Source organism: Tenrec ecaudatus, chromosome 17, assembly GCF_050624435.1.
Source record: "Tenrec ecaudatus isolate mTenEca1 chromosome 17, mTenEca1.hap1, whole genome shotgun sequence".
In the NCBI taxonomy this organism is placed as follows: domain Eukaryota; kingdom Metazoa; phylum Chordata; class Mammalia; order Afrosoricida; family Tenrecidae; genus Tenrec; species Tenrec ecaudatus.
Window position 1 is genome coordinate 71,381,363 of NC_134546.1, and position 72,089 is coordinate 71,453,451.

Here is a 72,089-nt window from a genome sequence, read left to right on the forward strand (position 1 = left end):
GGCAGCCTCCAGATGGCACAAACACAACAGAATGGACAAATTGGATTGTGGGAATATCCTGATTACTTTTAGAACACTTCATGATAAGTATCAGGCTGTAGGAAACTGAGGACCAAGAAGAGGGTGGATGGAGACAAATTCTTTATTCTCAGAATTAAGGAAGATTGCAAGGCCTAGTATCTGTGAAGAGGAAGGCATTCACATTTGTAAGTTGGAAAGGAGTCCCAGTCACATTCTCTGAATTAAAAATCATCCCCACTATACTCCCTTATTACAGTGTGACCTTAATGATACCTCATACAAGAACATGGCTAATTACTAGCTGCCACCAGCTTTAGCTATAAGAGCAGACCTGTTGTTATTGGCCACCCTGTTCAGGGGACAGTTACCCCTCCCCCCCACCTGCCCTCAGCACTGGACTTAAGTTGCTCACCCAAATAGTTCAGGGACCTCCAGGTTAAAGACACTGCCTACCTTGTTAGGTACATAGGTGTCTGTGTTTCTGTTTGTGTGGTTGGGGGGGGGGGTTGCGGTGTGGCTGCATGCTCGAGACATTATACCATATATACTAGAGTATAAGTCAACCCAAATATCATAAAAAATGCATTTTACAACACATCTGCATTAAAAAGTGCTGAAAAACTAGGCATAAACATGAGTATATATGGTAAATTGGTAAAAGAACATTCTCTCTCCTGCTCAGACTTGACATCCTGGAAGAGGTGAGTGCCTTTCTATTTCTGCCCTTCAATTACACAACCATCCCTTAGGACCCTTCCAGAAGGCATTTAAGAGACAAAAGGATAGTTGGTTCCTTGAGTGATAGCAACAAAAGAAAGCTAATTGCTTTTAAAGCTAGGCATCTTTAGCTGAGAAGCAAGAAGTCAGCCACCTGTAGGAGCTGTATTCGAACATCTGTAGTGGAGGGAGGTTAGTTGGGAAGAAAACTCTATCTGGAGATTTTGCGTTATCAGCTCTAGCTTTATCCTTGGGGCTTGTGGAGGTTTTCTTCTAACACTAGTACTGGTCTTTCAAGCCCTGTGGTCAGGAGTATAGAGATAAGGCTGCCTTATACTTTCATCCAGGTTCTGTTTTCCACAGTGAAAAAATTGAGGGTGGTGGAGGGAGAGAATAAAGGGGAGCTAATATCAAGGAGCTCAAGAAGAAAATGTTTTGCAACTGTGGTGGCAATTGTACAGTACTGCTCCATGTGACTGAATTATGAAATCTTATGATATCTGTTAAACCTCCAAATAAAATGATTAAAATATATATATATTGAAAATTTTGCATAACTTTTGCACCCTGACACTGATCAGCCATACAATCATGTGCAGTGATGAATGTAAAATTTGGGAACAATATGAGTAATTGGAAAATGTGGCTTTCGTGAAAGAAATGACACACAAGTTAACTGATAAAATTTCCTCAAATGCAAGTTGAAGCTAGCCAAAGGATTTAGATCACAGAGCGTAGAGACTATCTAAAGAATAAACTTGAGGATTTGAACACTGATGACTGAACACTAATGACCGAAGACCAAATATGTTGTCGGATGACACCATGGACATCATACACCTGGAAACCAAAAGAATACTAAAAAGACAGAAAACAAAGACAGCAATATTGAATATACTATGCACTGTTTCAATAACAACAACAACAAAATCAGTGGTGGAATATAGAGCCAAAATGTTCTTCAGAAGCAGCAAAGCATCTTTTAGGTTTTGGACCTGTTAAGAAGGTGTGGGCTTAAGAAGGCATACTGCATAGTAAGGAATATGCATCAGACATGCATTTAATGAAAAGAAAATAAGAAAGAAAGAACAAAGAAAGCAGGATGTTAATAATGTCCTTTGCACTTACAAAATTATTGGAGGAACTGGCAACTTAAATAAAAACTGAGCCATCTAGCTAAGAAGCAACAATGCCCACATGGATGAAGCACACCAACCAGTGTGATCACGAGTTATCAGAGGGATCAGTTATCAGACATCATCAGAACAAAAAAATTGTATCATTGTGAATGAGGGGGAGTGCAGAGTGGAGACCCAAAGCCCATCTGTAGGCAATTGGACATCCCTTTAAGGAAGGGTTGTGGTGAAGAGACAAGCCAGTCAGGGTGCAGTGTAGCAAAGATAAAACATACAACTTTCCTCTAGTTCCTAAATGTTCCCTATATCCCCCCATCCCCCATCATGATCCCAATTCTACCTTACAAATCCAGCTAGATCAGAGGATGTACATTGGTACAGATAGGAACTGGAAACACAGGGAATCCAGGTTAGCTGATCCCTTTAAGACCACAGTGTGTCAAATACCAGGAAGGCAGAGGAAGGGTGGAGTAGAGAGGGGGAACCGATTACAAGGATCTACATATGGGTATGGACAACAGAAAAGTGGGTGAAGGGAGACATTGAACAGTGTAAAATATGACAAAAATAATAATTTATAAATTATCAAGTGTTCATGAGGGAGGAAGGAGTGGGGATGGAGGGGAAATTATTAGAAGCCGATGCCAAGGGCTTAAGTGGAGAGCAAATGCTTTGAGAATGATAAGGGTAAAAAATGTACAAATGTGCTTTACACAATTAATGTATGGATGACTTGTGATAAGAGCTGTATGAGCCCCCAGTAAAATGATTTTTAAAAAAAATCTTACAGGTAGAAAAAAATTGAAGGTACAGTGCTAAAGAATATCCTAACTTGATAACAATTTTTTGCTGGGAAAATGATCTTAGATACCTGAAAATAACAGAAGTCACACATGTATTTCATCGAAAAGAGTAAACTATGGAAAAATATGTCTGTTAAACAATTCCAACAAAGACGGCAATTTTACCATCTCCATTAGAAAACAGAAATAACTTATGTCACTAGAATCAAGAAAACATTAAAGGGAGAGGAGAAAAAATGAGAAAATGAAAACCAAACCTTTAGAGTAGTGGTTCTCAAGCTGTGGGCTGTGAAGCCTTTGGGGATCAAAGGTCCCTTTCACAGGGGCTACCCGATTCATAACAGTAGCAAAATTAGTTATGAAGTAATACCAAAAATAGAGAAACTCCAAGGGGGAAGCTAAGGAAACACAATGGAGACCTATTTATGGTGGGAGCTAAAGATCTATGCTTGCTCAATAGTGGAGAAATGTGTTATATTCTGGGGACAATTATGTACTCCAAGTTCTCTGTTTGGAGAGACGCTTGCAAGATGGATTTCATAGTAAGGTAGAAGCACATAAAAGGGAAAGTTTGACAATCTTAAAGAAAATTATGGACACAGACATATAATAATGTAAATCAAATAAATGGAAATTTAAAAATCTAATTTCAGAAAAGCTACAGGAATACTTTTTGCAACTGGTAGGAAAAGTGAGGTCTCACATTCGAAGGAGCACACACTTTTATGTATTATCCGAAACCTATGATGGACGTGAGGCCTTCTACCTGTTGAATCAACCTCCCCGGCCAATTCCCCTTAAGGTATTTTGACCACGCACCTGAAAAATTTCCACTATAGCTTGTCTCTAAAAACGACCACATCTCTCCTTGTTCCTATTGAGAGGAAGCTTCTGAGGTAACAACTAGATTACCTGTTCATAATAAATTACAGAATCTTAGACACACCAAATTTAACCTAAGGTTTGTAAAGCCTGCAGACTGTTGTGTTTCTAGGAAAATTATGTTCAAAGGAACACAGTAAAAGGTGTTCTTGCAAGAGTAGAAGACCTTACTCACTAACTTAGTACCAGAGAATGCAATGAGAATCTACCTCTTTAAGAAAACCACAGACACTGCAAAGAATTTAACACCTAAGATAGGAAAAGCCAGTGAGGAGGCCAATAACTCGAGAACTCTCCTCACCAATGGAAACCAGGTTGCGATAGTTCTCAGACATCACATCCTGATATAGGGTCTTCTGAGCAGAGTTCAGGAGCTGCCATTCCTCACGGGTGAATTTTACAGCCACATAATTGAATGTCAGTGATTCCTGTAGTAAGAGAAGTCTATTTAATGACATATTTTCCATTTGAAGATGATAAATATATATATACATCTTACAGTAAAGAAAGCAAAACAGCAATAAAAGCTATTTCGTGCTAATGCATTCCATAGTGTGTGGTAAACTGAGGACTTGGTAGAAAGCATTTGACCTTGTTTTCTACACTTGCAACCATGGGCATGGAAAACTCGTCTTATTTTCCGAAAGATCTCCATTGTTCTGATAAAAAAAATGTTTTTAAATACACGTTTTCCAGGCCAAATACTGTGCAACCAACAATAGACCTCCATGAAGGAGCAGAAGGAACTATCATACTGTGTTTCCTCGAAAATAAGACAGACCCATAAAATAAGCCATAGCAGAATATCTAAGTAATTGTGCAATATAAGCCATATTCCGAAAATTAAACAGTGAAAGGCGTGGCTATGCAGCATACCGCCAAAGAGAGTTAATGAAGATGGAAAACCCTTCTCACCTGCCCCATCGTGACAGCTGCTATCTCGGAGATGATGGGAGGGGTGTGGGCAGTCCCATCAACCTGATCGCGCCCCACTGTCAGGTCCCGGTTGTTCTTTGCGTGCTGCAAGCTGAGGCAGAGAGGGAGACATAGACAGTGAATGTAAAAGTCTCCTCAGTGAAGTGAGGAGCAGAGCGCTCTGCTTTAGGTATTGTGTGTCTTCAGGGGGAAGAAGTAAAGCTGTGGCTGCCATTTTACTGAGCACTGAGGGTTGATGTTCCACAATAAGGTGACTTAAATATATTTGAATAAATGTAGATTGTTGTGCCATACTTAATAAAAATAAGACATCCCCTGGAAATCAGCCATAGTGTGTCTTCTTGAGGAAAAATAAATAGAAAACAGTGTCTTATTTTGGTGGAAACACAGTAGTAGAAGAATCATTTCTCTGCCTAGCTGCTTCACTGTGCTTGAAGGTTATCTGTAAATTAGAATAATCAGGTTCTGTAGCCAGTCAACCATAAAATGTAGCAAATGTCTGGGGAGGGCTCAGGGCAGGTTTGAGGTCAAGCAGCATTAGGTCAAGATGGTGACTCACCTTCTTGCTTGTCAAGTTACTCACTTATATTATACTCACTCACTTTATACCATTGACAATGTATATGCTAACTGCATGAGGTGCGTGCCTATGAATGATCTGTAAGCTCCGTTACATATGCCCACTGGAAAATACATTCACTCTCTCAGGCCTGATATGGGAAGAGAGCCCCTGTGTCCGGCTGTCTTCTCTCTGTCTTTTAATATTTGCCACAATTGCAATGTCACTCCTAAGGTTTGAGTGTTGGGGCCCTCTGTACCACCAAAGTAATCCACCCACTCATAAAATTAGAATTTTGAGTACCAGTGAAATGAGCTGAATGAGCTAGAAGTAGCTGACTTATACTCACACAAAGTAGATAAACACCTGTTAATATCAACAAACAAGTTTACAGCACATTGTGCAATGGAATGTGGAGTCCTAGCAGCATCACCAGCGTACGAGGCTCTGTACCTTCAGTGGCACCCACTATCAGGAACAGTGCAGAGGGGGAGGTCAAACAGAGCTCAGCTCTCCAACATTTTTGGTCAATTCTTACACAAGTCATTCCTCCCACAACACTCTTTGTCTCACTTGTGGGTTTGATAATCCATTGTGATGGCCACACAAAACTCATAGATCAAAGTGGACTATTAATGAACAAGGTAAAACTTGGGATCAGGAATAAGAAGCTATAACTCAGATCCCTAAACAGAAAATTCATAGGGTGTATGTCCCTTCCTGAGTACGGGAAACTCTTAGAAACCACCTTAGGACAAGCATTTCTTGTCATTCTTAGGACAAATTCTTCTCAGCCACCTTCGAGCTGTATTGACTTAACTTTAACTAAAAGGTCCTCTTGCACCTGCCTTCTTTCATCACATGCTCTCTAAGGGGCCCCTCCTAATCTGGCCTAAGCAGGGAAAGTGCTAGTTTGAACCAAGAAGCCATCATATCAAAAAAGAGAGAACTGCCTGCAGGTATTGTTGAGATGAGACAGTGGGACACTGGCCTGTTATCTGAACAGCTGATTTGGTTTTGTTAGACCCTGCAGCCACATAGTTCAGAATTAACCCAGGGATTAGGGATTTGCCAGCTTGCAGACATTCAGGAGCCATTTCCATGACATCCTGCAACTGTAAGCTGCCTGTGTGACCTGATTTGGGAGCTTCCTCCACTCCATGAGCCAACAGTTTGCTGCCTGACATTTGAGATTCACCAGTTTCCACATCCTGAAGAGTTATTTACCTGATGGCTATTTAGTTTTGTGAGATACTGCAGAGCAAATCAAGGAACACCTTGAACCTCTACCTCATAGGGACTGGTCTACTACTGCTCCTGCACAATGCACTGTAATATTCATGAGTACCAATGGAGATAATGCCGAGGGCAGAAGGGACATATGACAGAGCCAATTGTAACAGGTCCAGAAAGGGCTTTTAAGCCAAGATATGGGACAGGCAGGCAAGATCAAGAGGATGATATCCCTTAAGGAGCTGAGAGGAGCCTAGAGAGAAGAAACTATGAAATGAGCCTACCTTCAGGGGCTAAATGTCTGAAAGGAACAGAGAGAACAGGCCTGCCCTGAACAAGAGCAAATTTGCCTACATGGTTTTTTAATATGAATGCCAATGTGTAGCCTATTAATTCTGATACCAAATTACAAACTGTTACTGAATAAGATTTGTACCTGTGACTCTGGACTGTAATTTGCACATGGCCACTGTAAAAATTAATGAGCTGAGTAACAGAAGACTGTGGGAAAGATACTGGTGTCAGAACTGGAAAACTACTGGCAGGTACAGGTCTGTTTAAACTCTGCCTCAAATAAATCAGGGCTGGTGTTGATGGGCGATTCTCCCTCCTACTTCTATAGTTAGAGGATGTGAAAAGCTATCACCCATTTTTTAAACTACAATTGCTACAAGTCCCATTTTAGATGCATCAATGATAACGGGGCTGTTTGGGAGATGCATTGATGATAATTTAGATGCATTAATGATAATGGGGCTGTTTGGTTGTTCACCTTCAGAAAGAAGCATTAAGGAGACTTAATCAGAGAAAAATCCCATGGAATACTGGACGGTCCTAAAGAGGTGATCTTATTTCTCCTTAAAAACTAGGCATAATCAAGGATTTGGAAACAACCCAAATTTCCATCAACAGATGAATAGATTAAAACACTATGGTACATACATACAATGGAGTACTACGCATCCCTAAAAGCAGTGATAAACACATGAAGCACATTGCTGCATGGGAAGAACAGGAGGAAATTATGCTGAGCAGAGAAATCCAAGCACAAAAGGACAAGTACAACATACGTCTGCTGAGGTAAGCTTAAAGTGCAAAACGGTCATAGGAAAAAGCTACTATATACAAACATTCCTGGCGTGAGGTCCAGGGAGTATGGCACGGGCCAGATCAAATCATCCAGGGATACATATGGAAGCCAACTAAAAAGGGGGGAGGGGAGAATGAAAAAGACATTGGTAGCAGGGGAACAGGGCACTAACCCACCCAAGGGGAGGGTATTGTTTATATCTCCACAGAGAAAGAGGGACCAGACTTCAACCCAGTGTACCAAGATGTGAATGCAACATACGAGCATGAAGCAGGGAGCCAATAGAGAGGTCTGAGGGGCCAGCGCCAATCCCAACTATGTGGACAGTTCACCTCCAGCAGAAGAATTCACTTCAGAGGACAGCACTGAAGCTACGGCTCAGGGGGAAGGACATATCAGACCAGAGGACACAGAAGCAAATGAAGGGAGAGGAAGAGAGAGTGGAATACATGTTGGCCCACAAAGTCTGGAGGGTCATATTCCCACTCAGAGCAGCCAAAGCACAGAGAGAACCATAGGGCCAGCCCAAATAGGAGACACACCATCCCTCACAGACCCATAGCATTATGGGGAATAATACTGGAAAAGTGCAGGAATTGCACCCAATCTGACCCTACCACACTGAGGTGAAACACTAAGGGCATGCAACAGAACAGAAACACTAAGGGCAACAGAGCAATGAATTCCCCAGGAAATACCAAAAGTAGACTTTGGGTCCAGGCCATGGAACCCCATCAGACTCAACTGGAAAGCACTCCTAATGGTCAACAAACAGACCTTGAACTATTTACAAGCTTTTCTTTGTGTTGTTGTTGGTTTTATTGTCTTTTGTTGCTTTGTTTTGCTATGTTGTTTTCTGTGCATATTATTATCTCTGCAGTTCTCTCTAGAAAAGATAGGTAGGATAAACAGTCTGGAGGAGAAAACAAAGGGATCAACTGTTCCAGGGGGCAGGGAACATGGATGAAGGGAAGGCAGAGGGAAAAGAAATGGTGTTAACAAATCCAAGGACAAGGAAACAACAAGTGATTCAAAATTGATGTGAGGAGGGTGTAGGAGACCTAGTAGGGCTTGATCAAGGGTAATGTAACTGAGAGGAATTACTAAAATCCAAATGAAGGCTGAATGTGATAGTTGAACAAGAAGTAAAAGAAAATAAAGAAAGGAAAAAGGAGGCAAAGGGCATTAATAGACACCTAATACAGGCATGTACAAATATATATATATATTTATATATGATGATGGGGAAATAGATCTATGGGCATTATTTATAGGTTTTCGTTTTAAGGTAGCAAATGGACATTGAGCCTCCACTCAAGTACTCCCTCAATGCAAGAACACTTTGTTCTATTAACCAGGCATTCCATGATGCTCACCTTCCCGACACAACCACTGAAGACAAAGTGGGTGCAAAAGCAAATGTGGTGAAGAAAGCTGATGGTGCCTGGCTATAAAAAGATACAGCATCTGGGGTCTTAAAGGCTTGAAGACAAACAAGCAGACATGTAGCTGAGAAGCAACAAAGCCTATATGGAAGAAGCTCATCAACCTGTTTGATCACAAGGTGTCGAAGGGATCAGGTGTCAGGCATAAACGAACAAAAAAATCATATAATTGTGAATGAGGGGGAGGGTGGAGTGGAGACCCAAAGCCCATCTATAGGCAACTGGACATCCCCTTACAGAAGGGTCATGGGAAGGAGAATAGCCAGTCAGGGTGCAGTATAGCACCAATGAAACATCTAACTTTCTTTGAGTTTTTCCTCTTTCCTCCCCCCCCCCCACTATCATGATGCCAGTTCTACCTTACAAATCCAGATAGACCAGAAGATATACACTGGTACAGACAGGAGCTGGAAACACAGGGAATCAAGGATAGATAAAATCCTCAGGACCAATAATGAGAGTAGAGATAGCAGGAGGGGCAGGGGAAGGTAGGGGAAAAAAGGGGAACCTATCACAATGAAATACATATAAGCCCCTTCCTGGGGGATGTACAACAGAAAATGGGTGAAGGGAAACATGGGACAGTGTAAGACATGAAGAAATAATAATAACTTAAATATTATCAAGGGTTAGTAAGGGAGGAAGGGTGAAGGGGGAAGAAAATATTGAGAATCTAATATCAAGGGCTCAATTGGAAAGAAAATGTTTTGAGAATGATGATGGCAACAAATGTACAAATGTGCTTGACACATAGATGTATGTATGGATTTTAATGAGTTGTATGATCCCCCCCCAAAAATGATTAAAAAAAACAAAACTAGGCAGAGCATGTCATTTGATTGATTCTCATGGGTTGGCCATAGAATAATGAATTGAAAGAATGTCATCCAAACAATTCTCAGTGATGTATTATGTTCAATGTCAATAGTTTAATTCAATGTCAATATGTATATGATCAATATATATATATATATATATTCCTAATCTCCTGCCCAATGTTGAAATCAGAATCAGAGTTTACTTATACCTTCTATGATTTCAAATTTTCACTTTTCCAGTGAACTGAATCAGTATTATACAGGCTTCTACAATTCCAGTAGGAAATACAGAAAAGTATAAAATGCATCAGAAGCACCTGAGCCTTGGTCATTTTCTTTGGTCCTTATAAGACTGCCAGCAACTGGGATGCTCTATGTTTGTCTTATGTGGATCAGCTCTAACGATGCTCACAAATTTCAATCTCTCATGGGGACATGCCAGAAATAATAATACCCAAACCAGGCAATTCTTCCTCTTTATTCTGTGCTGCTATTGACATCCAATTTGCAGGCTGGTGAGAGAATACAATGTGAGTAATACATAACCTGTAGGTCCAGATGCTGTTACTGTTCTGTCCCTGTTCTTAAAACAAAGTCCCCAATCCTGTTAACAGTGCCCTTACTGAGTGATGGAAAATGTGCTTATACCATGGCCAATAAATCAAAAACTCTTAATTTTAAGACATGTGAGTAAAAGATGACTTTATAATAAAGAGATTGGACAATCAAATATACATGCCAAAAGAAGGGGGGGGGAAGCTGGATCCCTACCTGACAGCATGCAGAACTATCAATTCCTTATTGCGTGACTCTCAAGGTGAATAAAAAATCAGTGAACTTCGAAGATGATTATGTTAATTAAAGCATCTGGAAACATTTTAAATGGCCTATATAAGAAGCTATTATAAACTGAAAGTGAATTTCTAGAGGAACTATAAATTGTACAATCACTTTAGAATCACTTTAAAACTCACCATCATGTAGAGTAAGATGTATAAGAACCCAATAGGTCACAATAAAACTGCTGCACATAGTTTCTGAGAGTCTAAAGCCATGACAGGCAGGTAGTGGGTTTGTACCTCTGACCATGAGGTTAGCAGTCCAACTCTTAATACATGTCAAAACCAGGGCTCCAAAATAAACACTTATGTATCATATTAGATTGAAACTTTATTTAGAGGAAAATGAAGTAAGAAGTATGCATCCCCCGACCCCAGTGAGTGCACTTTTCAATCCCAAGGTAAACAATGCTTTTAGTATAGCATTATTTATAGTACCTAATGTAGTTTGCTAGTTGGTCTATACAAGCACACAGACTTTCTAGCTATGGCCCCTTAACTCCTTTCAAATATTTACATGGGTTTGTTGCCTGCCAATGTGAATGAAGCAAAGGAGCCCTGGTGGCATAGTGGTTACTGTTGGGCTACTAACCCTAAAGTCAGCAGTTGGAAACTTGAAAGAAAGATGGTGCTTTCTTCTCCCAAGAGTGACACGGCTCTCTAATATGATAAAAAGATACAGACTTTGAAACTCACAGGGCAGTTCTACCCTGTCCTATAAGCTCTCTATGAGTCAGTGCTAACTCGATAGCACTGTTTGGGTTTTTGGTTTAAGAGGATTGGGCAGCTTGCCCAACAATACATTGGTACCCTTGTGGCTACACAAATAAGATGTCTGGAAACCTAACATGGGAATTAGTCACACTGGGCATCACATTCGGTTTAATTGAGCCATTTCAGAAACAGAAACTGGGATCTCACTATCATCAAAGAAGAAGAGCCTGGATCCAAGATTCTTTTTTGGGGGGTTGGGGGGAAATAGTTTTAATTGTTGTTCAGAAATATCCCCCAAGGTCTTCCAGGCATGATCTTGCACACATCGGGAGAGTCGGGCAAGAGTGCAGGCCCACCAGCCAGCTAACCTGAGGATTGCCTGGCAAGCACACTCCAGTCCTGGCTCATCTCCAGCGAGTCTGTGAGGTCCATCAGAGCACTCCCCAGGGTATTATAGCTGTCCTTAAAGCTCTTCAATTCGAGGAAATGCTTGGCACGTTTACTCTTCTGACTGGAAGGTAGGTGGGGAGACTTCAGGAGATTGGGTAAGGTCTCTGGCTGCTGACTGGTGGGGTCACTGAGAGCTCCCACTTCCTGCTTTGACCACAGTGGCCAGCTCAGTCAGGGCCTCCTGATAGTGCAGGGACTCACTCTGGACAAAAGACCCCTGTCCCACAGCTGACTGCCTCATAGTCATGCAGCAGGGTATCAATAAGGGCCTTGTGCATATCCTTGAAAGGAGTAGTCTTGTTACAAAGATCAAGCAGGTAGGAATGGAAATTTCTGCCCTTTAGGGAATGGGGATGCTGACCTTCCCTGTGAAATGGGATCTCAGAGGCAGGAATGGCGTGCAGAGTTATCTCTTGGACAGACAGTTGCAGCACTTTTTATTTCCCTGGGTTTCCAGCTGTGATAGCCTGGCATCATCATCTGCAAGGAGCCGGGATTCCTACTTGCAATCCAGAACTCTGAATAGTTGAATATCAATCTCTTCTTTCAGATCCTTGGGGGCATTGTGTCTCACAGGGACATGAGGGCCCCTCCGAGATTTCATTGCAAAATGCATGATTTGCCTTTACACAAAAATAAATAGCAGTACAAACAGCAGGTTCCCGTAGGCCATTGCCAGCACGATATTCACCCCGGACAGCCAGTCACTACTGGACGCAATGTCCTTCCCACCCTACACAGACCTGTTCTGGTTTACCCCATTGCCTTGACTCATCAGCCCGGGTTCGTCTGCGTTTCTTGGAGCTCCCCGGCCATTTCCTTATGGGGGAAGACTAAGTGAGAAAACATGGCGGCTTGCAGGGATGGGGGGACACATCCTAGATTCTTTTATTGAAACTCTTCAATCCAAAAGACAGAGAGCTATGATACAAGAGAGAAAGCGATGGGAAGGAGCAGCAACAGAGACATGGTGGTAGCAAAACAAAGAGACTGAGAGAGAACAATGAGATTATAGGTCACACAACAAAAGAGCTCAGTGCCTTTGGGCAGGAAGTTAGTAGGTGAAGTAGTGTACATCTGAGTACCTCTCTTGGGAACTAGACTGGCCAACCCACACAGAGCTGAGTGAATTTGGTCTGAGGCTAAGGGGCGGAGTGACCATTTATCTGCAGTGCTAAAAGAACTTTGTAACATTTGCTCATTCAGGACAGAGACCAGGAGGCTGCAGAGTCTGACCTTACCTGCAGGTATGTCTGTCAAGATTCTGTCTGAAAGGAGAACTGTACCTTGAGTCATTTATGACCCTAAATTGTGTGCTAGGGTAGAAAAGTAAACCCTATGTCAAATATAATTTAAGGAGATCATTTACTATACTTTGAAGATAACAAAAGGCACGCGCACGCATGCACGCACGTGCACACACATGCACACACACCATATATTTAAGGGAAGCCAATAGCATGAAGTCAAAATAACAACTGAGGATTCAGTCGGGACCCTGAATAAACAGGACATAGAACAAAAGATATTGTACGGATCATGATTGGTGGCAGATTAATAAATCACATGTACAGATGGGACTACAGCAACAGGAATGGGACCATGATTAGGACATGCGCATTATTAAAGGGACTTACAAGATAGGTCCAGGGCCTTTACACAAAGCAAGTCAAGGCAAGACTCATGACAATGGCCCCCAGTTTGTCCTCAGGAAGCTGATCTCCATCAAGGATACACCTAGGCAGGCAAGTGGAGAGGGTCTGGCTGGAAAGGAATGCAGGCAATCTATTTCAAAGGCATTTCCCCCAGGGGAAGATGACCTAGCTGCTTGGTTAATGATCAAATAGAATTTAATGGAGGCTTAATCAAATTAGGGACACAGCAAATAGACATTGAGTTGTCACTGTCATCAGCAACCCAAACCTAAAACCCAACTCACTGCCATCGAGTGGATTCTAATTATAGCAACCCTTGAGGAGAAGATGAACTGCTGTTTGCTCACCCTGTTTGGAGTCCGGTGAATGGATTTGGTTCACAAACCAGTCAGAAGTTGAAATCCTTTCTGGTGATACTTCAATGTGCAAGACAGTAGTAAAAGATTTCTAGCTCCCTAGATTGGCTCATATTTCTCTGTGGCAAATCATTGATCTGAAACAGAAGAGGAGTCAATGTTGAGAAAGACATGGCAGATTCTTAGCCTGTACTCTGTGTACTAAGTAGTGACTACCCCCACACTCTGGGATCAAACCATGCTCCAATCTGAGGGTGTTTGCATTAAACAGAGTCCACTCTATCTTTACAGAGCAATTTTACTAATTTCTCAAATATCCTTTTAAACTTTGGATCCACATTCTATATATACAATATCTTCAGAATTAAATGGAAGTATTTAAAACCTCAAATTCTCAAGCTCCATTGAAGCTAAATATCTTCATTTCACTAGCAATCTAACTGAAGAAATGAGTATTTTATGAAGAACACTCTTTACTAACCTGTACTGCACCTCAGACCACAGCCCTTGATGTATTTGGCTAAAGTGATCCAGCTGAATCGTGCTCACATGTGCCACTCAAATCCCTGCTGAGCTTTTCATCAAGTTTAACCCACCCCAATCCCCTTGCATCCTGTGTATTCTTTACAATATCTACTGTGTGTGAAGAATTGTCTACCATTGGGTAACCCATTTATGCACAATAGTGAGGTAAGTAGAGAAACTTGCTGTAGATGTGGCCTACAAGAAACATAGGGACACCAATAGGACAACCCAGAGGTACCTTGGCCAACACAGAGATATCCTAAACAAGAAAATAAGCCAGGGGAAACCTTATTTGCTACTCTTTTAAGCTCTTGTGATAATGGTTGTCCAATTTTAAAGCCTTTTAGAAAGACTGCAGCCTACAGTCAAGGAATGGCAAAGGGTAGGTAGATGGATGCCAAGATCCAAGGTAAAGGCAGAAGCTTAAAAGAATAAGACGGATCCAGAAAAGAGATGACTGATCAACTATTTTGTCATCTTTGCCTAGATGCTGAATTCCAAGCTCTAGGTAATGCTGACAGATGTCAAACAACACAAACTGTAGGAGAAGGCATATTGGCTTGGATTTTGGCTGTCCCATCTATAGTCTTATTCTCCAAGGAAGAAGGGGGAAAGCTAGTGCATAGGCTTCAGCTTGTGAAACATGCTCCAAGCAGAACTAGTTTGGCAGGAAAACAAAATTAATGTACTGAGAAGAGGCTACGGTGTGATAAAATAGGGAGGCAGTAGCCTGAGTGGCTAGTCGGACACCACTGACAGTGCCCTTTTGCAGCCCACAGGGTGTTTCTGAAGGAGAGATGTGTGAGGTTGCAGTTATAGGATAAAGGGTGCAGACTAGTGCTCCTCTGAAATGAATCAGCAAGTCAAGCGACTAGAGAAAAGCACAGTTGTTTGAGGCTCTCTCATGTATACCAGTCATCAAGCATACCTTGAATATAAGGCTCTCCATTCCACCAGGTCTTAAGGACAGGCTTCAACTCAGGGTTCTTAAATTGGTTGCCTGCACAGTAAGGTTGGCTTCCATGCCCCTCCTTTAGCAACATTCTTAATCTAAACATGACTAAATTTTAATTCCTTTCAGAAATACTGATAGCTTATGCAAAAGACACGAAAAAAAACCTGAATAGTGATAGTAACCGTCAAGAAATCAAAAGATACAAGAGGACTTACGTTGAGGACTAGGTTCACCTCACCCACATCATGGTATTGTCAATAGCCTTGTATGTATTGGAAGTTGAATACTGCATAAGAAAGATTGAAGAAGAATCAATTTGTTTGAATTATAATGCTGGCAAAGAATACTGTAATAACATTGGTCTCCAAAGCACAAACAAGTCTGTCTTAGAAGAAGGAAGCTCAGAGAGCTAGTTAAAGGTAAAGATAGAGAGAGTTCATGTTACATACTCTGGACAATGTTGTCAGAGGGAGCAGTCCCTGGAGAAGGATAGTGTATGTGGTAAAGTAGAAGGGCAGCGAAAAATAGGAATCCCCAAATAAATGGACTGACATCGTGATGGCAACAATGGGTTTATCCTAAATTGTGAGTATGGCAGGCAAGAGGGCAGTGTTTCCTTCTGTTGTCTACTGGGTCTCTATGATGTGGAATCAACTCACTGATATCTAACAACAACAACCTCAGAATCCACTAATCAGTACCCAAGACATGCACAAAATACCAGTGTGTTAATTATGTTTACAAAAGTTATTTCCATGGTAACGGATGCCAAATTTTCTTGCAACATTTGTTGGAACATACGCTCTTATTAAAAAGAAGGAAATGTAAAAAAAGAAAAGAAACAAAAAGAAAATGATTAGGGCAAAGAATGTACAGATGCGCTTTATACAATTGATGTATGTATGGATTGTGATGAGTTGTATGAGCCCCAAATAAAATGTTAAAAAAAATTATTAAGGGCTCATAAGGGAAGGGAGCGGGGAGGGAGGGGAAAAACAAAAAGAGGACCTGATGCAGAGGGCTTAAGTCGACAGCAAATGCTTTGAGAGGGATTAGGGCAAAGAATGTACAGATGTGCTTTATACAATTGATGTATGTATATGTATGGATTGTGATAAGAGTTGTATGAGCCCCTAATAAAATGCTTAAAAAAAAAGAAGGAATGGGTTTCCTGTGTGTGAGTGTATAACAAAGCCATGACAAAATCACTGAGAAATTCCCAAACTTGGGCTCAAGTGTGAGGGCAGCAGAAAGTCACTCAGGTGTGAGTGCCTATTTGTCTATCAAGAGTAGTGTAAATCATTTATCCCTCTACACTGAGGAGTCTGCTACAAGTCCAGAAGATCCAGCCAGAGCAAGTTTTCTATGAGAGTTGCATGGGATTCAGGATACTCAAAAGGTCACTGAATCACTGAATCAAAATTAAGTTCCATGAGAAATTTCAAGGCTAACTGTAAGATAGATTAAAGTTGAAAATTCTGGTGGCTAGATATCAGAGTATTCAAACAATATGAATAAACACTTTATGTTTTGTTACATAAGTTCAAGTTATTGGGTACAAACATAACAATGGTTGTGAGAGTACACTGCTAACATTTTCTTTAAACGTTTTATTAGGGGCTCATACAACTCTTATCACAATCTATACATACATTATTTGTGTAGAGCACATCTGTACATTCATTGCCCTCATCATTTTCAAAGCATTTGCTCTCCACTTAAGCCCTTTGCATCAGGTCCTTTTCCCCCCTCCCTCCCCACTCCCCCCTCCCTCATGAGCCCTTGATAATTTATAAATGATTATTTTGTCATATCTTGCCCTGTCAGACATCTCCCCTTTTCTGTTGTCCATCTGCCAGGGAGGGGGTCACATGTACATCCTTGTAATTGGTTCCCTCTTTCTAACCCACTCTCCCTCTACCCTCCCAGTATCGCCACTCACACTCCTGGTCCTGAAGGTATCATCCACCCTGGATTCCCTGTGCCTCCAGCTCCTATCTGCACCAGTGCACATCCTCTGCTCTATCCAGACTTGCAAGGTAGAATTCAGATCATGATAGTGGGGGTCGGGGGGGGGGGGAAGCATTTAGGAACTAGAGGGAGGCTGTATTCTTCATGGATAGTACATCACACCCTGACTGACTCATCTCCTCCCCTAGGGCCCTCTGCAAGGGGATATCCACTCTGCACTTCCCCCTTCATTCACTATGGTAAGATTTTTTTGTTCTGATGATGCTTTAAACCTGATCTTTCGACACCTTGTGATCGCACAGCCTGGTGTGCTTCTTCCATGTGGGCTTTGTTGCTTCTGAACTAGATGGCCGCTTGTTTACCTTCAAGCCTTTAAGACCCCAGACACTATCTCCTTTGATAGCCGAGCACCATCAGCAATCCTCTCCACATTTGCTTATGCACCCTTTTGTCCTCAGTGATCGTATCACGGAAGTGTACACCCAATGATATGATTTTTTTGTTCTTTGATGCCTGGTAACTGATTGCTTCGGAACCAAGTGATCACACAGGCGGCGTCTTCTTCCATGTGGGCTTTGTTGCTTCTGAGCTAGATAGCCGGTGTTTATCGTCAAGCCTTTAAAACTCCAGATGCTATCTCTTTTGATAGCTGGCACCTAAGCTTTCTTTACCACATTTGCTTGTTCACCCACTTTGTCTGCAGCGGTGTGTCAGGAGGGTGAGCATCATAGAATGTCAATTTAATAGAAGTATTCTTACATTGAGGGAGTACTTGATTAGAGGCCCAATGTCCTTCCGCCACTTTAATCCTAAACCTATAAATATAGGCACATAGATCTATTTCCCCATCCTCATATACATTTGCATATGTACATGTCTTTGTCTTGACCTCTACAAATACCCTTTGCCTCCCAGCTCTTTCCTCTATTTCCCTTGACTTTCCTCCAGTCCCACTATCATGCTCAGTACCTACGTGGGTTTCAGCAATACCTCTTCGCTACATTACGCTTGATCATGCCCTACCAGGTCTGCCACAACCACCTTACCACCAAATTGGATCAATTGTTCCCTTGTCCCTGGGTTTGTTAACACCACTTCCTTACCCCCCACCTCCCCCTATCCCATTTTCCCCAGAACTGTCAGTCCCGTTGTTTTTCCTCCAGTTTGTTCATCCAACCTATCTTATTTAGACAGACCTGCGGAGATAATAACATGCAAAAAACAAGACACAGCAAAACCAAGCAACAATATACAATAACACAACAACAACAAACCACTGAAAAAGAACAAAATAAAATACAACAAGAAAGAACAGCTTGTAGTTAGTTCAAGGATCTTTTGTTGGTACTAACATTTTCGATGAGAAAAGTAATAACCTGATACCAAGGTAAGATGATACTTCAAGAAAACTGTAGACCAATATTGGAAATGGATCTACATGAAAAAGTTCTAAAATGATTGGGAACTGAGTCAGACAACACTTTAAAATAAATATATACTGTGATTAATTGAAATCTGTCCTAGTGTTGTTTTAACATAAAATAAGCACTGTAATATACCAATTAATGTAAAGAAATATTTTTACATTACAAAAAAATTGATAATTATCAAAACACATACAAAACAAAGTCAAACACTTTTAATGTTCAGGAAAAGAAACCTTTACAAATCTAACATAAAATAAATATAGTTCAATATGTTAATATGCTAATAAACATTCCTTTAAAAAAAAAAGGTCAAAATGTCAGACTTAGAGGAAAGAGAAAAAACATCACCCTACCTCAGAAAAATTACAAAAATATCTACTTTCACCACTGATATTAAAAATTGACTGTACAGTAAGATTACAACAATCAGAATAAGATTTATGATTTTTTAGGGATGAGGCTGCCAAAGATTAATAAAAATTTCTCTAATCATAAATTAATGATTGTATGCATGAAATATTCAAAATATGCCATAAATAGGTAATAAATATAAAAACGCTGTAGGCTACATTTCAATATGCAAAAATAACTTTTGGTACTTAATTCACAAATCATTAACTGCTAAACAACAGCTGTCAAACTATTAACCCTTATACCTTAACATGCTAAGCATCCGTACAATACGCTGATAATCTCTTCAAACACTGAAACCCTAACTACCTGAAAAGCCCCTCACCATCCAGAATGGCTATCAACACCGTGAGCATTCCCTGATAGTTACCACCAATGTATTTTAAAAATTAGCCTAATTCATTTATCCCAATTTTTAAACTCAGGAAGACAACTTAGACTATATTCTATAACCTTAATCCTAAATTTATAACCCAAAGTCTCAAATTGAGAAACCAACTTCCAAAACTGTACTGTTCAAACAATAACTATACATCTTTATATCATAATACATAAACTCTAAGTAATTCAAAATGTAAGAGGTTAGGCAGAACACATTGTAAACATAAAGCCCTTTCATCTGTCCACTAACATCTAACTCCTGACACTTAGGTTCCATTTCTGTCCATTGGCTCTTGTTCTTGATCCAGGAACATTAATCCCAGGACCTAGATTCCCATCATAAATACAGACTCTGACTCTAGCACTCTGCAACCCTAAACTGAACCCAAATCTAACCCATCAAGAAACTCACATTGTCCCACATGGAAGCAGCACACCAACATGTGTGATCATGAAGGGCCGAGGAGACCAGGTTTCAAGCACCAAAGGCGGGTGAAAAAAATATCATATCATCGTGAATGAGGGGAGGGCATGATGGTGAGCCAATGCCCATCTATGGATAACTGGACATCCCTTTCAGAGGGGTAGTAGGGAGGAGATGAGTCACTCAGGGTTCAGTGTAGCAATAATAAAGCTTAACCTTCTAGTTTTTAAATGCTTCCTCCCCCCCAACTAGTATGATCCCAATTCTACCCTACAAACCTGGTTAGATCAGAGGATGCACAGCGGTACAGATGGTATCTGGAAACACAGGGAATCTAGGATAGATGAACCCGTCAGGACCAACGGTGAGAGCGGCGATACCGGGAGGGAAGGGGGGGTGTTAGAAAGGGGGAACAGTTCACAGGGATATACATATAATCTCCTCTCTGTGGGATAGGCAACAGAAAAGTGGGGGAAGGGAGACGCCAGGCAGTGTAAGATAAGATAAAGTAATAATTTAAATTATTAAGGGTTCATGAAGAAGGGGGGAGGGAGGGGGAGGGAAAGGAGAACAATGAGGAGCTGATTCCAGGAACCCAAGCGGAAGGCAAATTTTGAAAATGATGAGGGCAACGAATGTATAGTGTCCTTTACACAATTGATGTATGTATGGATTGTGATAAGTGTTGCATGAGCCCCAATAAAATGATTAAAAAAAAAAAAAGAAACTCACATTGCTAATTACGTATGTGGAGCTGTCTTCTCTGTGTCTTTACCTAAATGTAAGGAACTAAGGTAGGTAGACAGATAAAACCAGGAACCACAGGCGCACTTTCAGTAAACTATTCAATCATGAATAGTTTCTGATTAGCAGCATGATTCATGATAGATGACAAAATAAAGTGGTTCATAAATGTTCATGTGATAAAAAACATCATGTCCATATCACAGGTCTCTTGTGGATCTTCCTTTTACTGTGTCCTAGCTTCAAGGAGACTTCTCTGCTATTAGACATACGCAGGGATGTGTTAACCAATAAGCAAGGAGCCTGCGGGTGCAGTTGTTCTGATTTACTAATTTGTAAATTCCAATTTCATCTGGTTTCTTCTTCAAAGATGTAGTGAAACACATGTTAAATAAGGCATATTAATTACTGGTTATTCTGTCATCGACCCCTTCCCTCCCCTCATTTCCAAGGGACACTCAGGTCATGAGAGATACAGGGGGCAGAAAATTAAAGGTACATACATTGGAACCATTGTATCCATTTTTTCAAAACTAAGATTGGCCTTTTACTCAGACCTAGGCTCAGAGAATGATTTTTTTGTACCCCTCAACTAGTGTGCGCTGAGAACTCTAAAATATTTTGATGTAACTTCCCGACTGCACACCTCCATGATAGGATCGCTGAAGACAAATGGGTGCACAAGCAAATGTGGTGAAGAAAGCTGATGGTGCCCGGCTATCAAAAGAGATAGTGTTTGGGGTCTTAAAGGCTTGAAGGTGAACAAGCGGCCATCTCGCTCAGAAACAAATAAGCCCACATGGAAGAAGCACACCGGCCAGTGCGATCACGAGGTGCCCAAGGGACCAGATATAAGGCATCATGCAAAAAAAAAAAAAAAAGATATAAGTGTGTGTATGTATGTGTATATGTATATATGTATGCGTATATATATATTATATTAAATGAAGGGGGAAGTGCAGAGTGGAGACCCAAGGCCCAAGTGTCGGCCAATGGAGATCCCCTCATAGAGGGGCTTAGGAAAGGAGATGGGTTAATTAGGGTGTGAGGTAGTATCGATGAAGAACACAGCTTTCCCCCAGATCCTGGATGCTTCCTCCCCCCAACTACCATGATCCGAATTCTACCTTGCAGGGCTGGATAGGACAGAGGCTGTGCACTGGTACATATGAGGGTTGGAGATACAGGGAATCCAGGGTGGATGATACCTCCAGGACCAAGGGCGTGAGGGACGATGCTGGGAGAGTGGAGGGTGAGTGGGTTGGAAAGGGGGAACTGATTACAAGGAGCCACATGTGACCTCTTCCCCTGGAGAGGGACAGCAGAGAAGGGGGGAAGGGAGACCCCGAATAGGGCAAGATATGACAAAATAACGAGGTATAAATTACCAAGGGCATATGAGGGTGGGGGAAGGGAGGGAGGGGGGGAAAAAAAAGAGGACCTGATGCAAGGGGCTTAAGTGAAGAGCAAATGCCTTGAGAATGATTGGGACAGGGAATGTATGGGTGTGCTTTATACAACTGATGTATGTATATGTATGGATTGTGGTAAGAGTTGTTGGAGTCCCTAATAAAATGTAAATGAAGAAAAGAGGAGAAAAAAATGATTAGGGCAAAGACTGTACAGATGTGCTTTATACAATTGATGTATGTATATGTATGAACTGTGAAAAGAATTGTATCAGCCCCAATAATTTGTTAAAAAATAAAAAATAATTTTAAAAAAAAAAAAAAAAAAAAAAAAAAAGAAAGAAAGCTGATGGTGCCCAGCTATCAAAAAGATATAGCGTCTGGAGTCTTAAAGGCTTGAAGGCAAACAAGCGGCTATCTAGCTCGGAAGCAAGAAAGCCCACAGAGAAGAAGCACACAAGCCTAAGTAAATACGAGTTGTTGAAGGGATCAGGTAGCAGACACCAAAGAACAAAAACCATCATTGTGTGATCACCTTCCCCACATAAACGCTGAAGACGAATGTGTGCATAAGAAAGTATGGTGAAGAAGGCTGATGGTGCATGGCTATTGAGAGATATAGTGACTGGGGACTTAAAGACTTGAAAGTAAAAAAGCAGCCATCGAGGACCTGATGCAGAGGGCTTAAGTGGAAAGCAAGTGCTTTGAGAGGAATTAGGACAAAGAATGTACGGATGTGCTTTATACAATTGATGTTTGTATATATATGGATTGTGATAAGAGTTGTATGAACCCCTAATAAAATGTTAAAAAATAAAAATTAAAATTAAAAAAGCAGCCATCTAGCCCAGAAACAACAAACCCACATGGAAGCAGCACACCAACATATGTGATTATGAAGGGCCAGGGGGACAAGGATTCACACAAAAAAGGCAGGGGGATATCATATCATCGTGAATGAGGGGAGTGTGTGATGGGGACTCAATGTCCATCTGTAGATAACTAGACATCCCTTGCAGAGGGTTAGTGGGGAGGAGATGCATCACTCAGGGTCAAGTGTAGAAACAATGAAACTCAAAACCTTCCTCTACTTCTTGAACGCTTCCTCCCCTCCAATTACCATGATGCCAATTCTACCTTGCAAACCCAGTTAGACCAGAGGATGCACAGCTGTGCAGTAGGGATCTGGAAACACAGGAAATCTAGGACAGATGAACACCTCAGGACCAGCGGTGGTAGTGGCGACATTGGGAGGGAAGGGGGTATAGAAAGGGGGAACTGATCTCAGGGATCTACATGTAACCTCCTCTCTGGGGAATGAGCAACAGTAAAGTGGGTAAGGGGAGATGCCGGACAGTATCATATAGGATAGAATAATAATTTATAAGTTATTAAGGGTTCATTAGGGAGAGGGGAGTGGGGAGGGAGGTGAGGGCGAAAAAGGAAAATGAGCTGATTCTAGGAATCCAAGTGGAAGGCGAATTTTGAGAATGATGAGGGCAACAAATGTATAAGGGTGCCTTACTCAATTGATATATGCATGCATTGTAGTAAGAGTTGTATGAGCCCCAATAAAACGATTTATAAAAAATTATAAAAAAGAAAAAAATATTTTGGTGTGAGCCAACAAATTAACCTCAGAATACACACTTTAAGTGGAGCTGTATCTTTACACCAAACTGGAAACATGTCAATCCTACGGACACCCTGTGTGTCCAGTGCCAGGAACTCCCTGTCAGAGCACACTGGGGTTCTTTACTCATGAAGAAGCAAGTCCTCAAAGAGTTACTCATGAGAACAACAGTAGGATTGAAGAGTGCAGTGTTAAAGAGAATTGAGCCAATAATAGGATCAATCACTGGGTGGGGCTTATTTGGGGAGAGATCCCCAAGTGGGACTCTTCACACACTAAGTGGAAAGTTGCAGCATCACCAGAGATTAGGAAACAAGTCTCAGGGGCTGTCTTAGAGATGATAGTCTTAGCACCCCAGTTAGTAAATATCTGTGGATGGGAGTGACTGCATAAAGTCTAATTGAAGGGTCTCCCTGTAGATTAAGCCTCCATTGAATTCTTTCTGATCATTAAGTAAGAATATAGTTTGAATTTTCCCAGAAGCAGAGGAACTTGGAAAGTGGACAACTTTTCCACCATTCTCCAGCCAATCCAAGGTGTCCTATATTCCTTAAATTTATCCCTAACTGTCTACATCTGATGGCACTGGACCAGTCTTTTAAAATGGTTTGTCTGACAGTGTATATGCCCCAATTATGGTCCTGTCCCTGCTTCTGTAGTCCTGTTAGGTAGCTTAGCCTAGGGAATTGGGAAGTTCGTTTACGCATGCCCAGGAGAGCCAGCAAAGGACAAAGCTGGATTTTCCTGCCAGTGGGTGGAGATGGGCGTTACACCTGGAGCAGCAAACATGGGCCAGGTTACTGCAATTCAGCCAATGGGATCGACCTGGGGTCGTTCACCACGCCCCCCCCAGGAACCCTTAAGAAGGCAGGAACCAAGAGGGAGAGGGTCTTGCTTGGGTGGTCTGGTTGTCTTCGTGGGAGGGGAGAGATCCTTGTGTGTCCCGGAGCAGTCTCTGCCAGGCCACATGATCAAAGGAATCCTATGGGTGCCGCGTCAAACCTGATGCTTCTTTGAACTTTCATTAAATTCACTTGGATCACGAGCCCTGCTTCGGCATGAAATCTTTCTCGCGCGGAGCCAAGGACCGAGGCTGAAATCTAGTCCCTGAGAGAGAGACCTTACAGTCCCACTTATAACAATGATGTATTAATGGTCCACCAATCATGAACTTGTGAGTTTCCTTTGTTCCAATATTATCCAATTAGATTCTCGACTTGAATATTTCCTTGACCTACACTAATGATCTCCTTTGTATTCTCTTTGTCTCTATTATGACTTCATAAATGTTCTCCTTAAATTATATTTGAGATTGGAGTCCCTTTTGCAGTTTAAAACAGAGCACAAGCTAGTTTCTGATGGGTAGATATGAGTGAGGAGGCACACACAGATGTTTGAGAGTAAAAAGGAGACCCCATTTTAAATATAGTTTAAAGGGAACATTTGTTAAATCTTAAGAAATACAGACAGCACAAAGACACAAACATGTCATCTGGATGAGGGAAGGCACCAACAGGAGGTGGAAATGGCTTTCCAGGTTCACAATTGAGATGTGAGCTAAAGGGGGTGTGGGGAGGCGGCAGGGCAAAGGAAACCAACACAAAAGCATGATTGGTGACCAATCAATATATCACAATGACAGAGACATCTTTGATATTGGTCCAGGGCCTTCTGACCCTGCAGTCAGGGCAAGACTGATAGGAAGTGGCTCCTATCTAGGAGACCCCCTGTAATGTCTCCAGTTTGATGACCTCCATCAAGGACACACAGGCCTGTAAGCTTACAATAAACACCGTCCCTACCTGGCAGCCTGGGTCCAAAGCCCTCTGCCTGAGGACCATGTTACCCACAACCTTGCTTCCTAGACAGAAAGCACTCGATGGAAGCTTACTCTGTGTGGGGCTCTGCAATCTATGTGAGGACTAAATCTATGCGGGGATCTGGGGCTGTCACTGCTACTGTGCCCTTTTGCAAAGCAAGGTGCTGAGAAGTTAAGCTCTACTACAGACCTCGGTCATAGGGGAGTGGCCTGATGACTGCAAGGCTGGCCTCTCCTTGCAGTAAAGGCCACTCTGGAGTACCCTGCTCTCATGCCCCATAACTGACAAGGAGGGAACGGCCCCCAGGCAAGAACCCACCCTCAATCGCGCCTTTCTTGCGTGAGGGGTGAGGGTGAATGAGGGGCTCTGGGCAGGAAAAGGGGACCTGCATATTCCCAAGACTGAAGGAAGAAAGGCTTGTAACCAGCTCAGAAAGGATTTAACTGGAAATATCCAAGCGGGTCGCGGCGACCTGAAAAGAGGGCAGACAGGATGCAGGAACTGTAATATCCGTGGGGACTGGGGCACAGCCGGTGATGCCAGGCCTGTAGGGGACACCGAGCCTAAGTTCAGCATAGAAACATAGGGACTCACCCTCGTGGGACGCTCAGGCTGCAACTCCTCAGTCAGAGGAAGTGAGTTTGGCAGGAAATTGCCTCACCTGGGTAGGGGTTGAGTCTTTCCCAAGGGGCGGGGTCTGGAGGTAATGAAAGACTCCTGTAGGGAGGGGCCTGGAAGTGAAGCTCAGGGCCTGGAGTGGCAAAGGATCCTTTCTTAGTAGTTTTTTCTTAGTCTGGAAGTTCTGCTAAAAGTTCTTCACTCTGGGTGACCCTGCTTGCATTCGAAAACCTTTGCATTTGAATCACAACAACACACAAGCCTGGAAAGAAAGAAAAACCTACAGAAATTTGTGAGTGGAGGGCATGCTTCCCAACTTCTTAGACTTCTGTTAATTAGCAATTCAGGAAGAAAGTACATCATATTAAAAACAAACAAAAATTGAATGGGCTGTCTTTCCTTTAAGAACAGTTGTAAGTAGACAGAGGTAAAAATGGGCACAAACCTGATAAAAATGGGCCTGTGTTAGTGACAATTGAACACATCATTGAGTGGTTAAAAATTAGCAATTCAGAGAGAAAGAACACCTTATTAAATTAGCTGAGGAGGTTTCTGATCTATTTCATTGTTTCACCTATAATCACATGGGCTGTCTTTTTTTTCTTCATCTGAATTCATCTAATGTCCCATTCAATACCTTATGTACATTGGTTTGTCCTTGATAGTCAATGACCCACAAGATTTTTAGCTCCCCAAACTCCACTGTGGCCAGGATTGTTTATCATTGCTATTGAAACAGTCAGTGAAAAAGTAGAATTTTGCTATCACGAGATGCCAAAGGGACCAGGTATAAGGCATCATGCAAAAAAAAATAGAATATATATATATGTGTGTATGTGTATATGTATATGTGTGTATGTGTGTGTGTGTGTGTGTGTGTGTGTTTGTGTGTGTGTGTATATATACCATAGTGAATGAAGGGGGAAGTGCAGAGTGGAGACCTGAGTCCCAAGTGTCGACCACTGGAGATCCCCTCACAGAGGGGTTTAGGAGAGGAGACAGGTCAGTCAGGGTGCGATGTAGTAACGATGAAGAACACAGCTTTCCCCCAGATCCTGGATGCTTCCTCCTCCAACTACCGTGATCCGAATTCTACCTTGCAGGAGTGGATAGGGCAGAGGTTGTACACTGGTGCATATGGGGGCTGGAGGCACAGGGAATTCAGGGTGGATGATACCTTCAGGATCAGTGGTGTGAGGAGTGAGGCTGGGAGAGTGGAGTGTGAGTGGGTTGGAAAGGGGGAGCTCATTAAAAGGATCCACATGTGACCTCATCCCTGGGAGAGGGACGGCAGAGAAGCAGGGGAAGGGAGACTCCGGATAGGGCAAGATATGACAAAATAACAATCTGTGGATTATCAAGGGCTCATGAGGGATGGGCAAGCGGGGAGGGAGGGGAAAAAAAAGGAGGACCTGATGCAGAGGGCTTAAGTGGAGAGCAAATGCTTTGAGAGTGATTTGGGAAAAGAATGTACAGATGTGCTTTATACATTTGATGTATGCAAATGCATGGATTGTTATGAGTTGTATGAGCACCTAATAAAATGTTTAAAAAAAAAAAAAGAAAAAGCAGAAGTTGTGCTCACAATGAAAAATGGTCAGGGATCATCAGGCAACCATGGAAAAAATGGACTTAAAAGACTTTTGACAGAGGAGAATTTCTATTGGACACTGAAATAGAGTGAATTTCTCTGCCATGGCAATGTGTTCATTATCAACTCTGGAAGAAAGCATATTTCAATTTAAAAACCAGCAACAACAGTTCTTCCCTCTTCTCTGTTGTCCCAAGTCTTAGTCTGCTTCTTAACTTAGGTCTATTTGTCTAAGCATTTTGCTGTGCTGCTTTCAGTTTGCAGAATAATGGATTAGGTGACCAATGGGGGGAGGTATTCTTGGGCTCTTGATTAAAAATTTGGTCTATATGGAGCAAAAAAAATTTTCATAGAACGCAAAAATATTATTGTAATATATATTTTTGAATTTCAACATAAGTACAATTTACAAATACATAATACATTAAAATTATGTATAGTATTATTTTGTTCTTTGGCATATTTCTCATTTGAGTGAATTTTTTTTAGTAGATTGTGTTGGATTGGGAAAGGGAACGCAAGCTCACCTTGGGCCCATGGAAAAATTAAGACAGGTTGAGATGCAAAAGTGGAAAAAGGAGTTTATTTGCTAGATCAAACAAGGTCTTCCCTCCCTCCACTGCCCAGCGCAGTGGGGACCCAGCATCCAAAAGGGAATCAGCCCTGAGTTCTTTGTTTCCTGGGCTTTTATGGGGCCAGGATGGGTGGCAGTCCACCGTTGCTGTTCTTTAAATTTATTGGAGAAAACTTCTGGCATCAGCGTTGTCCAGTGGTGGTTTGCAAGCAGTTTTGCTTGTATTTTCTTGACTGGTCAATTGGGGTGGTGGTCGCTGTACCCTACTGGTCAGTATGGGACAGATGATGCCTTCTCTGACTGAATTACCTCAGTGTCCAGGAATCTGAAATTAGAGCTTAAGCCTGCCCCAGACTTTGGTTTTATACAGCCTGTCATGGTGCTGGTGCTGGCAGTTGTAAACCAGGACCCCATTGTTGCTGTTTTGTTTGAAATGTCATTAAAATTTTCACAAGATTTTGTAAAATTATATTTTACACATGAAATTGCTTTCAAAGTCTCAACACTTAATTATGATTTTTCTGATGTCCACACTTTATTTAACATAGAAAAAATGCATTCAGTCGCAGCATTAGTTCCTGGTAAGGACAGCACGTATTCCACAATTTTTAGTGCATTATTGTATGGAACATGTTTTGTTTCAAAATGAGGAAATATTTCTAACCATTTGTTCTCTATTGTGATTTTTGCTGATGCCCAAGATTTAACCTTTTCTTATCAATATATTTTTAATAATACCTCATTAAAAAGATCGTTTTCAGAAATAATACTATATGGGAAATTTTTAGTAATATGATCGAATGATTTTTGCACATTCCAATTCTTGTTTTAATGAAACCCAATGAAAATGTTAAATGTCATTGTAATGTACCGTCCACTCTTCTAAATAATCTATGCAGTAACTATAGAACTTTTTAACATGATTCATGATATCTGCACGATTTATTGCACCTTGTTCTTCTAGATGGCTTATACTATTATGGATAGTTAACAGAAGAAATTTATTTTCTAACTGCTCTTGACACTGAAATTTTAAATTATTAACTCCATTTGCTACTTGAATTACCAAAATTTGGTCACCTTCAGTAAATTTTATAGCATTTTGAAAAAGAGTTGCTTGATTGTGTGCAAACTCTAGCCAAAATTTTGAAGATTCTTTTTTTAAAAACTCTTCTAAAATTCTAGGACATTAATCCTGTGATAGAAAGTAGGATTTCAAAGGATGGATCGTATATTTTCAAAATTCTTTTGACAGCTGGCAAAAGAGCTAAACAACACGTTCTACTGTATCCAAGTATTTTCTGATATTCGATTTCCGCATTTTCACAAAATTCTTTAAGCATTTCAACGTGCACAGTGTATCTATAGCAATAAGAATATATTTTAATAATAATATTTTCCACATCTACGGGCAACAAATCAGCAGCTGTTTGAATGGCGTTATGTATTATGTATGTTCCCTTCCCGTTCTCCCCTGCACCCTAGTTTGTTGTGCATTCTTTCCAAAAATCAGGAATTTTTTAAAGTGCCACGGAAAAAAATGTTAAAAATTGGGACTGCCCGCCAAAAGCGGGGCTTCTGGTCACCTTAAGCACAGGTGACAAGACTGGGCAAACCCAGGAGGAAGCCCTAATGTTTTGTGTGCTAGCTGCAGCCACTTGCTTCCTGAACAACATTCACTTCTTCCTGGCTAGAGAAGCAACAGACCCTGGGGCTCACCTTTGAGCTGAAGTGAGAGTCTTAGGGAGGAAATAATGGAGGGGGTTTATGTGGGGGGAAGTCAGATGCTCACAGGCATCCTCCCTGAGAGTGATCAGTTGCCAGACTGCAGAGGGCCCCACTCCCTGCTGTTAACTGCAATGGACACCTGCAGTCATCTATTTGGTTCCTGTAGGTGAAGTTCACACCATACTGATAATGGTTCCTATGGAGATCCAGAGAACAGGTCAAACTTAAGCTACCATCCTAAATGTAGGACCCACCCTTCTTGGCACAGGTTTCCCCCCAATCCCTCCTCTTCCTATTGCATGTATGTCCCTAGACCACCTCCCCTCACTGCTGTATAACATAGTGCAGCCCCTCCCAGTGAAGCATGTCTTTACCTCTAATGAGTGAGCTTGCACACCCGCCGGAGGTATATAAGCCTGGGTTAGCAATGGGTCTCTCTTGCTGGTCTCCCCTTGCCTCTCTACTCCAGTCCCTCTCCTCCCATTTCCCTTACCCTAGTCCTCCTTCCCTTCCCCCTCTCCACATGGACCACCAAGGAGGGCTGAGGTGAGCAATGCTACCATGAAATGCGTCTGACTCCATTATTTGACTCTTCTATCTCTCTGGTTCTTGATGACTTTAATATAAGAGATATATAAGTATTATATCTCAAACTTACAATTGTGCTTACTGAACCCGTGATTACTGTGGGGGGCTGGCACCCCCAACTCATACCACACAACACAATTTTAATTTTGTACAAAACAAATGGAATATTTTCTTCATCTCTTGGATACTCAAGTACACTTTAACTTCCATGTGGAGCTTATCCATGTCTGAGACCACGAAAATCAACCACTACAGCACCTGTCTAGTTTTGGACTATTTTTATAAGGACACTACCTGCTGTGGTAAAGATGAGACATTATGGTTTATAAAATATAAAAAACAAAAGCCTACAGAACTTTTACTCTGCTCCCTATGGTTCTATGAGTCAGAATTCACATGACAGCTCTGACTTTATTGTTCTTTTAAATGCATTCTCTTATGCCATATAAATAAAACCTTAGAGTGTTTGTGTATTTGCAAACCAGAGGCAAATACAAGAGATAAATCACTGCAACCGTGGTGCTTGGTAGAGGGGAAGCAAACAAGAGGAAAACTTTTTAGATTGACAAAGGCTAAAACAACGGGCTCAAATATAAGAAAAATCTGAGGCTGATCCAGGACAGGACAGTGTTTCTCCCTGTGGTACACGGGGTCACTATGATTTGGAGCTCACTGAGTGACCCCTAACGACCACCTCCCTTGTATAAGTACTGAAATGTTAGAGTGCTTCTTCTTTAAATAATCAGTAAAGTAATAATCATTCCAGAATAATTATTGAAAATATAAAATCATGGTTTTAATATATATACCTGCAAGATGAAGCAATAATCAAGGACAAATTGAACAGGGAAGTAGATTGGAATGAGGAACATTATTTATTTATTTATTACTTTAATGCCTGAGAAACTTTAAAAGAAAATTTTAAGAATACAGAGTATATGGGGTAAAATTATTTATAAAATATAATACAATAGGATATATTATAATGGTGTTTTAACAATAGCATATTTGATGATTACATAACTTTATTGGATTAGAAAAGTGATTAGATCATCCATCAGAGTAGTTTGGGATGGATTGAGTTTGAGAGCGCCTATCCTTGACTTTGAATTCATATTTCACCTTGACTTTGTGGGATTATTACCAGGGACGCAAATATGATTCAGTATTGAAAAACTATTATGTAATCAACTACATAAACAGACTAAGGATAAGAACCATATGATCATATTAATAGGTGCAGAAAAGGCATTTGACAATATCTAACACCCATTCCTGATAAAAACACTCAATGACATAGAAGTAGCTAGGAGAGATCTCAACATATGAAATGTATTAAAGGAAACACAGTCCGTGAAGGACAATTAGTTGACTGGAACTTGCTGAAAATAAGACACTAATTCACACGGAAAGTTTCATCAAAAGAGTCATACAGAACCCACAGATTATGGGGATATAAATCTTTAGCAGTGAGGAGAGGGAGAGAGCAGGGGAGGAGAAGGAGAGGAAGAGGAGATGACAACTGGACAACTGTGGCATTTTCAGGAATTCCCATCTTGATGCTCACTGGGCATTCATCAAGGGACAGGAGTCTCGGGTGTGGGTGCTGTAGCACAGGGAGCAGAGCCTGACATCCTTGTCTGAGGATGAAGCAGGTTGTGCAGGGTCTCCCCATTGTGGCTCTTGATTCTACAGGGCTTAGGCCTGTTCTTTGAGTTGGGTGGTTGAGAGGCGTTCAGGTGGTAGCCAGGAGAGAGGTGGTCAAGTGGAGCAGATGGCATCAGATTCTGTCATGTGTGTGTCTCTGTGGTCCTAGCCGCTGGAGTGTCTCTCAGGGGAAATGCCCACATGGGAAACATGCCTTCCACCGACCACTTTTCTTATAGTTTGTCTTTCTGACTGGGCTTGTGTGTTTCTGGGATTCAAATGCAAACGTGTTTCAAATGCAAGCAGGGACACCCAAAGGGCACAGGTTTCTGCAGGGTTTCCAGACTAAGAAGAAACTACTAAGAATGGATCCTTAGTCCTGAGCCTTACCTTCAGGCCCCTCCCTCCAGGTGGCCCTCATTATCTCCAAACCCCACCACTTCGAACAGACACCGCCCCACCCCCTCCCCAGGTGATAACAATTTCCTGCTGACACCACTTCCTCTGAGTGAGAAGGATCTGAGTGAGCATCCATGAGTTTCTAAGCGTAAGTGAGATTCTGTGTTTCTGGGCTGATCCCAGGCACGGAATCCCCAGCAGGCCTGGCGTCCCCAAGTGTGTCAGGGTTCTTGGGGAAATTACAGTTCCCGCACCCACCCTGTCCGCCAGTGTTCCAGCTCACTGCAACCCCTGGGACAATTCCTGTTAAATCCTTTCTGAGCGGGCTACAGGCCTCAGCCTTTGGGCCTGGGAATACTCGGGCGTCTTTTTTTCCTCAGATCTCTTCCTGCACCCTCAGCTCTCACCCCAGAAAGACGTGATTGGGGGTGGGTTCTTGCCTGGGGTCCGCTCCCTTCCATGTCAGGTTGCGGGCATGAGAGCATGGGGACCCCAGAGTGGCCTTTACTGAAAGGAGAGGCCAGCCTTGCAATCATCAGGCCACCCCACTGATGACCGAGGCCTGTATTAGAGCTTAACTTCTGAGCACCTTGCTTTGCAAACGGGTACCAGAGAAGTGACTGCCCCAAATCCCTGCATAGACTAAGTCCACATGTAGATTGCAGAGCCCTACATAGAGTAAGCCTCCACTGAATGCTTTCTGCCCAGGAGCCAAGGTAGTAGGTAGTCTGTCCCTCAGGCAGAGGGCTTTGGGTTGTGGCTGACCTTCACCTCCCCAGGCAGCCTAGGGAGGGGCAGTGTCTTGAAGGTTTACCTCTGTCTGTGTGTCCTTGATAGAGGTCACCAAACTGGAGACAATCCAGGGGACTCCTAGACAGGAGCCACATGCTATCAGCCTTTCCCTGACCACATTAGTCAGAAGGCCTTGGACCCATCTTGTAAGCCCTCTAAGGATGGAATGTCTGTCAGTGTGATGGACTGATTGGCCACCAATCATGCTTTTGTGACAGTTTCCTTTGCCCTGCCCCTCCCCCACATCTTCTTTCACATCTCAATTGGGAACCAAGGAAGCCATTTCCACCTGTTGGTGGAGGCTTCCCTCATGCAGATGATGTGTCTGTGTCTTTGTGTTGTCTTTGTCTCATAGATTGAATAAATGTTCTCTTTAAGCTCTATTTAGAGAGGATCTCCTTTTTACCCCATCTTGACTGCATGTCCCTCAACCATTTTGTTAGGTAGCTTAGCCTAGGGAACTGGGAAGTCCATTACGCATGCCCTGGGGAGCCAGCAAATGACAAAAGCTGGATGGGCGTTACACCTGGAGCAGCCCACCTGGGCCGGGTGATTGCTATTCAGCCAATGGGATCGACCTGAGGTCGTTCACCACACCTCCCCTGGGAACCTTTAAAAGGCAGGGATCGAGTGGTCCCAAAGGGATCAGTTACCAGGCATCAAAGAACAAAAAATCATATCATTGACTGCACACCTCCATGATAGGATCGCTGAAGACAAATGGGTGCATAAGCAAATGTGGTGAAGAAAGCTGATGGTGCCCGGCTATCAAAAGAGATAGTGTCTGGGGTCTTAAAGGCTTGAAGGTGAACAAGCGGCCATCTCGCTCAGAAACAAATAAGCCCACATGGAAGAAGCACAACGGCCAGTGCGATCACGAGGTGCCCAAGGGACCAGATATAAGGCATCATGCAAAAAAAAAAAAAGATATAAGTGTGTGTATGTATGTGTATTTATGTGTATATGTATATATGTAAGTGTATATATATATTATATTAAATGAAGGGGGAAGTGCAGAGTGGAGACCCAAGGCCCAAGTGTCAGCCAATGGAGATCCCCTCATAGAGGGGCTTAGGAGAGGAGATGGGTTAATTAGGGTGTGAGGTAGTATCGATGAAGAACACAGCTTTCCCCCAGATCCTGGATGCTTCCTCCCCCCAACTACCATGATCCGAATTCTACCTTGCAGGGCTGGATAGGACAGAGGCTGTACACTGGTACATAGGAGGGTTGGAGATACAGGGAATCCAGGGTGGATGATACCTCCAGGACCAATGGGGTGAGGGACGATGCTGGGAGAGTGGAGGGTGAGTGGGTTGGAAAGGGGGAACTGATTACAAGGAGCCACATGTGACCTCTTCCCTGGGAGAGGGACAGCAGAGAAGGGGGGAAGGGAGACCCCGAATAGGGCAAGATATGACAAAATAACGAGGTATAAATTACCAAGGGCATATGAGGGAGGGGGGAAAAGGGAGGGAGAGGGGGAAAAAAAGGAGGACCTGATGCAAGGGGCTTAGGTGAAGAGCAAATGCCTTGAGAGTGATTGGGACAGGGAGTGTATGGGTGTGCTTTGTACAATTGATGTATGTATATGTATGGATTGTGGTAAGAGTTGTTGGAATCCCTAATAAAATGTAAAAGAAGAAAAAAAAAAAAAAAGGCAGGGACCTGAAGGGAGAGGCGCTCTTGGGCTCTTGGTCTTTTGGATTGTCTTGCTTGGTGGTCTGGTCATCTTCGTGGGAGGAGAGAGATCCTTGCGTGACCTGGGGCAGTCTCTGCCAGGCTGCATGGTCAAAGGAATCTTATGGGTGCCGCGTAAAACCTGATGCTTCTTTGAACTTTCATTAAATTCACTTGGATCACGAGCCCGGCTTCGGCGTGAAATCTTTCTCGTGCGGAGCCAAGGACCAAGGCTGAGATTTAGGCCGGAGAGAGAAACCTAACAATTTCTACCCATCGGAGACTAGCTTGTGCTCTGATTTAGACTGTAAAATGGAATTCCAATCTCAAATATAATTTACGGAGAACATTTATTAAATCTTAAAAGAGACGAAGAAAATACACAGACACAGGAGATCATAGTGCAGTTCAGGGAAACAGTCAAGTCGGGAATCTAATGAAATAAGATTGCAACAGAGGAAAGAGTCACACGTTTCTGATTGGTTGAGCATCAGTACAGCATTGTTATCAATGGGACTACAGAAGCAGAGACAGGACCGCAACTGAGCCACCTTCATTGCCAGATAGAGCATTTTACAAGACTGTTCCAGGTTCATCTGAGCCAGGCAGTCAGGGCTCAACTGCTAAGGTATGGCTCATGACTATAGAATTCCCTGATTGGCTGGAGAAATGTGGATGGTATCCACTTTCCAAGTTCCTCTGCCCCCGGGCAAATTTAATCCACCTCTTTGCTTACTGATCAGAAATAATTCAATGGGGGCTTAGTCTACACTGCCATCCATAGCCCTTTACTGACCCCAGTTAGTGTTTGGGATGGGTTCAGACCATGCAGCCCCCTCCCCAGCCTCTCAGAAAGAGGATGACCTGCTGAACTTTGCAATCCCCTTGCCCCAGCTTTTCAGGATGATCTGCTGGACTTTGCAGTCCCTGCCTCCAGCATTCCGAGGAGGTTCTTTCTCCTGGAAGGGTCCACACAGCCTCTTCCCCCAGCATTCTGGGAAGCAGGTCTGCAGAAAACCAACATGATTTATTCACAGACACATCCTGACTCAAGGCCTTGCAGCTGCAGCACTAAAAGCCTCCTTCCCCTTATGTCTCCTTGTCTCGGACCCTGTTCAAGTCCCACTGCCCCACTGCCAGGAGCGACTTCCTTGACCTAGCTCCTTGGGTTGTGGAATCTTCCTGCAATTTCTTTCTCCACCTAAAAGCCTTTCTTAACTTCACATTCCTGGGTGAATTCTATCTCTGCTCTGTGTCTCAGTCTTCACCTCTCAGGGTGCTAAGACTTTAATCTCTAATAGAGCACCTGAGATTTGTCTGCTGCTGCTCTCCCTTTCCACTTGGAGTGTGAAGAATCCCACGTGGGGATGTTTCCCCTTATAAGCCTCACCTCAGAGATTGGTTGTGTTAATTGCTCATCTCTCTAACACTGCGCTCTTCCACCCCTGACACCACCCCCTTATCCCTCTTGGCTCTTAGAGTATTTCTGGCCCAGATTTAATATCCACGAATTTTTTTTCTCGCCCCGCCCACCGCCCGCCTCCACTAATTTTTAATAGGGAATTTTGGTTTCCTTTGTCATCCTTTTGATTTACAGAATCCAGCAATTATTTTATTTATTTTCCGGTCCTTCTATGTATTAATCTGGAGAAAGTATAGATTTTCTTCACCTGTAGTGTTTCAGTGTTGAAAATCCACATGGCAGTTCTACACTATCCTGTAGGGTCACTATGAGTCAGAAATGGTAGATTTTAGTGGCACATGCCATCAAGGTCAGCACTCTTTTTCAAATATGAGTCACTTTCACAGTGACAGAATTTAAATCTGTCCTTTATAATTTATCCTAGTGGATACAGAAAATGTTTTGAAATATCCTGATGTTTATTAATTAACCAGCTGAATTAACTTCTGTATTTTCTTGCTTATGTTTAATTGAGTTGGTCTCCATCCCCCACCCCACCCCTCTCCCCACATGACTGATTTTAAAATCATTAATGGTGGACATACATCCACATCCTAGGGGCTGCATACTTTGACTGAAGGACCTTGAGTCTCATTTGCTAACCTGCTGACACTTGCCTCTCTACTTTGCATTGGTCCCCAGACCCATCAGATTCAAAATTTGAGTGGGCTGCTGCCCATGCCCATATTGGATACCAGCAGGAAGTTTACTAGCTGCTCCATCCCCCCTCGTCAGCATATGTAGTTGTGATTGGAGGGGGAAAGTGTTCCCACCTGCCCAGGGTTTGTTGCTGTATAAACCAGAGTTCGAGTAGTGGGCTTGGGGCCCGGATGTATGGAACCCTAGCTGTTTCCTGGTGGCCAGCTCCAGTAAAGCTTTTCATCTGGTTCTTTCCTGTGTGGCCCTGATTAGTCTTCAGACCTGGATATAACAGTTTCTTGGAACCAAATTCTAAGTATGTAAATTATTTTTATCCTTTTGATTTATTTTTTCATAAGTTAGCTGTCTCTTCAATTTGTTTGCATTTGCTGTACAAGAAATGTATCCTACTAATAGCTCCTCATTTAAAAAATTGTGTCATATTATTTCTAATACAACGCAACATCCAGATATATAATTCTCATATATAATAAGATAGGATCTTATTTGAAATAAGATACCATTTTCTCTGTGCCCCAGTGCATGGTAATGTTTGAATGTTCTAGCCTTTTATCCACGTGTTCTTGATAAGAGGCTTGTTTTGTCCACTGCACTACGGTGGATTCTGTGAATGATGCCACAGCACCTTAAACTCCTCCTTGGGGTTTCTGGGCTTTAATAGTGTGTTACCAGATGGCCACCTCATAGAACACAACTGCTTTCATTTCATGGAGCTGCCAGTCCTTTAACTACAGGAGCAGTAGGGCTTCTTCACGGACTAATTTAGATAGGCCACGCTGACATATTGTTCATTAGAGACATGGTGATTCTTAATTGGAATTATGTTTATTTCTGATTTAGTTATATTTTCAACACAATATCCATGTGCATACATAGATATGATATGCGCTCATCATGTTCAATTTCCCCTTTGCTTAGGTGTCATGGAGTTAGTCCCATCTTGTGTCTATGTCATGTGTTATAAAGGAGAACAGCTCCATATTATTTCTGGAGCATCATGATTGTGGAACCAGATCTGTTCTTTCACAGTAATGCAGGCTGAGTTTACCTTATCAATCCTCAGGGGAACAGTCCAATCTGTTTGTGCCACCTAGAAACTTTCATTGTCCCTAACCCCCCAAAACTAACTCACTGCCACGAAGTCAATGCTGACTCAGTGTTCCTCTATAGGTGTCTGAGATCTATACAGGAGCAATCAGCCTCATATTCCTCTTTTATATCTGCTGGTGGGGTTGAACTGCCAGCCTTGTGGGTAGCAAATGAGGCCAGAATTCATTTCCCCCCTGGAAATGAACCAAATCAAACAGATGCCATCAAATCCACACCAACTCCTGGAGACTCCTGGTGTGTCAGAGCACAGGGATGTTGCATAGGGGTTTCAGTGACTGATTTCTCAAAGTGCATCACCCAGGCTTTTTTCCCTGGAGACTCTGAGGAGACACAAACTTCCAATCTCTCAATGAACACCTATCCGTGTTAACCGTCTGTAATGCTCAGAGATATCAAAAACGAAGCAAAGCACACATGTGTGCATGTACACACACTTAGGAAAGCCAGAACCTATGTAAGTTGGAAATTTTTCAGAGAAGGAAAACTCTAAAGTAAAAAATGAGGTGGAGTTTCTAATTGTAACATGAGAAACCACACAGTTGAATTTGTAAAATTTGCAGGACCCAGAAAAATAAAGTCATTCTGTTAATTTTCAGTTATCAAGTTTGTATGTGAATCGTACATATATACTGTAACCTAACTGGTCTCTTTACCATAGCTAGAGAATAAAATTAGTATCAACTTTAATAGATCCTCAAGAGATGTTATATGGAAGTAGCTTAATATTCTTCCTGAATTTTCATGGAAGATAAACAAGTATCCTAAAGATTTACAATATTTGAGGAATTAATAAAAATGTATCACTTTATTCTGTTTAGCATAATCTATTAGGAACAGCTATGCAGTGGCATCAAAAGTTTCATGGATAAATTCCATTATCTTTATTCCATTTTTCATGACCTTTATGAAAGCCCCTTGTGCATTCATTGCATGAATGACTGGCTACCAATGAGCTCCTTCTATCTCAAGTAGACAATTGGTAAATATCAAACATTTTGCCTACCATATGATTCTAGATGGTGACCTTATGTGGTTTCAGAGTAAAACTATGCTTCGTAAGATTTTCATTGGCTAACTTCAGAAGTTGGTTGATTTCTTCTAAGGTTGCCTTCAGTCTCTAATCATTTGTTTGTTAGCTGAGCACTTCGTTGCTCTCACCTCTCAGGGACTCCATTTAAGGACCTGCATCTTGAAGTGTGAGTGCTTGCAGGCAGAGCCCTGCGTTGCCTCATGTGTCAGGAATTAGCTTCCGTACAAATTGGTGGGCCTTTCTGGGGCTGCTTTTCTTTTTCTGTTCGTCTTTTATATGTTCCTATAATACTTTATTGCATATGGGGTATATGAACAAAGGAACCCTTTTGTCACAGTGGGTTAAAAATTTGGCTGCTCACTGCAAGGGCAGCTGTGCACGCTCACCAGAAATGTGCAGGAGAAGATGAATCTGCCTGCTCCAGTAAAGATGTGCAGGCGTGGGAGTCCTACAGGGAGTTCTGCTCTGTGTGATAGCTCTGCTGTGAGTTGGACCAAACATGCCAAACATGGTGGCAGGGAGTTATGTGTGGACAACGCCAGACCTTGTTCTTGACCACTTCTTAGCTATTTGAGGCTAAATGCAATTAGATTCATGTTTTTGTGGACTCTTGTGAAGTGCAAAAAAAATTTTTGTGACAGTTTTGGGAAGTGATTATTTGTGGAGGAGAGTTGTTTTGGAACATGCTACTTTTTTATTGATTTCAGTCTTGTTTGCATTTCTTCATTGAAGTTTCAGTGATACACCTTTCTGACATCCTTTATCCTTATTAAAATTTACTTGGTCAAACTGTGCTTTGCCTATCCTTAAAACATAACAAGTACACCCCCTCCTGATGCCCAGTGGTCTGGTATTTTCTCCTCCTGGACCAAAGTCTTTTGGGCTATCCCTTAGTTAAGCCCATCACCTCCTTCAAATCACTGTTGTCAATGAATTTCAATTGGTTAGACTACTAAGGGGAGATGATTAAAACCACCACTGAACAAAGGGCCCCATAGGCAGGTACAGAAAATGATTTCACAGTAGAAATATGCTGAGAGAGTACCTGTGTTCACCTACCCTCTGTTTTGAGGACAGACATTTGTTCTGTTTCCTAACTAGATTAATTAATTAGAGGCAATGAAGAGAATGCCTTTCTTGATGTTAGTTGTCATCTAGTTTTCTCCAATTTATAACAGCACTGTGCACCCATGGTGAGGTAGTGGGCTGTGTTGAGTTGGTGAGGTAGTGGGCTGTGTTGAGTTGGTGAGGTAGTGGGCTGTGTGTTGAGTTGGTGAGGTAGTGGGCTGTGTGTTGAGTTGGTGATGTAGTGCGCTATGTGTTGAGTTGGTGAGGTAGTGGGCTATGTGTTGAGTTGGTGATGTAGTGTGCTGTGTGTTGAACATGTGCCCACATGTTCAGCCATTCAAAGTCACTAACTGCTCCACAGTAGAAAGATGAGACTTTCTACTCCCTTAAAGAGTTGTGGTTTCAGAAACACACAGGGCCTGTTCTACTCTGCTCTGCAGGGACGTTTTGAGTCAGAATTGACCCAATGACTTTTTTTTTTAAATGTACAACAGAAAGAAAAACATGCCCTGTGACCTCCGTACTCTGACTTTAACATGGTCAGCTTTTTTTCCCTGAGACTGGAATGGTGACTTTGGGCTCTTCACATATTGGTCATAAACCTGAAAGTCCTCCTCTGCATTTCTTTTAACTATTGCTTCTTTTGTTTTACTTTCTTGCTAGTGCTTCTTCATGCACCATTTATTTTTCTCGTGTGGGATTTTCCATGAATGCTTATTGCTAATGAGCTTTTCATTTAGTGACTGACCATGGAGCGTCCCTCTCCTGCCCATGAAGACCTGGGTTCTCCTTGACTCCTTTGCTTGTATGTTTGAGAAATGGAAATTGAACTGAGCATTTGCAAACTCATCACAGAACCTCCCCATGTTGTTAGAATTTCCTTATCATACCAGGGTTCACTGGTTAGTGTTTCCTAAAGTGATCATTTTATTTTTCCTACACTAGCTCACAAAATGTACATATGCATGTACTTAGGCCCCACCTTTGTTGCATTTCTCATACAAGTTGTTACCATTTGACCTTGTGCTTTTGTTTTGTAAGTTGCTTTGGAGTTATTTTCAGCTCATAGCCACCTCATGTGTCCAGGGTAGAACTCTGTTGGGTTAGGAATGGTGTGCCCTCTCAGAACAGATTGATCTTGTTTTCTTTGGATTTCCTCCTTGCTTTTACTGGGTGTTATATTACTTCAATCAGTCTAATAAGTGCAAGAGTCTGCGGTAAGCAGTATTGTCTGAGAGTCCTGGCTTTTCCAGGACAAAGAGTTCATGTTACCTGAATTGAATAGATTGTTTTCTTTCTCTCCTCTTCTTGCTATTCAGAAGATGTCTAGATCATCTCTGTAACTGATGACTGACAGAATACAAACTATCGGCATATGAACAGAAATGCAGTTGACAGGCACTTAGTTGTAGGTAGACACATGGACCTGCATGCTGACTCGATTCAACAACTTACTGTTACGGAGTTGCACCCAACATAGACCACTGACCCACAAGCAGTTGTAAAGTAACAAAGCAAAACTTTTTTACAGAAAGACAAAAAGACAAATAGACAAAAAGACAAAAAGACAAATCCAGATTTGGGCTACAGCATGGCCACGCTGGGTCCAACACTGCAGCGTCCGGCCAAATTTTTCTTTCCCTTTTATACACTTAAAACCAGCAAGGCGAGCGGGTTGAGCAAGGAATGGGAAAGGGTGTTTACACAAGAAAACAGGGATGCAGTAATTCAGCACGTCCTGCTCAGCTTATCTTGGACCAGATGATTTTGCAAAACTTCTTGCTCACATTTAGGAGTAGATAGATGTAAGGTCACAGTGACTTGCTTTTCCAAGATAACATACCTTTCTTAGAATGGGGGTGGCACTTAAGCTTTTCAAAATGGAGTAACTTAAGACAAATTATTTTATTCTATTAAGCCGTAACAATTACCATTTGATCAATACTGAACATGGACTTAATGGTTCATGACTTTCCTCAGCTGTATCCCATTGGAAGCAGCATCTACTTAAAAGAAACAAAAGGACTAAATGAACCAATGTGTCCAAATCTCTTTGGAAATGTAAGGTTTATTGGGGCGCGAAACAGAACCAAAGATCCAATTGGCAACGTTTTAGAAGCAAGCTTTATTGAGAAGCTTGCGGGTGGGTTCAGCAACTCAGGGTATTGAGCTATTGAAGCCGCGCCCTACAAGTGCCAAGGCAAAATTTTTATAAGCCAGAGAGAAGGCAGAGGGGTGGGGGATTCCTGTTGTTAGCAGGTGCAGCTGGCGAGCTGCCTGGGGCTCCTGGTGTTCTGGGTACATGCCATGCTGACCGCAGTCCTTATTCTGAAAATGGTGTTCACTGAGGGAGGGGAAGGGCAGCAAAGGGTAAGTTTGAGAGCTAAGATAGAGGTGTTGGATTCAAAATGGAGTTCCTCCTACGAAGACCAGGCAGGAAATTGCTTCATAAATGCATTTGACTGTTAAAGTGTGTTAGGATTCAAGGACTTACACACCAGGATTTGAGATTCATAGTTGCTGAATAAATGCAGTGTTTGATCATGAACATGTTGTGTGAAAGAGGCCCTAGTGGTTCACTGGTTTAATCGATGGGCCGCTGGCCAGACCCTCTGTGGCTCCAGCATACCAGGCACATCAAGGGAGGCCAAGGAGGCTGCGTGGGCCTGTGAAGATTTACAGACTTGGAAACACTAATGAGCAGTTTCATTCCCTTTCAGAAGGTCAAAATGAAGTAGAATTTACTTGACAGCCCTACATCTTGTTTTGGTTCATCATAAAGGAATGGGAAGGCTTTAAACATGTCACCTGATGCATTGCTGTAGATGAGATTTTGAAAGGCTTCTTGGATCGACATTACTTAACACTGTTGTAGCAGAATTGGAGAGTGACTGTGGCAGTTCATGTGACTTATAGCTAGTTGACGATGCCGTGAAATATTAGTATCCAAGTGTAGCCTCTTCTATGTTTTTTTTAGGTGCTTCGTGTCCATTCCAATCCCCTAAAACCCTCTATATAACAGCATGACACACTGCCCTGTCCTGCACCATCCTCACAAATGTTCCCATGTTTGAGCCCCTGTGTCGATCTATTTTGTTGGAAGGCCTTTCTCTTCTTTACCTCTCTCTACCTTACCAAGCACAATGTCTGGGGAAACAGAGGATTTCTCCCAAGTTGTCTCCCCCAAATAAATGCCAAACTTAGCTGCTTGTTACATGTGTCAAATGACTACACTTGAAGGTCAACACATGTAGGTCAGGGGATATTCTCCCTAAGGGTTATCAGCCATTCAGAACAAGCAGACACCACTGTTTATCCCACAACAAGCAGGGCCCTGTCTCTTCTGATAAGGAGGATAGTAAATTGTTTCTCTGAAGGAGAACCCAGGGAGGTCAAACCCACTCAAGGGTGATCAAGGTTAGGCTGCCATATTGAGTTTAGGGAGCTGACCTTGTCACATATATACCCTTAGTCCCTCCCCTTCCCATTATGTGTTCACCCCTAGCTCATCCCCTTCCTGTTACACCTATGCCCATTGTATATCCCCGCTCCTATTGCTTGCAGTTCCTATAGTTCAACCCCTTCCTGTGATGTCTGTGGTTACCTGTAATCAAGTCCAATAAGTAGATATAAGCTTCTGTTAGCTAAGTGTTGGGACCGATACATTGATGCACTTCTCCTGCCCTCGGCCCACGCTGTATGTGGACCTGTCTGGTAATAAGATCATGGCCGTCTATGAGGTGAGCATGCTACTATGAAATGTGTCTAACGCCATTATGTCAATCTCTTACCTGTCATGCTCTCTATGACTTTATTATAATCTTTATGTATATTAACCGTACAATGCGCTTACTGAACCCGTGATTAGTTGTGGGGGCTGGCCTTGCTCCCCACAGATGTCCTTCTCCAGGGACTTGTCTCTCCTGACAAAATATGGGAACAAAAGTATGACAAGTCATGGAGGCCAGTCCCACAGCTGAGAGAATGCTGGTGGTCATCATGTTCAGCTAGTCTGCCTTCCATGATCTGCAAATGTGAAAAAATCTTACAGTGGCCCGTCTCAAATCCTGGGTGTAAGTCCTTGAATCCTAACACAGTTTAACAGTCAAATGCATTGAAGTTCAGTCAACTTATAAGAAAATTGGAACTTAAATACATTTTCCCAATCAGCAAAAAGGACATGCTATTATGATACTGCCCACATTATGCTCTTTTGTCAGTATATCCTATGAGCTTAGTGTGTATTGATGTGCGTATCCACTATTTTTGGAGGGGAGCAGGTGATAATAATTACATGACAGTAGCTTTGTGTCTCAGAGTGGGAAGATTTTGAAGATATCTATATTCTATTGTTACCTTTCACTCTTGCACTGTTTCCCTTTTCAATAGCTTAGCCTATCTCCACAAAAGTACAAAATACACAAGAGGGCAACCGTAGAGTGACTGAATAGTAGGCGAGTAACATAGAAACACTACAAAAATTTCATAATCCCCCAAATAATCACCTCTTTCAGTAGTTAATATGCCAGCTCTTGATCATGTAGAATTCTCCAAGAGGATACCATGAATTCAGGGTTTTGGGTTGCTACTTTGCTAGTTCATACCTGCAGCTCTCCAATGGCTAAGGAGGGGCTAAAGGGAAAAACAACAAATTCTGCAGTGCTTCCTAGTTGTTATCTTGCTTCCACCCTGTGCTTCATGTTTTGATAAATATTCTGGTTGGTCCTGTGCAAGGAGGTGAATTTATGTCCTCCCTCCAATGGAAAGAGGATGCGGATGTGGAATTGAGGCTTTTATTTTTTATCATTTGTCTGATTTATGTTATGTGTTCTAGTTGTTTTCTATTCAGAACCACATAGAGAAGACTGAGTTTGCGGTTGGTCACAGACAAACTGTACAGAGATAGACACATAATGCCAGAAGAATGCAGTTGTTGGGATAGCATGTAATTAGTGAGGAAGTATGTGTAGTGCAGTGGTTCTCAACCTTCCTAATGCTGCGACCCTTTCAGACAGTTCTCATGTGTGCTCACCCCTCAACCAAAAAATTATTTTCGTTACTACTTCATTACTGTAATTTTGCTATTGTTAGGAATTGTGTGACCCCTATGAAAGGGTCGTTGGGCCCCCAAAGGGATCTCAAGCAACAGGCTGAGAACCGGTGGTCTAGTGGGTGAAAGGACGAGGCTGGTAGCTAGACCCTGATGGTAAACCTTAGGAGAACAAGACCCCTGTATCTAATCCCCATGTGAGGTCTCTCTTTCCCAGGACTGTTATCTTCATGCTTTCACATAGTGGAATGCATGGTACCTTGCCGAACCAGAATCTATGTGATGTTTTAGGACACTGTGGCTGTTGAAGAGGTGGCTGTGGACTTCTCCTAGGAAGAATGGGCATTGCTGGATCCTTTTCAGATGAAACTCTATAGACATATGATGATGGAATCTTTTAGAAACCTGGCCTCAGTAGCTGTGAGTATTTTCATTAAAAAGGAAAATGTGTGTGTGTGGGGGGCATATTTATTGATGCTACTGTAGTATGTCAGCTGAGTGATGGGAATACTTGTTACATAAACGAGTGTGTAATTTCCTCTCCGCAGTGTGCATGTCATGCTTCCCCCATGAATATAAAGCTCTTAGTGTTATACTAACATCTTACATCCCTGGTATCCCCTTTTCTCCTACTCTTTTAGATTTTTTTCTTCTTCTTCCTGGTTCAGCAATGTCACCTAATTCATGGTTGCTACATGGTTCATAATTGCTGATGCAAAATATTCATATTAATAAGACAATTGTAAAAATAAAGGTATATGCTAGTCTGAGTGCTTCAAGACGCAAACTACAAGATAAAGGAAGTATGTTTTAGTTTAAACTCTTGGTTTAATGTTACTAAGTGCTATTGAGTGGCCCTCTATAAGTCAAATCAACGCACTTCCTGGTCCTGGACCACCTTCACTTTCTATTTTTGCATCTGTTGTTACAGCCTGTGTCACTCCATCTCAGTGAGGACTTTCCTCTTGTTGTTGCCCTTCAGCTTTACCAAACATGATGTCCTTCTCAGGGATTGGTTTCTCCTCACAATGTGTCCAAAGTATCTAAGACAAAGTCTTGTCATCCATGCCTCTTAGGAACATTTTCACTGCACTTCTTCCAACATAGAATGGTTTGCCCCTTTAACACTCCATGGTACAATATTTTTCTTAGTAGTCCATGGTACTTTGAGTATTCTTCTCCAGTACCACAATTCAAATGCACTGATTCTTCCTTGGTCTTCCTCAGTCAGTGTCCAACTGTCATATGCAGATGAGATGATGGAGAAAACCATGACCTTGGTCAGGCACATTTTAGACCTCACAGCAGCACCCTTGCTCTTCAGTACTCCGAAGACGTCTGTGCTGAAGATTTACCTAATGCAATACGCTTTTTGGTTTATTCATTGCTGCTCCCATGAACACTGATTGTGGATCCAAGCAAGACAAAATATATGACATCAACTTTTTCTTCATTTATCATGATGTAAGCTTTTGTTCCAGTTATGGGGATTGTTTTCTTCTTCATATTGAGTTGTAATCCATACTGAAGACTACAATCCATGATCCAGGTGTCTCAATTCCTCACTTTCACCAAGGGAGTTCGTTTCATCTGCATATCAGAGGTTGTTATGTTTTTCTCTAATCTTGGTGCCACATGCCTCCTTATCTTCTCTATCTTCTGTGGTCACTTGCTCAGCACACAGATTGAACATTTACAGTAAATACATACAACCTTGACATACACTCTTCCTGAATTTAAGCCACATAATACCTGGTTTATCCATGAGCACAATTAGATGTTCTGGAATTCTCCTCATTCTCAAGGTTATCCACAGTTTATTATGATCCACACTGTCTTTGCATTGTCAATGAAACACAAGTAAACCTCTTGCTTTTATTCTCTGCTCTGAGCCATGATCCATTTGACACCAGGAATGCTATGCCTTGTTCCACATCCTCTTGGCTCTGGTCTGAACTACTGGCAGTTCCCTGTCAATATGCTCCTGGAAACATTGTTGGATGGTCTTAAAGAAAATATTACTTGCTTGAAATATCATTAATGGCATTCTATATTTTGAGCATTTTATGGGATCACCTCTCTTACAATGGACACAAATATTGTCCAATCAGTTGGCCAAATAGCTGTCTTCTAAAAATCCTTGCACACGAGAGTGAGTGCTTCCAGTGCTTTTACAGTTGGCTGAAACAAATAATAGAAGTAGGAAACCTCAAATAGAATTTAGACCAAAGATTACCTTGTCTCCTACCTGAATAGTGCCCCAGGTCCACAGGCAAGATGTGAATAAAATACATTCCAGATATCTTGTTGTAAATTACTTAATTTTCAGTAGATACAATCTATATGGGAGTGGAAAAATATCAGCAATGTTCCACTAAGTATCTGGGGGAGGAACTTCTGTAACCCACAGTTCTTGATGCCATCTCCAAGGAAACACTGAAATATTCTAACCAAGTCACATGAAAGGTGACCCAGAGAAGTAGAAGAATCCCTTATACTTCTTCCCCGTTTTCCCTCAGGAGCAGCCCCACATGGATGTTCCCCGTTCTCATCACTAGAGGAAACTGAAAGGTGCACTAGATTGGGAAAGGCACTGCTCTGCATTTTCTATTGCTGCAGTGCTTATACGTGTGTGTGTGTGTGTGTGTGTGTGTGTGTGTGTGTGTGTTAATTGAGGCATTCTTTTGCCATTCTCAATAAGCTAAAAAACCAGCTGTGCCTGATATCTGGGTCATGAGCCCTGAAGAGTTTCTCCTGGATGTCAGGCTGTACTATGTAAAATCAGAGACTTGTCATCTACAACCACAGTCCCTTCCTTAGAGGAGTCTCCTACAGTGTCCTTCTGGCATCCTGAGTGCTGCCTTTTCTGTTCTCTTGAAGGAGGGTCTCTGTTTCAGTCTCTATCCTATCTCCTAGTCTCTGTGTTCCCAGGTCAGGGGTAGCTCTTTGTCTGGGAACACAGAAGAGCTGGAGTGGAGGGAGTCTCTAAGATCTCTCTCATGTCTCCACTAGTATCTTTACCCAGGTATATCTGGTACAGCCTGAGCTACAGGTGAAGTGGTCTGGGGTAGGAGGGCACATTGAATATCCCGTGCAAAGAATCTGGATAAGAATTTTCCAGTAGCTATTGGATCATCTGGATTGACCAGAAGTCAGAAACAGGCCTGTAGTGGGTGGGGATGATTGATCCTGAAGATTCAAGAACACACTATAGATCCTCATTCTAAGGCCACATCTTGTCCATGGACAACACCTCAGCACTGCCTTCCTGCAGTGAAACAGCGTGAAGGTACCAGACACGGCCATGGATTAGTGTGTGAGGGACAGAGCGATGGAAACCACATCTTGAGGTGCCAAAAACCCTTGATAGGCACAACTGCAGAGCAGAGCTCTCAGAGCCATTTCAGCAGGTGCCTTTCAAATGCACCAGGAGAGGAACCACTGTCTCTCATGTCCTCAGGAGTGAGAACTAGAGAAGCCCAGCCCTGGAGTGACCACTGTTCCACAATGCTATGGGGCTAATATCTCCAACTATTTAATTACTGGAGCTTTTCAGAATCTGGGTACTCTGATGGGTCACCCTGAGTCCAATAAAAATGCTACCCATGATTGAAACAATAAGATGCCTGATTATAAGTATACCAAAAACTGTAATGAGTGAAAATGCCATGACACCCCCTCACCATCTTCCTCCAGTGCTTCCTTTCATGCCAGCACTATAGTGTTCAGTTGTTGTTTGACCACTATGAGAGGAGGATGCACCTTCACAGGCAAAACATCTAGCAAAATTGTAAAGACTTAGTATGGGCTGAAATCAAGTACTAGAGCTCCACAGAATCTAGACTCTAGATTCTAGAGCTCTCCATATTCAGAGACTAGACAGCCCAGAAGAAGATTTCACTGCAAAAGTTCACAGAAGAAGAATGTGGGATGGGGAGAAATGGAGGAGCATGGGAACACCACTAAATGACCAACTTGCTTGAGAAGTAAGGCAATTTATTATGTACCTGGACCAGATTGCTGTCACCAGACCACTCTCAGAACTCAATAATATATAGCTGTGAGCAGGTATTTGCATCAGGAGAATACAAAACAGGCCACAAGATAAAGACACACCAACATTTGGGTGTAATGTAGGTGTGAACAAATACGTATATAGGACACTTCCTCACGCTTCCACTTCAGCATGCTTCATACCTACCATGTTATCACCAGCCTGCATACCCCACATCCCGTTTCTTCTGAAATCTGAGAGATCAGAACCTCTCATTATATATGGAGAAGACATTCAAACAGTAGTGGATACACATGATCCTGTAAGTACTAGGATAATTCTAGAACCATGTTGGAAGAAAAGGGCAATATTTCTCTAAGAATGTACCGTTTCCACTTTAATGCAGAGATCACCCTGCCCCCTTCCCATGCTTTGCTTTCTGTCTTTTGTGTTGCTTTCCATGACCTTGATCATCTGGTATCTGTAATTCTTACCCCTTGAAGAGTGCTTACCAAAAGTTGAACTGAGAGCAGATTCTCTTTGGTTTCTTGAGGAGATGATAGGACAGAAATTAGAATCAAAGGGACCTAGGTATGCACATCATTAACTTTCTATGGCATAATGGGCAATGGGTTGTATCTCGGGCATGAGAAATATAGTGCGTGCAGAGTGAAGGGTCGAGGACTTCTGGAGAAAAATGCACATATGTTCAGAAGAACTCTGTGGACTAAGAGTTCAGGGGAATATAGAGGCATTTTGTAACTATATAAAAATTAATTTAGTATTGTATGAGTGTTGGCATAGGCAGGGGTTCTACCAAAGAATTAAAACTGGGACTAAGGTAAAAATAAACAGAGCTCCTTTCTTCAGTCTCAAAGTTATCTGTGGAACTTAGTACACTACCCACCTTGCATTTCCTCCTAGTTAAATTTGGAACAGAGAGCCTTGGTGGCAGAATAGGTAAGTACCCAAATACTAACTGTGCTAGCTACATAATCTGGTGTCAATTTGAGGATTAAGAGTGTAGGGGTGGAGTGTAGGTTGCCAATCAGGATATAACAAAGGAGGCCTATGTGTGGACAAGGCCTTCCCCTGAGGATTCTCGAGATTCCACTGAGATGCTTACAACACCATTATATCCACAAGACTTCTAAACCAGTGCCCTGTGATCTTCCTGCATTTGGCATCATAGAATGTGTTTTGTGAGTCTGAAGAGGACTTTATAGATTGGTTTTGTACATATGGGCTAATATCGGGCTTATGAACTTGATCTAGACTGGGCAGGGATGTTTCCTTAATGTAGAATTACATTTTGATATAACACTCTCTCTTATACACATGTGAGTGTCCGTGAATTTGTTTCTCTAGTCTACCAAGATTAATACACTAACCAAAAGTTGGGCAATGCAAAACCAGTTGGTATCTCAGTTGGGAAAAGATCTCATGGCCTGCTCCCATAGGGATCACAGACTAGAAAACCATATGGGGCAGCTCTCTTTCATGAACAGCCACTCAAAGTGTCTCCTAAAGCAGTGCAGGCTCTTGGTTAAGATGTTTATAGTTCCAGCAGCACAAAACATCCTTCAATGATGTAAACTGGGTTCTATCCAGGAAAAGATTCCATCTTATTTTTGTTCTTGTTTCATGGAATATATATATATATATAAAATTGTGAACATTTATTTTTCCACTTTGTGAAATAGGAAATAAGTTTCACAACTATTTTAATCATGAAATCTCATAAAGTATAATATTGAAGAGAACTAGGTTGGCATTTTGATAATTATGAATAAGCCACTGACATCACGGTTGTTGGTAGGTGTACTTGAGTTGATGTTACACTCATCACAACACCATTTGGTAGAGTACAACAGCCTGCCTCAGTTGAACAGAATGCCAGTTTTTCTAAGGAAAGTAGCTTGGTAGATTAGAAAGATGAACATTTTTCCAACAGGCAAGTGCTTAAACTTCACATCAATGATACGACTTGAAATAATAATAAATTTCAGTACTATATAATTGGAAAATAAAAAGACTTGAAGTAAATATGAGTTTCTTTAAAATTTTGTGTTTGAAACTAATGACATTAACTTCTACCTGAACAATTAGTTGAATTTAAATCCTGTCAATTACTTTGGGGATATATAGATATTCACATAGGATATCATTCCACTAAATTATTTTAGACAGTTGATAGACAATGAAAGCCAAAATACAAAAAAAAGATATACATTTTGTTTGGTGATATTTGAATGCAGTGAAATAGTCTAGAAGTCACTGTTAGGTTAGCTGAATTGAAAATGTTCTTAATCACACACATATTTATCTGCATTACCCAGAGGAATAAACCTAGTGAAGTAGATGTATATATGTATGGAGATTGATATCAAGAAATAGCTCCCATGATAAATGAGGGTTCACAAGTACCAAATCCTTGGATTAAGTGGCAGGCTGATGTCTTATGTGATATGAGGGTTCACAAGTACCAAATCCTTGGATTAAGTGGCAGGCTGTTGTCTTATGTGATAAACGATACGAAACAAAACAAAGCCTCACTGTCATCAATCAAGCCAATTCTGACTAAAAGCGTCCCTACAGGCAGGTAGATCTGCTTCTGTGAGCTTCAGGGACTGTAACTCTTTAGGGGGATACAAATCTCAGTCTCTCTTCCATTTAGTGGCTGGTGGTTTCAAACTACTGACCTTGAATATTATAGGGGCAGGTGGATGTCAAGCTTCTAAGCTAACAGGGATTATGAGGGCTAGTGAATCCTAACCCTGCAGGGCAGGTGGTAATAATCAGAGATCAAAGTATGAAATCCTGGTTATTCGGGAACATAGTTGTGAACTGAGGACCATGTACTATTTTTGTTTGCAGTCCTGATAGTTTCTACTTCCCAAAGTTCTGCTTCAAGGTCATGATCTACAGATTCTGAAGAAATTCCATTTCAGGGGAAAGGCAATATTTTCTAGGCAGAGAGGTAAACTTAGGGCAGAGAGACAGACAGACACAGAGGCAGAGGTCAATAAAATCTGATTTATGTTGACATGAAGATATTTCCCTGCACAATAACCCTTAAATTCACCTGACTCCAAAGATATTTTTGGTGCAGACTATTCGCCCAAGTTAATGAATGTTTCAAGGTGTATGACAAATAGCACCTTGATTCCAGTTTCATCATCACTCAGTGTTCATGGACCATTGAATTCCTTTATGAATACTTTTGAATATTTAATATTTTCAAAAAGAGTGAATGGACATTTGTAATGATTAAAAATGTGACCATTCAGCGAACCCTGGAGAGTTGATGACTCTTTGATATTTATTGGTCTAATTCTCCATTTATCATTATCTGTCAATCTTTATGAATAAAATTCACTGCCATTGAGCTGATGCTGACTCACAGGGCCCCTTAGGGCAGGGTAGAATTGCCCTCATGAGATTCCAAGACTGGAACTTGTTAGGGGAGTAGAAAGCCCAGTGTGTCTCCGATGTGTGGGTGAGGACTTTGAACTACTGACCTTATGGATCACGACCCAACATGATCCATGGTGGTGTAGTGAGTATGTGTGAGGCTGTGTTCTTTAAGGTCAGTCGTTGAAACCCAACAGCTGCTGTGCAGAGAAAGATCAGGCTTTCTATTCCCATAAAAAGTTAGTCTCCGAAACTCATGTGGAGTTAAACCCTGTCCAACAGGTTCATTATGAGTCTGAATGGACTCAGTGGCAGTGAGAGATCTTTCTTTATATCTATTTATTATCTCCACATATCTAACATAAATTATTTATCTTTGGGTGTGTTCACCAATCTATCTTTTATTTTTGAAGCTACCTGTCAGCATATCCATCCACACCTTGGAGTATAAGTTCATTTACCCTATTCCTATAGCTTTCCTGGATCCATAACTATATCCGGATGCCTGAATATGTCCTTATGTGGATAAAGAAAACCATGGACTAGTTGAAGTGGAGAACTCTAAGAACTGTCTACTCCCAATGGTACTCTCAGCATCATTCTCCCCGCAGTGTGATTCTCTAAGCCAGGGACCTTCCTTCTCCTTATTTAACCTTTACATGCAAATGTATGTACCATATGCAAACCCCTCTTAGGCAGCCACATGAGAACACTACACACGTGAACTTAAACTCGGCTTCCTCCTCATCCTGGAGATCAGTTCCTGGAGATCAGGGACCTCATGCACAGGGACATGAAATGTGTGTTGCTTTTCCTTTTTCTGATGGCAACTCCTAGAGGTGCATGCTTCAAAGGTTACCTGTGAAGTCTGGAATTCTACCTTGGAAGAGATGGTTCAGTGGGTTCTCCCTGCATCCAGGGTCCTGTCCCAGGAGCAGCTGCAGGAACCAGGCTCAGGACTGGTGAAGCCCTCGCAGATCCCGTCCCTTACCTGCACGGTCTCTGGATTCTCTTCAACCAGCAATCGTGTGCACTGGGTCCACCAGACTCAAGAAAAGGGGCTGATGTGAGTTGGTACGATATGGAGTGGAGGGAGTACACATGATGGTCCAACTCTCCAGTCAGAGTCAGCATCACCAGGCATACCTCCAAGAGCCAAGATGATTTAAATCTGAGTTCTGTAAATTATGAAGACACAGCAGTCTACTACTGTGCAAGAGACAGGCATAGTGATGGAAAAAAGTTTGAGGTAAGTCAAAACGTCCTTGTGGCAGCCAGCAGGGGCTGATGTGTTGGGGTCCCCAGTACACACTCAGTTTAGTGCCCTATCTTCTCAGCAGATGCCTTGGAAAGCAGTGAGGTGTGGGATTCTTCTCAGAAGCTGTGGTTTCCACACCTTGTCACCATCTCTCTATGGACTCCTAAGCACAGTAACTCTAGGGAAATTTTATGACAGGGACCACTCTTCTTTCATGGGGATGGACTTTGTCTTCCACTGATCATCTCAGAAATTATTTCAAAGCAATATTTCATTGTGAGACTTTGGTTTTCAGTTCAGGGAACTAAAAAGCATCATTAATGGCTAAGTTTAGAAACAATGAAGAATTGGTTCTAACATTTATCATGTTAAAACTAAATCTGGGGTAAAGGAGTAATGGAGGGAAAAAAAAGTTGCTGATAACAAGGGCTCAATAGAAAGTTAGAAATAGAAACTTGTATAGAAAGAACGATGGCAACCTATGTACAAATATGCCTGAAACAACTGATGTATGGATTGTAATAAGAGTTGTAGAAAAACCCAATAAAATGATCTTTATCAATAAAAAACCAAATCTTTCCCCTACCTTCACATATATCATCAATCTTCTCATTTCTATGAATACTCATCAATCTACGTTACTGCAATATCTTTTTTAGAATGACCTGGGTAATGTTATACACATTGATATGAACACTTGCACATTGCAGAGGAAATTTTTTTTCTCCCAGAGACACCTTTCAATTCTTGAAATTTATCTCAATTTGCCAAACCTAGGGAAGTTCTGCTGGAGGTAGTAGGTAGAATCCAGGGATTCTTATTTTTAAAATCACAAATAATTTTACAACCCAAAATATCAATTATGGTAAGATTAAAAAACTGTACTACAGTCTTAAAACTTACCACATAAGTACAAATGTGCGTCTGCAGAGTAAATGAAAATTTATGAAAATTATACTCATTACAATCTTCACCAAATCAAACTAGAATCCTTAGTATTTTATAAATATGTAGATATGTTATTAATAAATTCACAGTTGTATTTATCCACACATTCATACAAAATTTAGCCTAGCCAAGAAGAGCTATAGTTTATATGAGTTAGTAAAATAAATTCTGCATTCATGTGTCTTTGCCAAATAAAACATGCTTAAACATGCCTCTGCTCTCAGTGGCTGTCTGTGGCCACATTTCCTCAGTAACACACTTCACTTGATTTCATTAGGGTGGCTTAAAATCCATCTGTCTGTGTGAAAGTCATGAAAGAAAAACAGAAAGATAAAGAAAGAAAGTAGGCCAACAGGAATTCTGTCTTCTGCACACAAGACAGTTTTAAAATGGATCAAGCATAAATAATATAGTGAGAAACTTCACATATGAGCCAAGAGGGGGAAAAAGCCAACTGAGGTACTAGTGGAAGAAGACTGTTGAGGTACCATTGAGGAGGTGACTAATGAAGTTGGAATCCCACATGGTTCAGCATTATAAATTTTTAAGTGATAATTTTGATTTATTGATTGGTGCCAGAAACCAGTACACACAGATCAATGAGCTCAAAAAATGATATTATACAACTTCTTTTTTTAAAAAATTGAAGTAATGAAGCCCCTTTTATGTAATGAAACTTAATTATTGATAATTCTTGGATGCATCACTATGATCCAGAGAGAAAGATACAATGAAAACAGTTACTTCTGAGGGAATAATCTGTGTGATATTCAAGGCATAAAGGTCAATTCAGAATATGAGAGCAGTTTTTTTGATTCTAACAGGTAGGTCTGGAGTGAAATTCTCATGACAGAGAAAATTAAAAAATATGAGCAAGTTTAAAGAAAATGAAACGTGACATTACTGAGAAAACACCCTAGGATGTTGCACAAATGATCTTTATTTTCTCATCTATCTATCATGACAATGCACCCGGTCATTCTTCAAGAGTAGGAAAGGTTGTCCATAGAGGATTTTGTTGAGAAACGTTACACCATGGGCACTGAAGAGCTGACCTTCCCTGCATATTTCTGTGTGTCCCCATAAGTCAGAGAACATCCTTGAGGCTTGTGGAACTTTGATTCTGATGTGCTGTCAATCAAGGAGGATAGAATTCTTTGGGGGAAAGTTTAGAAGAATAGCTTTACATTTTAATTTTTTGTTTAGTAAAAATGTCTAAGATTGTGGAGAAATATATTTTGTCTACATTTGTGTGGGTATATTGTGTGTGTGTGTATGTGTATGCTATAGCTCAGAGGTGGAGCAATATGGCAACCGAGTAGCACACATGGGAGGAACTCCACAAAGATCAGTGGAAAACAACCTCAAGAGGGATATCCTCTACTTCCAGAATGCAAGATTATCAGCATAAATTTAAGTATACACAAATTTAGTAAAAGATCAGCAACATTTGCTGATAGACTCCCCGGTGATATCGACCCACAGTACTAGCCGACTGGGTGAAGATCCCCAAATCTCTAGACCTAATTTTCTAGTCCAGGAGCTAGCTTGGATAGTGGAGCTGCTATGATTTAGGGACGTAGGTCTACAAGACCAGCCTGAGGCTAACATAAGCACAAATAGACTTGGCTTTCAGAACAAGTCAAGAGAGCTCGAGTCAAATGCCCTAGAAGCCTTAACTCCCCAATAACAGAGACAGTACAACATACCTGTGGTAGTTACATAACATGGGGTCAATTTGACACTAAGGGTGAAGGGGTGGAGTTTAACCTGTCAATCAGGTCACAGCTTGATGACCTCATTCGGAGATACCATGGAGAAAAATAACTCACTGAAGTTCAGACACATACTCTCTGATTTGTCTTCCTCCTGACAAGACATACGGAGCTATGCTGATGGAGCCAGAGACCTGGAACTGGAAGAGCCATGTGGAGACCCACGCTAGCACTGAGAGGCTTCCACCACCATTGGTTCCACAAGCATTTACACACCCTGGCTTGTGATCTTCCTTCATTCAGCATCATTGCATGGCTGTGTGGGTCAAAAGAGGAATTTATGGACTAGTATAGACATGTTGGGTAATATCAGATTTATGGATTTGATCTAGACTGGGATATTATGTTTTTGTAATGTACAATTGCTCTTTGATATGACATTATCTCTTATACACGTATGTGTGTTTCTGGATTTGTTTCTCTAGTCAACCCGGACTAAAACACTACCCAAGGAATGTGGCAATCACCCAACAGGGCAGCCTGCAGTAGTCACAAATAGTGATTAGACTAACCCTCCACAGAACCTGGGGCAGGTGAGTTCCAGGTTAGAGACATGCAGGCAGTTAGTTAGGGAATGAACCACATCAAAGCAGAATGTGGCTCCTATATGATCTTCATGTTTAGTAGGAAGCATGCACGCCAGATTCAGCACTGGTCTGAAATCTCTATTTTCTGTCTCTCTTGTTCAGCAAGATGACATGATTCAGGAATGTTTATGCTTCCCAATGCAAATCTGTTCACACTCTCAATATGTCATATTCATGGATAAGGACACTCAATACAAAGGAAATGTCGATACTACCCAATGTTATCTTTTAAATTCAATTCAATTCTGATCCAAATGCCAACTTAATCCTTTAAAGAAAGGAGAGGGTACAATTACTGACTTTATACGGAGAGTCCAGGATTAACAAGAGACCCAAAAAGAATAAGAACAAGGTAGGGCCTCACACAAACCAACCTTAAAACCATTACAGCCACAGCAGTCAAAACAGGCTGGCACTCATACAATGACAGGCATGTTGACCAATGGAACAGAATAGAAAATGAATAAACAATCCATCCACATGCAGGCAACTGAACTTCAATAAAGGTCCAACGGAATTTATAAGGGAGAGCGACATTCTCTTCAACAATGGTGCTGACACAATAGGATCACCACCCTCAGAAGAATGAAAGACAACCAAAACCTCAGCTCACGTACAGAAATGAACACAAGATGATCAAGGGCCTAATGTCAATCCCAGAGCTATAGAGCCCATCTGTAAGGAAATGGGGACACACATAAGTGCCCCATTGCAGGGCGTTCATACACTATCAAGCACAGCAAAAGGAATACACACAACGAAGACAATATAGATGAGAGTGACTTTTTAAGAATCAGACATTTGTGCATCAAAAGAAAAAAAGTGAAAGCCATGCAACAAATAACAACAAAAACATTCACGTAATGTTAAGCAGCAGCTTTGTATGTCTATTCTGTGTACAAAAGTAGACAACTGGAGCAAATATGACTACATTTTCCTTGGAGCCATAGTTTCTATCATTTCCACCTTTCAGAATTTTGAGAGACGCAGTGCACCTTGATTAAGTGACTGACCAAGCCTAACCCTAGGAGATGGGGGACTGCGAAACCCACCCAGAACATATGCGTCTAGAGCTCAATGTGTTGCTGCTTCAAGTGCAGGAAGAACTCAGAAGCTCAGTGAGAACATGTGTACCAACCCTGTTAGAAAAGTGATGTGCAGATGGGCCAGGTCATGAGGGTGACATTTAAGGAGACCCCTATGAACCACTGCTATGAAATTATGAGATGATCATGGCAGTCAAACTCAGAGATGGAGGTGAGCTGAACTCGTGTGCAGCTACATCACGGTCTCAAGCTTAAATCGGTCATACAAGCTCCAAGAGCAGATGGTGAGATTGGGGGTTGGTGAAATGAACAAGATCAGGTGAGGCTATGCGACTGTGCATATGAAAAGGGCAGCTCAATGATCTCCCAACGAAAAATGCTAGATTGTCCTGTGCTTGAACCCCTGGATTGTAGCGAGTACAATGTGTCTTCATTTCAAAGCAATTGCTTATTCCCTTCAGCAAATTTGGGCCCAAAGCTGTCCAGGTGACCAACACCTCGCACTTGGATTTTGCCATTGTAAAATTTACGTTAATTTGGAGATATACAGATGCCAATTCACCTAATTCAACCCTAAGTCTGGGGGAAATGTTTTAAATTTTGTTGGGAGGAAGGAAGCTGAATGGGGATTGAGCTTTAAAGCTGCATGTTTAGAGACAGTGTCACAGCTTCTGTAGTCAATAATATGAACAGTTTTTCCAAAATTAGACACTCCTTGAGTTTAGGGAATACATTTAAGTGAGATCCATGAAGAACTGTGATGGGACTGAGCCCAGAGCACAAAGAGAAGCTGTCTTTGTTCGAAATGCTTATATTTCAATTGAAGCAGAGTCCCCTGATTAAGGGACATTTAAAGGATGTCTATGCTTATTCTTTAAATTTTGAGGATCAGTTGCATGAATGGACCTGATTTTAATGGAGAGTGCCTAATGGGTCTCAAGAAAATGTCTTTTGGCTCAAGATCTAAAACACTGTTCTTGGTTCTCGTTCTTACTCTGGTTCTTAAATGATTATTTTCCATTCACTGCTCTACTGAATCTTTATGCTTGAAAGCATGACACAGCTGATTTTGTATCATTTTGGATATTCCAGCAAACAAAGGGTATGTGTGTGTCTCTATACAGAATCTTGCCTTTTTTAGAGACTACAGAATTAAAATATTGTCTTGTCTTGGCCCCAACTTTTCTAGGTGACACGTTCTTCCCAGAGAAATTATGGCACTTGAATTTCAATTCTTACAATGACATTGACCTCAGTCATTAGGCTCTGGGATGTAGTGTGTAAATTACTTGTAAGAGTGGTGGGGTTGGTGATGACTGTGGGCCAAGGTAGGAAAAATCCTGGCTGCATAAGATTAGTAGGGAGACAATGCTGACTGGAAACATCTTCCAGAGGCTTCAGGTCATATGTGTATACATACAATGGAAAGCTAAAAGGGAGATATGTCCTTTGGAACCAGCATCTGACTTACCCTTTCCTGGTCTTCTGAATTTGGACTAACTAGAATACACCACCACTTGATTCATTTCCTCAAACTTCCATGATTTTCTGTTGGACTTTGCAGTGCTATGCAGAACCCAGAAACATGAGGAAATATCTTCACGGGTGGAGTGGGTGGAAATTGGAAATGAATGGCTTCGTAGAAGAGTTGGATGTTTGGGGCATTACCAACCCTAACTCCTTATAACTAATCTGGTATTAATGCTTCTCAAAGCTGTTATTTCCACACAAGGAAAACTACTAAGGACGATGAGAATGTTGATTCAGAGGTGTCAAGGTGCACAGAAAAAAAATGGGTCTTGGAGAGTGTGAGGTTTGAAGATATCATGGGGTGCAATTGATAGTTTCAACAAATGATATCCTGTTCACTCTCTGGGGCACAGGACAGGGGAGCCCAAGGCAAGACATGGGCAGTGAGGGGCTGGAGGGCGAGAACACTGCGCCCAGAAATTCTGGGCATTCTTTGAACTTTACCACATACCTTTTGAGAGAAACATGCATATGAGTTCAGTTACACTACAGTGGACTCAGAAGGAAGAAGGGGTCTGAGCTCTGTCACTTTCTGTTTATAAGGACAGGGCTCCATCGCATGCAAATTATTCTTCAGGCACTAGGGTACAATTTCACCTTGGACTGGGTTATCCATCAGTTCTCTTAAGACAGGGCTGTAGGTCCCTTGGGAAAGCACAGCTGTAGTCTAAAGATGCTATTGCTGTGTGTTCTCCGGTGCCTGGTGACAGTTCCCCAAGGTGGAGATTCAGATATCTGACGTGGGTCTTTGGGGATGGTTGTGACTTCAAGTGACTGACAGGGACCGTCTGTTTTATTTTGCAGGTGTCCTGTCCCAGGTGCAGTTTCAGCAGTCGGGTCCAGGACTTGTGAAGCCCTCCAAGAAGCTGTCCCTCACCTGCACTGTCTCTGGTTTCTCTATCACAAGCAGTGGTTACTGCTGACACTGGATCCGGCAACCCTCGGGGAAAGGGCTGCAGTGGATGGGATGCATATACTATGGAGGTAGTACATATTATAAGCCGTCCTTCCAAAGCTGACTATCACCAGAGACACATCGAATTATCAGTACTCCCTGCAGCTGAGCTCCATGACTGCTGAGGAAACGGCCATGTATTACTGTGCAAGGGAAACACCTTGGAGGGAATTCAGTGTGATCTCAGACACAAACCTCCCCTGCAGGGGAGACACTGCGCAGCAGGGGGAGCGCAGGACCCACTGAACACACATACCCAGCCTTAAACAGGCACAGATGGATGACAGGGAGGATTTCCTGTTGGAATTGGGCATCCTCTCTTAACTTTCAGTAACCCTAAGGGCAGTTTTTGTTTGTTTTTTCTTTAAATTTTCTCCTCTCTTCAGTCTTGAAAGTAAGAACTAGCATTCTGTATTTGCATCACAAATATTAAAAGTGACTCTGATCCCTCATTATCATCGTACATGGCCCATTTTTCTTCTGCAGAAACAGATTTTTACGGGCACTCTCACCCTGCCCGTTTTTCAAAACTGTTGGCAATAAAACACAGGCAAGTGCAGATTCATGAGTGCAATTCATGATTTTAAATGTCCTGAGCTCGTTGCTCTATTACAGTCCAAGTTCCGGTCTCTCACAAGGTGTCTATCTGCTTTATTCCCTGAGCACTGTGGGTCGTGATTGACTAATATCCTCTATGTCTCAGAAAATAATTGTGGTCTTCTGGGCCTAAAATGGTGGTGACCTGTCGTTAGTGATACTTGATACCTAATGTCTCCCTTGATACAAACACAAGTGCTCCGAGCATGGAGCATAGACCCCTGACACTGGGAACAGGTGAACTGGAATGACCTGCCTGGTGGGTGGAGTCATTAGTAAGATCATTCATTGGCATCACAATGAAGGGAGCACTCATTGGAAGGACAATTTTGATTAAAAAATAGCAAGTATGTCACCAGAAGAGGAAATTGCAGACTAATATCACAGAATGCTCTTTAGAATTGAGAACAGTGTGATTTCTCACATATTTTGAACCTGTGATAAGGGGATCCAGGTCCTAAAGAACACCCTGTTTGGCAGAGTGTCAGCAAAACAGAGGAAAACGCTCAGGTAGATGCACAGACAGAGTGGCTGCAAAAGTGTTCTCACACTTAGGAGGAAGTGAGGCTGGTTGAAGATGTGGCAGTTGTATTTTTCCGGGTAGACTAGGGAAGCAAAGTCTTAAACAGGCATATTTGTATAAGAGAGAGTTTTATATAATTGTACATTAAGAAAGTATCTCAACCCAGTCCAATCCAAGCCCATAAGTCCCATGTTCACCCATATGTCTGATACCAATCTATAAAGTCCTCTTCAGACTCAAGAAACACTTGCAGTGACACTGAGTGCAGGAGATTACAAGCCAGTGGGTAGAAAGTCTTTGGATCCAGTGGAACTGTAATCATATCATCTCTGGCAGGGTCTAATGTGGCTTCTTCAACTTCCAGGGCTGCATGCGGGTAGGTCCCTGTGGCTTCATCTCAGGGATATCTCGCAGGAAGTGAGCAGAGAGAGAGAAGTGTCTCTCACCTTTAAGGAGGAAAATACCAATTTCCCAGAATTATCAGGAGAAGGCCATGCCTACCTAGAGGCCCCATCTGATTGACAGGCTAGACTCCACCCATACACTCTTAATCTTCACACTGATAAAGGATTATATAACTACCACAGCAGTTTGTGTATTTGTTCTGTTGTACACACAGGCATTATGAGTAAAACTGACTCAAAATCTCCAAACAACATCTCTGATATAGTGAGGTTCAGAAAATTGAGATTAATTCTGGCTAGCCAAAAGTAATTACCTAAAATAATAATAATATATTACACCCTTTTATATTCAGAAAGTATTAAATTATTTAATATTTAAAACTCAATACATATACCATTCCTTATTAAGGTTAACTATGTATCTATCAAACAATCAGGAATAGGTAATAAATCCTATATACAAAGATTATAAACAACTCTACCCTCCCTGGTGGCATAGTGGATTTCACATTGGGATGTATGTACAAGGTAAGCAGTTCAAGACTCCCAGACACACCAAGGGAGTCATATGAGGCTCTACAAAGATTGACAAGGATTGTAAATTATACAATCCAAATCCAAAGGAGGGAATAGTGTCCGAGCTTACATTATGAGATTCCGGTGTGCAAAAGGGTGTGGGTGACAGTGGATGCTCAAACGACATTTTCAGGATCTACACAGGGACGATGCCTTCAGTGATTTCCTTCTCATCCTAACGGAGGAATGGGAATAACCTCGTGATCAGGCAGAGTACTGGAGAGATGACTGTTGTAGATTAAAATGATAAATCTGCAGAGAAAATAACTAGAATAAGGAGTCCTGGGGGCAATAGCAAGTGAGGTGGGAAGCAAACCAGAGTTGATATAAAGGAGTTCAAGAAGGAAGAAAATGTTCTGATTGTGGGAGAGATTGTACAACACTGGTTAAGATTTTTAACTATAGATTGGTATGATGTCTGGATTAGGTCCTAATAAAATGGTTTAAAAGAAAAACTTAAAGGATTTTAATTGCTGAACAAATATTTTTAAACATTTTTCTTTTGAATATGTTTAACAATTACTTTTATAGGAGTGGTTGATACCAAGCAGCTCAAGTAGACAGAAAATATTTTGAAAATGATGATGGCACCATGTGTAAAAATGAGCTCAATAAAATTGATGTATGCCCCCAATAAGCTGATGATGCCCGGCTATCAAAAATATAGCATCTGTGGTTTTAAAGGCTTGAAGATAAACAAGTGGCCACCGCGCTCAGAAGCAACAAAAGCCACATGGAAGAAGCACACCAGTCTGTGTGACCACGAGTTGTTGAAAGGATCAGATACCAAACATCAAAGAAGAAAATATCATACCATTGTAAATGAGGGTGAATGCAGAGTGGAGATCCAAAACCCACCTGTAGGCAGCTGGACAACCCCTCACAGAAGGGTCGCAGGAAGGAGAAGAGCCAGTCAGGTTGCAGGGTAGCAAAGATGAAACACAATGTTCCTCTAGTTCCCTCCTCCCCCCGCCCCCGCTGCACTATCATGATGCCAATTCTACCTTACAAATCTGGCTAGACCAGAGGATGTACACTGGTACAGATAGGAACTGAAACACAGGGAATCCAGGACAGATCTCTTCAGGACCAGTGGTGAGAGTGGCAATTCCTGGAGGGTGGAAGGAAGGTGGGGTAGAGAAGGGGAACTGATTACGAGGATCTACATATAACTTCCTCCCTGGAGCATGGACAACAGGAAAGTGGGTGAAGAGAGATGTCGAACAATGTAAGATATGAAAAAATAATAATCATTTATAAATTATCAAGGGTTCATGAGGGAGGGGGAAATGGGGAGGGAGAGAGGAAAATGAGGAGCTAATATCAAGGACTCCAGCAGAAAGCAAATGTTTTGAGAATGATGATGTCAACAAATATACAAATGTGCTTGACACAATGGGTATGTGTATGAATGGTGATAAGTGTTGTATGAGCCCGCAATAAAATGATTTTTAAAATTACTTTTATAAAATAATGTTGCACATTAAAAAAGAAATCTAACATCGATTTAAAACTATCTATACATATTTCATAATAAAATTGGCAAGTTTTTTCCATGGTAAGAACCTATTCACAGTATCTGAAACGCTGAGGAGCAGCTCTGCTCTGCTCTGGAGGGTCACTGTGAGTCTGCAGTCACTTGGTGCCAGTGTGTTATGGCGATGGACTTTCTCAATTAGCATCTTATTTGGGTTGCTTAACTCCATCTGTTTCTCTTCTGTGTATTCTGAATTTTGTTTAAATATATTTAATACATTGTCAGGAATTGCTCTATTTTCCCCATGTCCTGTTCTCCATACTTGGTGTTTTATTTTGATTGTGCCATCTTTTTTCTGTGACATCATTCATTATACTATTTATACTATTTTTATTAACATTTTAATGGTTCTCCTTTTAAATATATTTTTACTGGTTGTGCTTCAATTTAAAAAGTAGATTTATAAAAATAACTTTATTCTTCCTTCCAGTGTCTTATTCCCTTCACTTGCAGTGTAGAGTCATCCTAACAGTAAATTCCTGTTAAACCAGTGTCTGAGGTCACTAGCAAAAGCACAGCTTGCACACAGGCATTGGATGCAGCTGCAGTTTGCTCACACAGGGTAGAGACAGAGTCGGCTCATCATCAGGAATGGGCACCAGTCCCCACAGGCAGTGGTCTCACGCTGCGGCCAGGGCAGGCATCCCTTGTCGGTGCTGCAGTTGAAGAACAGTGCTCCCTCCTCAACAGCAAAGATACAGAAAGAGGTTGTGCTAAAAGCTGGAATCTACTGGAAGGCAAGGAGTTGGTTTTCTTGTTGTTTTGTATATTTCATGGAATGTGCATAACAATCCGTTAGCAAGTGTTCAGCAGAAGGCATAGGGTGTGTTATAGGACACCCCACTCAAAGGGTGTGTTTGGATCCAGAAGCCTTGGGAGAGGCATCAGCCTGCGAGGTCACCACATCCCAGTAGCCTGACTGACACATTCAGTCCTAAGCCCACCTGTGTCTGCCATGGAGCCCAGGGAAGGGACGCAGGCTGCACGTGGACCACCTGCTTCCTCAATTTCTGATTCTTATCGGGGTTTATCTCAGATATATGTTGTAATCCGGGGAAACATACTTGATTTTTTTTTTTTAGTGTTTCTGGAAATGAAAAAAATTATTTGTGTTTAAGCATCACTCTCCTACTCTTGAAAACATGGACCTTCCCCACTCCCCTCCCCCACACCTCCCCACTTGGAGATAACAAGTGAGCTACACAGGGTGGGTTGGTGTGCCTGGCCCGCCCCCAGGCCCTCCCAGGGCCCTCAGGGTGGGAGAGGCTGAGAGCTCTCTGCATAAGATGAGTTTGTTCAGTTCATTTTCACATTGGTAACACACTGTTCCTGGAACACACTTGGAGTTCTTCCACTAGATGATTTTAAAATAGAATAAAAAGGGATAGTGCACCTTTCATTTAAACAAAGTCTTTCCAGACTAAATATATATATATATATATATATAAATCTATTATATATATATATGCCTCCCTTTCAGTCCCCCCATCCTTCTCCTTTCCCCTCCCCCTTGCCCCTCCCCCCAATTGTCACTATGGAGATTGGGTCCAGGGAAACAGCCATTCTAACTTCTTGGGTCTCTTTCTGGGCTTCCCAGTGAGTGTGATCCAGATCTGAGGAGGAAGTGCTGGCAGGCAGGCATGTCAGGATGGGGGTGGGGTGGCTATGCAGGATGGAGGTTTCCATTCCATTGAGGGTCCACCACCAAAATGTTTTTTTTATGGTTTACAGTAAATGAAACTCAAAATTGATGAACATATAGAGATAGCAAGTAGAAGAAGGGCTTCTGGGGGATACAGTGGTGGGTGGAGGTGGGGTCAAGGAAGCTGATAGCAAGGAGTTCAAGGAAAAGGATGTTTCCAAACTGATTGTGGTAGCAGTCATACAGTACTGCCTAATTGGTTTGAACTGTGGAATGATCTGATATCTGTATTAGCACCCAATAAAATGATTTTGGAGGAAAAATAAATTAATTAAATATTACCTAAAGACTCTTCGATTTGCTAAAAATTTTTAATTCAAATTTCTGGCTTATATCATAATCTCTTTTCAAGTTCAATATTTTAGCTAGTTTTCTGAAATGTCCTTGTACCAGCAAGACTTTCTGTAATTTCTGATTATGGGTGAAAAAAACCTATATGTCATGTTTTAACTAATTTTACTCATGGTCAATATATATGCAACAAAATAATATTTTCAACATTCTTCTCATGCATAATTCAGTGGCATTAGATTTTGAATGTGTTCAACATTTACCAACATCTGAAAATTTTTCTATTACTCACATAAGAGAAGGCCAGAAAAAAGAATTTTGGCTTTCCACTGTCTTTGATAGCATGGAATAAATAACTTTAAATTTCTTGCTTAAAATCTGGCTTAATGATGTTTACTCTTCCTGTGGAAAGAATGAAGCATAAACTCTATTCAATACCTTCACTGTCTTTCAGGGAGATTTCCTTAACCTGTATTGTATTCTGGCATATATCCCAATATCAATATCTATAGACCATACTTCTACTATAATCAAATCAGAGTGTTTTCCATTTATAACACTCTCTTCCCCATGAACTCTTGGACCAAGTGCAAAAAAAGTGAAACAGGAGCCTGGGTAAGTACTGCAGTGCCTGGTCAACTAGAACTGCTGTGCTGACCACTATGATAGCTCTACTGCCCATGGCAGGACACCTGATGAGACAACTCCAGGTAACACTCCTGACAATAGTCTGAATGCTTATGACCAGAGAAATTGTTGCTTTTTCATCCACAGAAGTTGGAAGACAGTGTAAACCCAGGAAACACCTCTCCTGTGTGTGATGGGATGCTGTCAGCAGGGGGCTCCTCAGAATACATTGACCAAACACCACCCTGGGGACTAATTCATGGGAGGAAAAATGAGCTTCTTATTCTGTGGTTGCTTTGAACTTCACTAATAACCAAATAACCCTGCTGTTAGTAAACCTTTTTTATTCCAATTCTAAATCTAGAAGCTAATGTTTAAGTATCTTTTACTTCTTTCTAAATATTCTGCAATGTCCTAGGGGAAGGAGCTTTATGGAAGACAGATACGTGTTTCCCTTTGTGTTCAGATGTATGAAAAGATTCAGGAAAGCCTGGTTCTGATTCCATCACATGGTGAGGAAAGAAATTCTCTATAATTTTACCAGATCATCTGGGTACCTCTGGTGATAATGGATATAAAGTTCCATTAAATGTAAAGTATGAACAGATGTTTGTATGGTTGGTAGAATGAAGACCTCAGAGAGAGGGCTGTGTTCTCTCAAGGACTCCAAGAGCATCGCTTTTCTAGTCTGAGTCCCAGAACCAGGGACTTGCATTCAGCCCTTTACACCTTTACATACAAACGCACCTCCCACATGCAAATACCCAATAAGAAGCCAAATGAAACCACAGCACGCATGGACTTAAATTCGTATTCCTTCTCACCCTGAAGAGCATTTTCTGGGTGCCACTAATCTTATCCACATGAACATGAATTGTGTGTGGGTTTTCCTCTTTCTGGTGGCATCTCTGGGAGGTGAGCGCTTCAGGGATTCCTACATGAAATCTGGGGATGCAGCATCTGAGCACATGACTCACTGTTTTTCTCTTTATCCCCAGGTGTCCTTGCCCAAGTGAAGCTACAAGAGTCAGGCCCAGGACTGGTGATGCCCTCACAGACCCTGTCTCTCACCTGTACTGTCTCTGCATTCTCTTTAACCAGCTATGATGTGCACTGGATACGCTAGGCCCGAGGAAAGGGACTGGAGTGGGTTGGTGCTATATGGGCTGGTGGGCGCACACACTATAATCCAGCTCTCCAGTCCTGAGTCAGCATCACCAAGGACACTTCCAAGAGTCAAGTTTATTTAAAACTGAGCTCTGTGAATCCGGAGGACACAGCCATGTATCACCGTGCTAGAGACACAGTGATGGGAAGTCAGTGTGAGCCCAGACACAAACCTCCTTGCAGCATGCCAGGGCTTCAGCAAATGCAAGAGAGAAGTCAGTGAGGCTTTCCTCTCAGAAGCTGTGGTTTCCCCACCTGCCTGCACCTCCCTTGGGACCACCAAGCACAGTGACTCTGGGGAACCCTTATGCATCTGAACATGCCTTCTTTTCATTGGATTGGGCTTTGTCTATCTTTCACTGTCTATCCAAAGGCAGACTTCACAGTAATAAATATTTATGAGATCTCAGTTTAAAATTCAGCATACTAACTAGTGCTGTTTGTTGTCAAAGTTAGTAATATTGAAGGAAAAAAACGGAACTCACTGCCATCGAGTCCATGCCAATTTATAGTCATGCCAGTGTGGGTTTCCAATATTAAAGGCTGTAGATCCCCTTGTCTTTTTTTCCAGGATCAGAACACTTCATCTTTCTCCCAAACAGTAGATTGTGATCTTGAACTACAGTTCTTGAAATTAATAGTCTATTGTGTAATCCACTACACCACAGGATATACTAGGTATAGAGGAGTGGTTTTGACCTTGCTTATCCTGAGCCTATTTCATTTATTTTAAAACTTGATTAGTAATTTCTTTTAAAACTTGGTGGTTAATTTCCATGTCCTTAAAGAAACACTCAGGGTCTGGGTCAGAACTACATTACAATTATAGATTGCTTAGGTTGTGTTATTTTCACAAGTTAAGGTTTCCTATTCACGAACATGGCCCATTATTCTGCTTATATGTGTGTGTTTTGGTATCTTAGAGTACTGTTTTTTAGCAGTTTTTTTTTGTACAAGACTTTTGTTTCTCTGCTTAGGTTTATTCTAATTTATTTTTTCTTATAGGTGGCTAGTGTAAGTAGTATTATTTTCTTGATTTGCTTTTCAGAGCTTTCTCTATTGGTACATGAGAATCAAACTTATTTTTCCTACATTGACCTTATACCTGTGAAATTGATTAACCTTTCAATTAGCTCCAATATTTTTCTTCTGGGGCTTTTGGGTTTTCTATGTTTAGAATGATATCATCAGCTATTATAGAAAGTTTTCTTTTTTGCCAGTTGGGATGCCTTTATTTTATATTTGTTGATTGATAGCTGTAGTTAAGAGTTGCAGCAAGATATGAATAAGATTGGTATTTAATGGGATCATTATCTGGTTACAATTTGAAAGCTGAATGTGCTCACTTCCTCTCCATAGAGTGCAGTGATTGCCATTAAATCCATGTGAACTCACAGCAACACTTGAAACAGAATGAAGCATAGGTCTTGCTTCATCCTCACAGTTGTCATGTATGAGGCCTTAGTTGCAGTTACTGTGCCAATCTATTTTCTTAAAGTCATCCTTTTAAAAATGGCCTTATGCTTTATCAAGCATGATGTCCTTTTCCAAGTACTGATTTCCTTGACACATATCCAAAGTTCTTGAGATGAAGTAATCATATCCTCCCTTCTTTCTATTAAGCATTTAAAATGTGCATCATCCAATATACAATTGTTTGTTCTTCTAGCAGACCATCAAACCATCAAATTATTCACCAGTACTGTAATTCAAATACATCATTCCACCTTTCATCTTTTCCATTCATTGTCCATTGTGCATATGAGACACTTGAAAATGTCATAGCTTGGGCCAGGTACCTCATTAGTCCTCAAAGAGATCACCTAACTCTTCAATCTTTAAAGAGGTCTTATGCAGCAGATTTTCTCAATGAAAAGCATCATTTGATTAACTGCAGCTTCCATGAATATTGATTGTGTATCCAAGCAAGATGAACTCCATCATAACTTCAATCTTATCTCCATTTCCCATAATTTCCATTGGTCCCATTGTGAGGACTTTAATTTTGTTTACATTGAACTGTAATTTACAATGAAGGCAGTTATTCCTGGGCTTCATCAGTAAGTTTCTCAAGTTATGCTATCTTACAACCTGTAGTTTTATGTCATCTGCATATGATAGATAATTAGCAGGGTTTACTACAACCTAGATGTCGGATTTTCCATTTGGTAAAGCTTCTCAGGTTATTTGTTCAGTATAGCACGGTGCACCGAGAAACTGCTGACATTTTCAATGATTCTGTGTTGTTATTATGCACAATGAACACCCATGGAAGTGAGAAACAAGAAATCACACCACAGATTGCATTGAGTAAAGATGTTCAAAATGACTTCATGAAAGTGCTTTAAATGCCTTCCAGAAAATATGGTCATTCTTTAACCACCAATTACAAGAAAATTTCTCAAAAACAAACAAAGCCAATCTAATAATAGCACCAATGATTAATGGGAGTTAATATATTTGTATCTTTACAACATACATACTCATGCCCTTTGCTTATTTGGGGTTTCAAAACTCGACATGCTTCACTGTCACAACTGGAATTAAGTGAGATATTATGATAAAGAGGAATTGACTTTCAAGAGAATATGCCGATAAATGAGAAAACATGTTAAAATAAATGTCCGCTATTAATTGGGGGTTTTAATGAAATCAGAATTTCTTAACACTCTATGCTTTCTGCGTCCCAACAGTTTCTCTGATCTTCAGCTTAAGGACCCTGATTTCTACATAAATGAAAGCCAATCCCAGAGAAGAGGATGACATTATACTCTTTCTCTTTTTGGTTTCTGAGAAAAGATTGGAGACTTCTCTGCTTTTTTTTTTTTTTTTAATCTGGGGTTTCTAACATCCAGATCACTCTTCGATTGCCATGTCAAATTTCAAAATTTGGTGAAAAACACCGCACCATGGGCAGAGTTCTCTATGAAATATATAACCTGTCCATAAGTGCTGGTTTTGTTTTGGATATTCTTTGGCCTGGTGATTACTTCTCTCTAGTCGTATGAAGAGATTCCAAAAATGGTTTGGCATAAAAGATAATTGTATTGGCTGTCATCATTGAATATTTTGGATGTCCTGTGACAGATACAACATCAGTATTTGGACTCAGGAGTGATGAAACCCTCAGAGAGAATACCCTTATACTTTGGCATCCCAGCTAATTACATATTTCTGGATTTGGATCTAACAAAATATGCAGGAGAGTTTCAATTAGTTGTTCTCAATAATATTTAGTAGAAGAAAACAATTACCCAACTCTAAGCTCAAAAAGAATGTCCACAAGCAGTTCTTCCCGCAGCTGAGCTCAATGACCACTGAGGGCACAGCTGTCCATTACTGTGTGAGAGGAACAGCGAGAGGACTCAGTGCCATCGCATACACAACCTTCCCTGCAATAATGGTATCGGTCTATATGGAACACATGGGCTGCACAGAGCACAGAAGCTAGGCTTAGGGGCAAGGGCTATGGAGGAAGCTTGGGAGCAAGGAGCTTCTTGCTGGTAGTTAAGGCTTCCTTTCCCTCCAAATTATTTGCTCCAAGGATCCTCTCTTCCTTAATATTTTGAACAAAACCCCACATCAATCTCAATACTCAATCATATATATGTTGTATGCATAAATAAAAATATATGTATGCATGCATGCATGGCCATTGTGGTGTAGTGGTTACTCATTAACCTGGTATGATCTGAAAGCTCAGGAGTTTAAAACCACCCAACTGTTCCAGAGGAGACAAATGGGGCTTTCTGCTCCCATAAAGAGTTACAGTTCCATAAATGCTCAGGGGGCAGTTTTACCCTGTCC